Genomic DNA, 72,089 nt, shown 5'->3' with positions numbered 1-72,089 from the left:
ATCTCTAAATTGATAACATGTTTTTAAATCTATACATGAAAGAAGATATAGCCCCTAGAGACTTTTGTGTACTTCAGCTTTCCCAGAGGTTAAGGAATACATTGCAATATGGGAGGAACCTCTTAATAAATGTGCTAATGGACTTATGGGTCGTCTTTGTACTAAAAGAAACATTATATGTAACCAACTGCCCTTATGCATTACTATCATTGGACATTTCTTGTATCATCTGAACTTTTTGCAGATTAATCAGAATATTACAAATCCGATAACTAAATTCAAAAGTGATCTGATTAATAGCCTTTTAAGCTTCAGAGGGACAAGTCTGATTATCAAAAAGGCACACAAAAGACACAGACAGGAAGAAGTGTTTAATAATGAAGTTGATGACTATGATTATGAGTCAGGTACGAATCTCTGAAAACAAGGGCCAAAGCTAGGTCATAGGGATAACTAGCCCTCTCCCACTTGATACGCAACAGTTGTTGGCTACGTCGACTCACCATGTGATTGGGTCCTCAGTTAGTTTACAAGCGAATAACTATCCTAATACCATTTTAAATAATATTGATTCTAATTCCCTAATCAAAGGCATAATTCAAATCAAACAATGAAGCCATAGAATGTGTGCGAGACTTCATCTTCCTTAGTTCAATAATTGACCAGGATGGAGGATCTATGCCAGATAAAACGTCAGATTGCATTGGGGTGAAATGCAATGCTAAACATGGACAAAATCTGGAAAAGTAGGGATATCGGCATAGCAACCAAACACTGGATAGTGCAAACCATTGTTTTCCTCAGAGCCACATACTGATGTGAAAACTGGACTGTGAAAAAACCTCATGGGAGGATTGATGCATTCAAGCTGTGGTGCTGGTGAAGGCTGCTACCTCAACCCTAAAGGCCTGAATCATGATAAGACCCGATATATCACTGGAGGGCAAGATGACCAGACCCACGGATAGCAAAGTCACTATAATAATCTATAATGCTTTGACATATCAGTGGCAAAAAAAAGACCAGGCCACTTAAGAACAAAATTGCTTGAGACCGGCATGGATATCAAATAACTTAAAGAAGCGGTGCAAAATTGAAAAATGTGGGAGATTGTTGGCGGTTTAGTCATTCACAACCTTCGGCGACCCAAAAGGCAATCAAAGGCATAAAGGCATTGAAGAAAAACATAAACATTCTAAAGCAACTAAACCTTCTACCAGAAAGAAGACAGAGGGTGACTGATATTAGTGATCTTATGAATCTAATCTCGGTCTCTGTTTTTACGGCTTGCCAGATAGCATAGTCGGTTCTTAATTAACTTGTTCACTTTTTACTGTTCATAGCTTTTTCACAGATCATTCTCCAGAAGAGAGAATTGAACATTACTATTATACATAATAAGATTGAAACTATGGACATTCCCTGGGGAAAGTACGAATGCAAATTTATGTGAGCTTTCTACTATAGATAATAGAAATGCTGGAATGAAGACGTGTACCGTTCCTCAGAAACTTTAGAGAATATCCCATTTTCAGAGGCATAGTAGATGATGTATAAAAAAAGGGAGAAAAAAATGGGGGCTCGGCGCTCCACGAAACGGGTCCAAACCAAGTCCAATGAAGATCAAATATAAGATCCTTTTAATTACATAACGTATGCAACACGTTTCGTCGTGGTAGACATGCTTGAAAAAGTCGTGTCTACCATGACGAAACGCGCAGCATACGTTATGTAATTAAAGGATCTTATATTTGATCTTCATTGGACTTGGTTTGGACACGTTTCGTGGAGGGCCGAGCCCCCATTTTTTATTTATTTATTTTTTTTTTTATACATCATCTACTATTCTTCAGTAGTCGAGCCCTATTAGGGATATGACGGGCTTTAGCTAGCTCCTCCCTGTTTACTCGGGGTGGTTAAACGAGGACTTGGATTTCCAACTGGATTCATTGTACGTTTACCAGGACCTGGAGGTGTTGTGTGGGGGGCTCACTCATTGGGGGCTTTCCCACCCAAACCGGCTCAGTTCGATTTACATTTACATCTATTTGAGCCAGTGTCCAGCGGGTAGAGCGCTGTCCTTACATCCCTTTTCTATTTTCAGAGGCGACCAGCAAATCACTCACTCTTAAATGGAACACCACACAGATAAATATCCAACATTATTTTCAAATACAGATCTAAAAAATAAAATGAAGAGAAGGACCCGGGGACAGGAGCAAATAGGAGGGGTACTACAAAGGTTTTTAATCTTTCCCAGTATTCCCTAGGTCCCTATGAAGAATTCCTACTTGAAAAGAGTTTATCATTTTGTTACACTTTTCACGTTATTGGCAGAATTTAAGGTACCATTCACATGGAATGAAATTTTGTCTGTGCGAACATTTCTGCATCACAATGTTATCCCTATGCGGCTTGAACTCCGCATGTGTTAAGATCTGTGCATCTTTACTTTAAAACCGCAAGATTCAAGCCCTTTACCTGCACCATAGCAGACCCTGTCTTTATTCACAGATCTATCTGCAGATACCGTGGCATGAAGATAACTGCTCTCCATTAGTACAGCACTCAGATTGCATACAAATGGGATTTCGAGTACGTCTTATCACCCACACCAATACCATTTTTGTGATAAGAGTGGTGCATGAAGGTATCAGCCTGTTGCGACAATGGAATATGGAGGTATCTTTACCTACAAAGGATCCTAAAGCGTCTGCTCAACAGCTAGCAGAAGAACGGCAAGTGGTGAAACCCCGCAAACCAGCTTAAAGTTAACCAACTCCTTGGCACTCGTGGTGAGAAAAAACGGGAATACCAGGAATACTTGGAACAACCTGAAAAATGTTACACCCACAATGTCTACCCAGCTCTTGAAGAGCTGTTACATTCTTCCTGTACACAACTTAGTGAAGACCAGTTTGTTATATCTTTCTATGTGTCATGCATGGTTCTGAAAGGGATTACTCATTCTATTTGCATGCTCCTAACAGTTATTCCAGGATCGATATGTTTATAGTGGACAGAGAGGTCCTCTTTCTTTCTCAGAGTTCAACAGTTGAGGTGATCTCCTGGTTGGATTATGCTGCAATATCCTTGAATATAACTGAATAGTATAATCAAGCACCAATGTTTATTTTGTGGAGTAATGATTTCTTAGCACAAATGAAACCTAGAACTGATCTGGAACTTGATTTAAAGGAATAATTTACGATTTAATAATTCTTCACATTTGAATATATTGTGGAATACATATAAAGCATACCTACATGTGGGGCTCCATTAATAAAATGGGCCATTATATGAAAAAAGTAAGGACGAAAGCCCTAAACAAGCAACTTGGAAAAATTATGATCCTTAACAAACAAAAACAGTCACCCCAACAAGCAGAAGAGCTTTTTCAATACAGACATAAACTTCAATGTTATTTACTCCAAAATTATGAATGGAAACTACAAAGAATGATTGCCCAACATTATTCGCAAAACAGGTCAAGGACGCTTTTTGACTTAAAGTCTTATCATATAAAATTGTGGATACCGTATTTACTAGATAAAAAAAATAAAATAAATAAGCTCGCAAATCCTAAAATATTCTAAAATATGACCCCTTCATGCTTTCACGTACATCAGAAGCCCAACATTTTGGAGTGCCAGGAAGACAACACACCATTTGATGATCCTGGTCTTTGTCGCAGATTGCCCTGTCTGTCCCTTTAGTAATTGAGTTTCCCACTACCTTTCTAGCCTCCTTTTCCTCTTTTTACCAGAGCAGACCTCTCCCTGGTAGTCATGGGCCATGTCGTGCTGCAGCAGTGCTAATCCTGCAGTAGTAACCCCCTGATCTGCTAACTTTGCAAACTTGTTGGGGTGTGCCAGTTCAGGACTAGTCTCATTCATCTAGCTGCCTGATCATACTGCACCCACCCCCTCATCTACCCCAGCGAGTCCCTGCTCAGAAAACTCCTTTCTATTAGGTCAATGGATCTTAGTGTGACAAGCTGCACACTTACGAGAACCTCGTATATCCAGGATCTGGGCTTCCAAATATGCAACACAATCAACTTTCAGGACACCTACAAACATTGGTTGTCGATTTGTCTGTATATTTTTACCAGGTGAACTGATGTTTTTTTTCCTGAAATGTGTTGTATTATGCTGGCTATCTGTTAAATTTAATAAAGTAGTTTTTCACCACATTGTATTAAATATTTCTCCTGCTAAGAGTGTTGCGCCATCACCACCAGTTCTTTTAGTCTTATCCTACTAATCCCAAGTCACACACTTAAGACACAATACACTTAGAATACAGCCATGCACACAGCTCGCACGCTTACTTAGGTTTTAATTTATATAGCTCTTATCTGTAGTTCTTCTGCTCCTCCTCTCTTTCACTGAGGAAAATTAAATGTCAGGTGAAATGCTGAGTGATAAAGTAAACTCTCCATTAAGTGTCACCAGTTTAAACCAGTATGCAGTGTAGAGCCACCTTAAAAAGATTAAAATAGACAAATCGCCGGGTCCTGATGACATACACTACCGGGTTCTAAGGGAATAAAGTAGTATGACAGACCATTATTTCCGATAGTTAAGGTCTGTGTAGTGACGGGATCTGTCCTACTTGATTGCCACATAGCAGATGTGCCAATATTCAAAAAGGTGTCAAAAAGTGAACCCATAAAGTACAGGTCTGTAAATGTGACTTCTATTATTGGAAAAATGTCTGAGAGGCTTCAAAGAGATTCTATCCTGGAGTACGTCAATGAATATAGCTATATAACTCCATAGCAGCATGGGTTTATGAGGGGTTGCTCCTGTCAAACCAATCTGATCAGCTTCCATGAGGAGGTAAGTTCTATTATTGGACTTGCGAGAGACATTGGATCTCATATCTTGACTTTTACAAAATGTTTGATACTGTGCCACATGAAAAGTTGATTTATAAAATGAGACTTCTTGGTCTGGGTGAGAATGTGTGTAAGTGGGTATGTAACTAGCTTGATAAAAAGCAAGACTGTTATTAATGGTACATACTCTGATTGGGTCACCATTACTAATGGGGTACCACAGGGAGCAGTATTGGAGGCGTCACCGATAGAAGTGGGTACCACAGTGGTTGGTTTGAGGCTTTTTAATATATTAATCACCAGGTAGAAGGATTGTGCAGTAAAATATCAATATTTGCAGATACAAAACTGTCAAGTAATTAACACAAGACTGTACTGTACACTGTTGCAAATGGATCTTGATTAGCTGGAAAGTTGGGAAGAAAAGTGGCAAATGATGTTGAACATTGAAAAATTTAAGGTTTTATAAACGGGCAGGGAAATACATGTCACCATTACACACTAAATGGTAAACCACTGGGTAACACTGACATGGAAAAGGACTTGGGGATTTTAGTTGAATGCAAGCGTAACTGGAACAACCAGTGTCGGGCAGCTGCTGCAAAGGCAAATAGGATTATCAGGTGTATTAAAAAGGTATAGGGGCACATGAGGAGAATATTGTTCTTCCTTTTTACAAGTCACTCGTCAGACCACATATTTAATATTATATACAATTTTGGGCATCGGTACGCAAGAAGGAAATATCAGCGCTTGAGTGGGTTTAAAGGCAGGCAACTAAAATAAAGGTAATGGGTGGACTACAATACCCATCATCTATTTATACCCAGGAATGTAACAAGGGGGCGCTCTAATAACTATGTATAGATATATCAGGGGTCAGTACAAGCAGAAGCCCTCTACATCTAGAGGAAAGAAGGTTTCTACACAACATAGGAGGGGTATAGCAGTTTCTAGCACTGGATTAGAGCCTCGGGGGGAGTAGCCGCAGGTCTGGAAAGTAGTCAGAAAGGAAGCCTGGCATTGGTATCAGAAGGTCTCAGTAGCAGTACAGGTGGATGAGGCAAGTAGCATAGTCAGAAGGGAAGCTAAAGGTCGGTATCAGAAGGTGTCAGAAGCAGTACAGGTGGATGAGGCGAGTAGCGTAGTCAGAAGGGCAGCTAGGGGTTGTATCAGAAGGTCTTAGACTTACAGAGCAGCAGGTAGGACTGAAACTTGAATAAAGGGGTTGTCCCGAGAAAGCAAGTGGGGGTAAGCACTTCTGTATGGCCAAATTTAATGCACTTTGTAATATACATCGTGCATTAAATATGAGCCATACAGAAGTTATTCACTTACCTGCTCCGTTGCTGGCGTCCCCGTCTCCATGGTGCCGTCTAATTTCAGCGTCTAATCTCCCGATTAGACGCGCTTGCGCAGAAGGGTCTTCTCCCTTCTCTTGGGTCTCGGCACGAGCGGAGTTCTGGCTCCGCCCCCTTCTACGCATCATCGCGTAGCTCCGCCCCATCACGTGTGCCGATTCCAGCCAATCAGGAGGCTGGAATCGGCAATGGACCGCACAGAGCCCACGGTGCACCATGGGAGAAGACCCTCGGTGCATCGTGGGTGAAGATCCCGGCGGCCATCTTGCTAAGGTAAGGAAGAAGTCGCCGCAGCGCGGGGATTCGGGTAAGTACTAAACTTTTTTTTTTTTTAAACAGATGCATTGGGTTTGTCTCGCGCCGAACGGGGGGCCTATTGAATAAAAAAAAAAACGTTTTGGCGCGGGACAACCCCTTTAAGGCTTAGAGCACAATAATAACGCGCAGCTGCAGTGACAGGGCAGGCTTTTATAATGACCCTAATCAGGAACAGAGGCAGGTCGGGACCAGGAGGTAGGAACTAGTAACTGGGATCAGGAAACAAGACTGAGAGTCATGCAGGGGAGCTCTCCACAGCTGGATAGCTCAGTAGAGAGAGCTACGTACTGGAGAACAGGAGATCCCCAGTTTGATTCCTGACCAGGGGGTTCTTTATTATAAGAGCATTGAGACTATGGATCTCTCTGCCTGAGTACGCAGTGATGATAAAAGTATAAGAGGGGCCTGGATGCCTTTCTTGAGCAATACAATATATGTTATAGCCACTAATTACTCCAGAAGGGTTGTTGATCCGGGGATAATTCCATTTGCAAGATTTGAAGTTAAGAGGGGGTTTTCTCTGTAAAAATTTGGAAAATTGTGTTTTTTGGGTTTTTTTTAATACTTTGTCTGGGTCAACATTGCAGGATAATTGGCTGAACTAGATCAACATATTTTTTTTAGCCTTGCATGCTAAGTTATTGAGTTACTATATCACTTGATAAAAAAATGATGCAAGAGCTTTATTCACTAGATAATTTAGACCTAAAAGGAATATATAGTACTGTGCAAAAGTTGTAGGCAGGTTTGAAATAAAGTGCAAAGCAACGATGCTTTCAAAAATAGTAAAGCTACCTACACACGGGCGAGTGCGATATCCGGCCAAGAAACTCGGCCCAATATCGCACTCGTCAATCTGCATTTTACCTATAAATGTGAGGCAATTTTCAGGCAAAATCGCTTCACATCCCTTCTGTGAACTTCCATTCCTTTCGCACAGGTTTCACCCAATTGATTTCAATGGGAAACCTTGCATTGAGAGACATGCAATTTATTTAAGGTCCCATTGAAATCATTGAGCAAAGCGTTCCGAGGAACTAAAAAAAAACATGCCATGATTTTTTCCCTCGCCACATCATCATGAGAAAAAACATTGCTTGTGTATGACTCAAATTAAAATAATGGAGTTTATATTCGCTCAAGTTTTGTGAGTCTCGTAACACACAAAACACATGTAAGATTCTTGGCCATAACCTGCCTTAACGTCGGTTTCACATGGGCAACAAAATCGCATGTTTTTCTCGCAATGCGACAATGCTGAAAATCGCATGTATGTGAAGTCCATGCTTTCCAATGAGTTCATTCACATCAGCGATGTTTTGTAGGCTGCTACATTGCGAGAAAAAAAATTTCAGGTTGCTGAATATTGCCATGATTTGCTATGTTCTGTAGCCCATGTTTCCCTATGGAGCCTTCCTTTCTGTTGCATCGCATGACACAAAAACTGCCAGTCCTCGATGAACCAATTGAATGCTATGGCTGTGATTGGTTCATCGAGTGCTACAGTGATTGGCTGAGCTATGGCACTCAAGAACCAATCCGAGCCAACGCTTCCTGGAGGCTGGGATTGTGAACCCCTGACCAAGAAGTCTGCTGGACAGTGCCTCTTGAATGATGCATTGTGTTTTTGTTTTTTTTTTTTTACTGCAGCTAGGACTTATTCTCGGTGTAGGGCTTATATTTCAATCCCCTCCCAAAAAACCTGGCAAACGAGCGCTACAAAGTTGCGCGACTTTGTAGTAACACAAAATCGCAATATTGTCACGAGAAAACACAGCGATATCACACAGAACACAGATGCGATTTTCTATCAGTGATATCGCGGTTGCTCGTGTGAAAGAGGCCTTATAGTTCATTTTTGTCATTTATCAAAATGCAAAACTAATGAACAAAAGAGAAATCTAAATCAAATCAGTATATAGTGTGACCAACCTTTGCCTTCAAAACACCATTTGCACACAGTTTTTGAAGGAATCCTTTTGTCTTTTCATGTAATTTCAGACAGACTGGATGATGATGAGATCAGGGCTCTGGGGGGACCATATCATAACTTCCAGGACTCCTTGTTTTATTTTACACTGAAGTGACATTGCAGGAGGTGCAGCGTATTTTCCAGGTGAGAATTACTTATTCTGTTGTTTTATGCCATGTTGGTACCATGCGGCGGCTGCCGGGGGCGCGGATGGCTGGTCGACGCGGTGTGCGTGCTCGTGGGTCCGGGTGGCGACGTGTGCGCGCACGCCTGTGAGTGCAGCTCTACGCACAAGCCCATGGTTATGGGATTCTGCTGGGAGGTAGTCGCCTCCCTCTCTCCACCCCTGGGCGGAGGCTTCTGTTTATAAGGCTGGCAGTGAGGTCCATTCACTGCCAGTTATTGGTTTCTGTTCAGTGTGCTAGCATCCTGCCTCTGTCAGTCTCCTGTTTGTTCAGCTTTTGCTTTATCTGCCAGGTTATCCCATCTGCCTCGGTCTGCGTGTATTTCCTGTTGGTTTTCTTCATCTGCCCTTCCTGTCGGTATTCTACCCTGTTCCATCTTAGTACGCCAGTCCCCCCCCCTCTCGGTCCCTAGCGGAAGCAGGGAACGCCGCCCGATTGCCCGCCTGGGGTTAGCCAGGAGTGGAGGCAAGTAAGCAGGGATAGGGGTTGCGGGTAAGTTCTAGGGCAACCCAGGCTGGCGTATCATTGGGTAGGATACCGTAACACATGCCTTGCAAGCTGCTAAGTTTTGGAATATCCTGAACAGTCTCTTTTAACTCTTTTGTGACCTATGGCCTATATATGTATAGGAAATGTGACAGGGGTGTACGGCGTGCGATAAAATCCATCTGTAATTGGAGATCATAACAATCACAGACATTTATACACAAGGGCTAATTCACACAAGCGTATATCAGCCGGCGTTTTAATAGCCGGCCGATATGCTCTACCATGTGATGCACAGGCTCAGCCTATATGCCATTGGGCGGGTAGAGACAGCTCCCCCTTGCCGGCTCGCCTCCTCTCTCCTCCACTCCGGACGTTTGCAATGGGAGGAGGTGGGGGTGGAGCTAAGCTCCCTCCCCTTGTCCGCAGCCAGCAATGGGAGAGGATGTGTGGAGCTTAGCTCCACCCCCGTCCATTGCAAACAGCCGGAGGGGAGGGAGATTAGCAGTCAGGCTGCTAAACTCCCTCCCACCTCCCTTCTCTGGCCACAGTCATTGGCTCACATAGGAGTCTATGGCAGTGGCTGTAGTCCGGCCAGGAAGATAGTTCCAGGACTATCTTTTCTACCCGGTGTAAAAGCGCCCCAGCCCGGCACTTTTACGCCACGGGAATACGCCTGTGTGATCTGATGCATAGGAATCAAATTCATCAGGTGGTAGCGTAGATTGGGCGGCCATGAAAACAGCGGCCGATATACACACGTGTGAATAAACCCTTAGACCCGATTACATGTAACGGTTATCGCTCAAAATTCATTCAAAAGAACGAATTTGAGCGATAATCGTTCAGCGTGAATGCAAAAATAATCGCTCATTTGTCATTTGCGGTTATTTTAAGCTGACTTATTGCTTCCCATACAAGGTGAAGCGCTGTGCGAGAAGCAGATGAGAAGCCTGCGAGTCGGCTGCAAGTCTTTTAGTTTAAATGCTCTGCACGAGTGCTGACGGTCTTAGCGGTGACATAAGCGCTCGTGCAAAAGGGCCTTTACATAGACCAGCATTGACTGTGGCATCCAAGTTTTAAGGTAGAGGGCTCCTTCCAGTGCCTCATCAACTGACCCCATAGCACGATTGCATGGTGCCCATGAGTTGCAATGGCTTAGTGAAGTTCTTGAGGACTGCAACATATTCAAACCTATTAAATGGGCTTTCTGAGATTAAACTATTGATGACTTACCCTCAGGATCAGCTGATTAACGAGGCCACAGGGCTTGGATGAGCGCCACAGCCTCTCGTTCATCGATCACATGGCCTGAGAGCAGCTCAGTCCCATTCAAATGAATATGATTGAGCTGCTATACCAGGTACAGACACTATATAATGTATGGTGGTATGGACCAGTGTTTCTCAACTCCAGTCCTCAGGGACCCCCAACAGGTCATGTTTTCAGGATTTCCTCAGTGTTGCACAGATGATGTAATTATTGTCGGTGCCTCACACATTGCCACAGGTGTTCTTACCATAGGATATCCTGAAAACATGACCTGTTGGGGGTCCCTGAGGACTGGAGTTGAGAAACATTGGTATGGACTGAAAAAGCCAAGATACGCTCTTTGTTTAAACAAATCAAGCACCTGGCAGTTTTGTTGCTGCAAACCTCGGCATGCAGTTCCATTTCAGGCAGATATGATGAGAGTTGTGGTGTGATTAGATGAACGTTCTTGTCACCTGAGGCCCTAAAAGTGGTTCTTCCCCCTTGGCCTATAAAAGGCTCCTTGAGTGTAGTGACCTCTTCTTTCACTTATGTAGAGCTTGTTGACCACTAGACGCCTCTACGATGCAGAGAAGAGATTTCACCCCATTACCAGAGTCTGAGAGGGGCGCATTATTGGGGTATGAGAAGCTGGATGGTCGTATCGATGAATTGTCCCCCCGCCTGTTCTGTCCAGACTGTTAGGAGGTGTTGGGATCAGTGGATGCATGCGAGTATACAAGGTGACAGGCTCAGGACCCCCCGACAGACCACCAGTAGAGAGGATCATCCGATTGTCCAACAAGTACAAGCAGCCTCAACTGTTTCATTGTCCGCTATCCAGAGACAGGTGGCGCCAGTGGTACAGCCCTGTGTCTATCAGAACCATTTCCAGGCGCTTGGCTGAAGGACATTTGGTCTCATGGCCCAGATTACATGTACGGACTTTGACACCAATCGTCTGACAGCCTTTTGTAGGCCAAGTGGGAACAACTTTTAGGGCCTCTGGTGACAAGACTGTTCATCTAATCTCGCCACAACTCTAATCATTTGTATATCTGATGTAACTGAATGCCAAGTTTCGCAGTAAGACGACAATTTCTTCTAGGTACTTAGTTTTATTTTACAAAACGTGTATTTAAATGTGGAAATCAAAACTGACCGCCTGTTTAAACTTTTTTTTTTTGGGGGGGGGGGGGGGGGTGGCAAATGCAGGGTGCTGATGGGTTAACATGGCAGAATGGAACCTAGTGAAGGCTACCAGGGCTTCTATACATGTGGATGGCATTAGTGCTGTGGCAGCACTAACAATTTACTAAAAGCAATCAAGTCATCACAAGTTCAAGTTCCCAGTGAGAACTGAAAAAAATGTAGAAAAAAGGTTTATTAAAAACAAAACACTTCAAGCCGTGATAAAAAAAATGTGAAAAGTTCAAAACACCTCTTTTCTCAAAATAATCCAATTTTAAAAACTCACATATTTGCTATCGCAGTTTTTTAAGGCTAATTTCACACAGGCAAGTGTGATATTCGGCTGTGAAACTCGGCCCAATATTGCGCTGGCCAACGTGTGGTGTCCCTGCGGCTGCAAGGCATTTTTGTGTTAAAAACTCCTCCCATCACGTCAGGGAAGTAGCGATCCTAAATGCCTTAGTGGAGGATCGGCAGGTGTTTCCCAATGTTTTCAATGGTAAACCTCGAATGCTATGTGATGTTTTTGCTGGCGAGGGAACGCCCAAAGATAGGAAATGCCACTTATGTATATGACCCTATTCATAAGAATGGGATCCATATTCGTGCGAGACTTGTGTATCTTGCAACGCACAAATCTTGCGCGATTTTCTCGGTCTTGTGAAAGCGGCACTCGCGCTGATCACAGCTGTTTACTCTAGATGCCTCGCTTGAAGGTCCCGAAGGGCCCCCTCGCAAGGAGATTGGGAGGTGTAATTTTGGTTGTCATGGCAGCCTGGGGCCTTCTGAAAGGCTGTCATGTTTATCTGCCTATGGACCTGTGGCCTGACCTAACAGCATGTCTGCAGAAATACCAAATACTGCGTTGCTGAAGTATTGAATTTGCGGTTGTTTGATTGCTTGTTGCATATACTGCAGTAAACAATTACAAATTCAAGTCCCCGATGTGGGCTTTTATTTTTAAGTAAGAAATTATCACAAAAAATAAAGGATATTAACCCCTTAACGACCAGCCCATAGTGTTTTTACGTCCTCCCGAAGTGGGCTTTATTCTCTGAGGACATAAAAACGTGTGTCCTGCAGAGAATAAAGCCCCTCGGGCTGTGGACGTGACAGCTCCACACTGTCGGTGTCCGCAGGTAGCCGACAGCATGGAGCTGTCATCCCGAGCTGCGGGGACCCCCCCTCCAGCATTGCGATTGGCGCTATCCAATGGCGCGATCGCAAAAAAGTAAATAAAAGTGCCCAAAAAGTTAAAGCTTCAGCTGCTCTGATGGATCCGATCCATCAGAGCAGCTGAAAATTCTTACCTGAGTTGTCGGCGGTGTCCCCCGGAGATCTGGTCCTCCCGCCGCCGCTCTTCTGCGCATGCGCGCCAGACGATGACGTCACGCGCACGCGCAGAAGCCCGGGAGCCCCCGGCAAATTCAAAATCTCCTGGCTCCTGAAGGTAGCCAGGAACCAGGAGGTGTTACGGTGGACCGCGGTGAGCGGTCCCCGGGCCCGCGATCGCCGCTATCCAATGGATAATGGCGATCGCGAAAAAGTTAAAAAAGTTTTTAAAAAGTGCTAGTTTCACCTCCCCTCATGGATCGGATCCATGAGGGGAGGTGAAAATACTCACTTCGGGTCCTCTGCGATGTCCCGGGACCCGAAGTGCCCGTCTGCGCATGCGCGCCCGATGATTGACATCGGGCGCGTGCACAGAGGGGCTCGAGCCCCGGGAAATTCAAAATCCCTTTGCTCCTGGCTGCCATGTGTAGCCAAGAGCAGAGGGATGTCACTGGGGACATGATCACTGTCATCCAATGGATGACAGTGATCATGTAAAGTTAAAAAAAAGTGTAAAAAAAAAAAAAAGTTAAAAAAAGTTTTAAAAAAGTTTAAAAAGCGTACGTTTCATCTTCCCTCAGGGATCATATCCGTAAGGGAGGATGAAAGTACGCACATAAGGCCCCCAGATTTATCCGCGGACCTTACCCCAGCTTCTGCGCACACGCCCGTCGCCAAAATGGCGGACGCATGCGCAAAAGCTGTGGATTGCCAGGATAATTGAAATTCTCCCTGCTCCTGGCTACAAAACGTAGCCAAGAGCCTGGAGATTTCACGGGGGGCCACGGTGAGCGGTTCCTGATCATGGGTTCGCCGTTATACAATGGATAATGGTGATCACGTAAAAAGGTTTTTAAAAAAAAAATTGAAGTTTCATCTCCCCTCACCGATGCGATCGGTGAGAGGAGATGAAACTTTTTACCGGAGGCCTCCGTATTTGCACCCCGACGCAATCTTCATCCGTGAACTTACCCGGATTCTGCATATGTGACCGCCGGCAAAATACCGGACACATGCGCAGAAGTCGGGGAGCACAGGAAACTTAAAATCTCCTTGCTCCCAGGCGACCAACGGTCGCCGAGAGCCTGGAGCAGTGACGGGTGGCCTCGTTGAGCGGTCCCTGGTCACGTGATAAAAAGGTAGCGATCTACCTTAGGTCGGTCTCACATGACTGGATAGGAATTACAGATTCCGCATGCGTCTGATCCGCGGTATTACGCAGATCAATCGCATTGGATTACACAATTCCGCTCACATTAGTGGGTTGGAATTGTGTAATCCACTCGCAGAAAACAGAACGCAGCAGGTTCTATTTTACCGCGGCTATCCGCAACATAGAGCCTATTGTGCTCCGTGGTCGCGGATATACCCGCTGCCCATACGCAACTACATTGTATACGGGCTGCGGGTACCCACGTCATCGCTAAGCGACGGTTCGGGAAATACAAACAACAAAAAATGTGTACTGCGCATGACCGCCCGTGTAAGTACGCAGTTATGCGCAGTACATTACGCGGCCGTACGCAGGGTCACAGCCGGGCTCACAGATGGGATCCGCTGCAGGCCTCCGCAAGCAGATTCCGCCTACGGCTGCGTGAGCACGGCATTATTCAGACTGCTACCTGTAATACGTATTTTACAAGAAGCCCCAGGAACGTTCGCCTTCATGCAGTTCCAGGAGCAGCTTGTTGAGCGCCTTCTGTGCGAGACCGCCGCACCTCATCAAGCTTACGGAGACTCACGGAACGCCACTTTTCACACCCCGTCCCTGCCACTAAGGTCACGAAATACCCCCAAAAAGCATGAGAGGAGGGGGGGATACCGGTTTTATTGCCCCATGGGCCCATTCCAACCTGCCTCCGTAATTAACCGTCTTCGGAAATACCGCACAGTTCACATTATTACTTTTATCTAAGATTTGCGAACGCCAAAAAGGGCGCGGAGTGTGTGGGGGAGGGGGGGAATTTTTAGGGAGTCAATTTTTATTCCGTACAAATAAGCAATGGGGCCTGGGATTTATTCAGTTGTGCCCTGAAATCCAACGGTTGTTCCCTCCTTTATAGGCCTTGCCATGGGTCCTGTAAGTAAATTAGGGCCACAATGGGTATGTTTCTGAACTCGGGACAAACGGGGGTATCCATTTTGGGGTGAACGTTTTCATTCATATGTACACTGTACAAAAAAATTGTTTTTAAATTTAAAAAATTGCCAAAAAAATTGAAAATCGTTACTTTTTCCTTCTGCTTTGCTTAGATTCATTCAAATACTGTGGGGTCAAAATACGCAGTACACCCCTAGATGAATTTGTTAAGGGGTCTAGTTTTCAAAATGGGGTCATTTGAGGGGGTTCTTTATAGTTTTGGCCGCTCAATGGCTCTATAAGTGGGCAATTGGGCCTGGAATTTATTCAGTTGTACCCTGAAATCCAACGGGTATTCCTTTCATTGTAGGCCTAGCCATGTGTCCTGTAAGTCTATTAGGGCCACAATGGGTATGTTTCTGAACACGGGACAAACAGGGGTATCCATTTTGGGGTGAAAGTCTTCATTTATATGTGTGCTGTACAAAAAAAACTGTTTTTAAATTGACGCAATAGTCCAAAAAATGAAAATCGTAATTTTTTCTTACTGCTTCGCTTAAATGTATTCAAAAATTGTAGGGTTAAAATACACAGTACACCCCTAGATAAATTCGTTAAGGGGTCTAGTTTTCAAAATGGTGTAATTTGTGGGGGTTCTCTATCGTTTTGGGCGCTCAAGAACTCTACAAGTGGGCAATGGGGCCTAAAAGGACTTCAAGCAAAATCTATCTTCTGAAAGCCACCGACTACTCCTTTCATTTTGGGCCCCGTTGTGCATGCGGACATAAGATTAGGGCCACAATGGGTATATTTCTGAAAACAGCACAAATAGGGGTATCCATTTTGGGGTGCAAGTCTTCCTTCATATGTGTGCTGTACAAAAAAAGCTGTTTTTAAAATGACAGAATTGCCAAAAAAACAAAAATCCTAATTTATTCCTTTTGCTTTGCTTGAATTTATTCAAAAACTGTGGGGTCAAAATACACAGTACACCCCTAGATAAATTCATTAAGGAGTCTAGTTTTCAAAATGGGGTCATCTGTGGGGGTTCTCTATGGTTTTGGGCGCTCAAGAACTCTACAAGTGGGCAATGGGGCCGAAAAGGACTTCAAGCAAAATCTATGTTCTGAAAGCCACTGACTACTCCTTTCATTTTGGGCCCTGTTGTGCATCCAGACATAAGATTAGGGCCACAATGGTTATGTCTCTGAACACGGGACAAACGGGTATCCATTTTTGGGTGCAAGTCTTCATTCATATGTGTGCTGTACAAAAAAAAGCTGTTTTTAAAATGACAGAATTGCCAAAAAAACGAAAATCACAATTTTTTCCTTCTGATTGGCTTGAATTCATTCAAAAGCTGTGGGGTCAAAATATGCAGTACATCCCTAGATAAATTCCTTAAGGGGTCTAGTTTTCAAAATGGGGTCATTTGTGGGGGATTTCTATGGTTTTGGGCGCTCAAGAACTCTACATGTGTGCTATGGGGACTAAAAGGACTTCAAGCAAAATTTCTGTTCTGAAAGACACTGACTACTCCTTTTGTTTTGGGCCCCGTTGTGGACTCAGATATAACATTAGGGCCACAATGGGTATATTTCTGAACACAGGAGAAACAGGGGTATCCATTTTGGGGTGTAAATCCTCATTTTCATGTAAATTATAGGAAAAAAATATGTTTTTAAATGATAGATTTGCAAAAATATGAAATTTTACTTTTTCTCCTCTAAATTGAATTAATTCCTGAAAAAAAACTGTGGGCTCAAAATACTCATGACACCCCTCAGTGAATACACTAAGGGGTGTAGTTTTTTAAATGGGGTCATTTGTGGGGGTATCTATTATTCTGACACTCATGAGCCTTTCCAATCTTGGCTTGGTGTAGGAAAACAAAGTGTTCCTCAAAATGCTAAAAAGTAATGTTAAATTTGTACGTCTCCTAAATGGTTAAAAAAAACAACGAAAGTTTTTCCAATGTGCTCCCAAAATAAAGTAAACAGGTGGAAATATAAATCTTAGCAAAAATGTCTATATTATGTTTGCACATATTTAAGATATTGCAGTTGGAAATGTGAAAAAATTATTATTATTTTTTCAGAATTTTCCCAATTTTGGCGCTTTTAATAAATAAACACAAATTCTATCGGTCTAATTTTTCCGCCTAAATGAAGTACAACATGTGGCGAAAAAACAATGTCAGAATCGCTTGGCTATGCAAAACCTTTCTGGTGTTTTTCCATGTTAAAGTGACACATGTCAGATTTGCAAAATTTGGCCTGGTCATTAAGGCGCAAACAGGCTTGGTCACTAAGGGGTTAACAGTAAGGCCGGCTGCACACGAACGATGCGGGTTCCCGCGTCAGAATCCGACTGTGACCCCTGCCGGCGACCCCAAAACCAAGAACATATTTGGTACCGCTGCATTTGAGGAAACCCAATCTATCAAAATTATACATTCTTTATCCTGAGAGGTGAAAACGATACATATTTACAGAATTGCTCTTTTCTGGTTACCCTATTTCCAATTTAATAAAAACAGATCTAAAAGTTGTATGTACTCCAAAATGGTACCAATAGAAACCAGGGGTCGTCCTGCAAACAACGAGCCCTCATGGAACCCCGCAGATGAAAAGATAAAAATGTCATGGCCGTCAGAAGATGTCGACAGACAATAGTTTAATACTATTAGGCCGACTTCACACGGGTGTCAAAATCGCACGAGATCTGTGCGTTGCGAGACGCACAAATATGAACCCTATTCTTTTGAATGGGGTCATACACATGAGCGATGATTTCCCGCATGGCACTGCGGCGCAATGCAGAAAACCAGTCGTGGCATGTTCTATCTAGCTGCATGATCTCACATCACAGCTCCATTGTTTTCAATGAGACCGGCAGCAGCGCCAATCTCATTGAAAGCAATGGGAGAAACTCCGGAGTGCTGCGCGCCTGCTGTCACATGAAAACTCCTTGCATCTACAGGGATTTCATACGGATGGCGGGGGGGATATGGGATATTTACGGCTCCACGCCGCACCTGTCTGTGTGAAGTCAGCCTTAGACGACTTTTACATCAGCGCTGGAACCTTCGCTTAGTGGTTCCGTTGTGAATCCGGCACAAAATTCAGCGTTTTTTCGTACACTGAGCAGAAACCATTCGCTTCAGTCATAAGACGGATGCGTTTGGTGGGGAATCCCCCTTCCTGCTCCACGAACAGCGGAGGAAAACGGAACGCGACGCAGATGTGGGAGCGGCCTCACTAAAAACTAAAGGAGTGTGGCAAAAAAAACTAAATTAATTTGTATCATCCTCATGGTGGCCAGGAGATACAGTTGTCATTATTGGCGCAGCGTGTACGCCATGAAAGAGATTATACGGTACATTACAGAGGACCACAAGCCGCAGGCGGCTCCATCTGGGGAAGAGTTACCGTTTGTGGAAAGAGGAGAAACCAAACTAAAAATAAAGCCAAAGGTCTCGCACAGATGTACGCAGCCGCGTATTCTGAGCGTACGCGTCACGTGAATACACAGTTCACAGCAAGTACGTGTGGACCGTATTACATCCCGACAGCCTGCAGTGATGCAGATAACCCAACAAGACAGGACGTGGCGTTGCGTGTAAGGGCTCCTTCACACAGGCAATCGCAACATTGCCGCAAGAAAACCGCAACAATAACACAATTTTGCTCATGAGACGTGCGAGCGGCAGCCGGGCTTTTTCTTACAAAAACATCGCTGCCGCTGGCGATTTTTTCGCGTGTTTTTCCCCGCGATAGACAATAGGATTTTTTAGTGTTAAAACCGCATCACACTGCACAAAAATCACAAGTTTGTACGTTGCGATAAAGCGAAGTCTCCATAGATGAACATGGCTGACTAAAAAAAGCAAGACGGCGTGCTGCAATTTAGGGATCCCGTAACGTGGCAACAGTGAAAACACTGCAGATGGTAATGGGACCATGGACGGGCGCGGGTTTCATCATTCTGCGGTTTCACTCTCGCATAGCTTAAAAAACGTGCAATTTAACCGTAAGTGTGAAGGCGCCCTCATGCGCACGTGATATGATGCAGGTGTGAGCGGCCCAATAGATGTCAATGGGCTTTCAGCACCTCATGCTACCCGGGCCGTATACACCTGGGGGAGCCGCAGGAGTTACAGTACAATCCACACAGGTGGACCGCTGCGGCTCACTGACATGGACGGCGTGTGACGTCACGTGACGTAAGCGCGCGCCTCACGTTACCATACGATACAAATGCTTCATTACACTCCTGAGAAGATGGCAGCCAACGGGTTCCAGAAGTTAGAACGTGCTAGACGTCGCCGTGTAACAAGTTCAGCTCTGATTGGCTGGCTGTTAATTACATGCCTATAAGGCTTTGTGTGATTGGGCCCCAGCTGGAGTATTTATACAGACTGCTGACGCGTGCACGGCCTTTTCCACTCCACTGTTATCGGGGAGGACCTCCATACGGTGTTGTTACAAGTGAGTGTTAGTGAGGCTGCAGGGGCGCCAGACGGCTTTCTGTGTGGGTGCTCCTCCGGCTGACCCACGCGTGAAGCCGCCTGCGAGCAGGGCTCTAACTGACGCTTCTCCGCGCAGGTTCCCTTCGTAGCTTCCACAGGGAGTTCAACAATGTCCGGAGGTCTCGATGTCCTGCAGATGAAGGAGGAGGATGTCCTCAAGTTCCTGGCGGCGGGGACCCACCTGGGCTTCACCAACCTGGACTTCCAGATGGAGCAGTACATCTACAAGAGGAAGAGTGACGGTGAGTGCCGTGGCTGCCGGCCCCGTGGAGGCCTCTCCGGCCGGGGGTGTGCGCGGCCCGCCGGCCTTGTGGAGGCCTTTATAGCCGGGGTGTGTGTGGAGGTCTCTCCTGCTCGGGGGTGTGCGCGGCCTGCCGGCCTTGTGGATGCCGCTGACCCGCTCCCAGGCCGGCTACACCGGGTTCTGTGCTGCAGTCCCAGGAGATTAAAAACCAACTAATGCAGCCATCATGTGGTCAGGAATCAAACTTGCATTTTTACACCAAAACCGTAAATCTGGCTGCCCACGGACGATGTGCCCTTGGGAGATCAGCGGCGATAAATCTTATGCGGCGCTCGCATGACACGCTTTCCATAGGATAACTAGGAGAAGCAAAATTTGCTCACAGAATTAAAATTGCAGCATTCTGCGATTTTCCGCGGTGACCATATCCCTAATATAGGCTCATCGCAAAGACCTTTTTAGTGCTCTTCCCCTGCGGCGGAGTATCGCTAGCAGTGTTCCGTCGTGGCCGCGGACAGGCGGCCTAAAGCTTACTGTGACAACGATTACTGCATGTGGCTTTAGAAACAAATGTATCCTTAAGGGCGCCCGCACGAGCGGAAATTCTGCGGCTGGATTTCAAGCGGGATTTCTGCTGCTGCAATACTGCATAGGATTACGTAACAGACGCACTCCTATGCAGAAGGACGTGCGAAATCTCGCGCGGCAAACAAACCATGGCATGTCCTATTTCTGTGCGGTGCTCGCGGAGCCCCGTACTGAAACGTCACTCACCCGCCTCCGGTCTGCCATGCGCCGGCACATCAAACAGCTGCGGGAGTGGGTAAGTACGCGACGCTCTCTGCAGGCGGTCGGGTCTCGCGGCGAGAATCCTCGCCGCCAGATCTGACCCACCCGTCTGCAGGCGGCCTAAAGGGGTCATCTTTGCAAATATTGATTACCTATCATCAGGTTAAGTCATCAGTAGTTGATCGGCCGAGGTCTGCTGCCTGGGACCCTGACGGATCTGCTGACAGCACCACAATCACACCGGGGTTAGAGCGGAAGTCTCTGCATAGCGGCCGGTGCAGCTCTCTGGGAAATCAATGTGAGCCGTGCCTGCAGTTACAAGCACCGACCACTATGCAGAGGTCGGAGGAGAGACTGTATTTGCGGCTCTGTCAGCGGGCGTACAAGCAGCAGATGAGTTGGGGTCCCGAGCAACGACTGATGACCTATTCTGAGCCCTGCGAACAGCCATGTAATTGTAGTGTGATGGCATGTTGTGCAGGCGGTTGCGCAGTACACTTGTTTCCCACGCTGTTGCTTAGTGATAACACAGGCTTCTGCAGCCCGTACATAATGTAATATATCCATGACCATGGAGAACAGTGGGCTGTGGTCGTGGATGCCCCAGTAAGATAGAACATTTGTTGGCTCTGGTACTCCCATTGACATAAATGGAGGGATTGATGAGCCCCAGTTGTTGCAGCACCACTATTCCGTGGGGTAAGTGTTCTCTCCGGGGGTCTCACATGGTGTCAGGAGGTTGATAATGCCCTACTGTAACCCAGACACTGATTTGTGGGGTTGTCTTTGGCTAGGAGTGTATTAGTAAAGCACTGCCAGGCGAAGACTCCTTTAGGTCGGTCTCAGACCGGATAGTAACTGCGGATTCCATGAGCGACTGACCCGCAGGAATATGCAGATATATCAAATGCACTGGATTACACAACTCCGCTCACACCAAACACTGCTGATGTTTAACACAAATGTCATTCTATTTCTTTCTCACCTCTGGTTTTAAAGACCTTACTCCATAAAAGGAGCCAATAATGGACCATCTGATGGATAACAAGGGGCTTATTTCCATAGTGTCTAAAGGCACACATACATGTAATGACATCGCTCAATATTTGTGCACACAAACGAATTTCAGTGTTAATCGTTCAGTGTAAATGCAAAAGAGAAAGATCGCTCACTTGTTCACTTTATGTTGGGCTGACTTCAGTCAGCTTACACCCCGCTGGCTTCTCATCCGATGTAAACACTCGCTGCTTCCCATAGGAGGTGAAGCACGGAGCGAGAAGCCCGCAATCCGGCAGCAAGTCTGCACGAGCCCTGATGACCTTAGCAGTGACGTCGGCGTTCGTGCGGTCGCTTCAGACTGTCGGCCTGTACTAAAGGGCCTTAACTGAGTGCAGACTGCAGTCCTAACGTGCCGGGCCCACTACAGTAGTCCTGCATGATGTAAGATCACCTGCTGTTTTTATGGTGACAGTTTGGTAAGAATAACCATTTTCTTAGCCAGATTGAAAACAAAGATCTGGTACCGTGTTAGCCAGTAGAGCAAAATGTGATTGTTCTCAGCAAGAGAAACGACGTAATCTTGTAGATAGGATACCTTTTAATGGCTAACAAAAATACATGATGTTATAATAGCGAGCTTTCGTACCAACGCAGGGTACTTCTTCCGGCTTAAATGGATTGGATCTGAAGAGGCATGCATATTTATACACACTTATAACATACATACTTATGACAAGGCACAGATGGATGTGATTGGTTCGCACTTAAAGGGGTTGTCCCGCGGCAGCAAGTGGGTCTATACACTTTTGTATGGCCATATTAATGCACTTTGTAATATACATTGTGCATTAATTATGAGCCATACAGAAGTTATAAAAAGTTTTTTACTTACCTGCTCCGTTGCTGGCGTCCTCGTCTCCATGGTGCCGACTAATTTTTGCCCTCCGATGGCCAAATTAGCCGCGCTTGCGCAGTCCTGGTCTTCTGCTCTCTTCAATGGAGCCGCTCGTGCAGAATGCAGGCTCCATGTAGCTCCGCCCCGTCACGTGCCGATTCCAGCCAATCAGGAAGCTGGAATCGGCAATGGACCGCACAGAAGAGCTGCGGTCCACGGAGGAAGAGGATTCCGGCGGCCATCTTCACAGGTAAGTATAGAAGTCACCGGAGCGCGGGGATTAAGGTAAGCGCTCCGGTAAGCTTTCTGTACGTCCCTGCATCGGGGGGGGGGGGGGGGGGGGGGGGGTTGAAAAAAAAAAAACCCGTTTCGGCGCGGGACAACCCCTTTAAAAGGAGTTCTGCAAAACAGAAAACAAACTTTTTTTGTCTAGGCACTGATAGCGGAGTGAAAGTTTTATGATCCCTAAATTACTGTTGGAGGGGGGGGAGGTCAGCAGGCTTGACTTTCTACAAGAGATACAGTTGACTTCTGGGTATCCTGGTGGCTCTGGTGATTTGGTCATCAATTGAGGTGGGATGGTAGCCCTGATTTATAAATGTTCTTTTAAGATGGTACAAATGTTCCTCTCTGTCTGTTGGGTTGGAGCAGATCCGGTTGTATCTGATGGCCTGGCTGTAGACAATGGACTTTTTGATGTGTTTAGGATGGAAACTGTCCCATCTGAGGTATGTAGGCCGATCAATCGGTTTTTGGTACAGGGATGTCTGTATTGAGTTATTTGAAATCTTTATGGTGGTGTCCAAAAAGTTGATTTCTGTATGCGAGTAGTTTAATGTCAGGTTTATGGTGGGGTGGAATGCATTGAATCTTTCATGGAATTTTATTAATTCTTGTTCGGTGTTGGTCCAGATGATCATGATGTCATCAATGTAGCGGAAGTAGGCCAATGGTTTGCTGGGGCAGGAGGCCAGAAAGTCACTCTCCAGTTTTGCCATAAAAAGGTTGGCATATTGCGGTCTTTATGTTGGAGAAACAGGACAGAAACTCAAAGCCAGGATGAGATCTCATCGCCACACGATTGAACACAGAAGAAGAGAATTACCTGTGGCCGAACACTTCTCTAACCACGGTCATGACATAGGAGATATGAGAGTTTTGATATTGAAGGGTGGTTTCAAGTCACAAAACCACAGAAGAATTTGGGAATATAAATTGATAACCTTTGACACGCTGAATACTGGGTTAAATTATTCCCCAGGATTTATGCGTGAATGGGAAGTGTGAGACTTGATTGCACAGATAAGACCCCCATCAGCAGTAATTCAGGGGCCATTAACTTTCACTCCCTTATCAGTATTTAGCTAAAAATGTTTGTGTATCTCTTGTAGAAAGTCAAGCCTGCTGACCCCCCCCCCCCCCCAACAGTAATTTAGGGATCATAAAACTTTCACTCCGCTATCAGTGCCTAGACAAAAAAAGTTTGTTTTCTGTTTTGCAGAACTCCTTTTAAGTGCGAACCAATCACATCCATATCTGTGCCTTGTCATAAGTATGTATGTTATAAGTGTGTATAAATATGCATGCCTCTTCAGATCCAATCCATTTAAGCCGGAAGAAGTACCCTGCGTTGGTACGAAAGCTCGCTATTATTACAGCATGTATTTTTGTTAGCCATTAAAAGGTATCATATCTACAAGATTACGTCGTTTCTCTTGCTGAGAACAATCACACTTAGCCAGATTGGCATGATTGCTGAGATACCAAGTTTATAGATTGTATGTATTGTAGTAGTAAAAAACTAGTGTTTAAAGAAAAGCCACTGCCTGTATTCTCAGGCCGCCCTCACACAGGAGTTTTTGTACAGCGTATAGCACTTCGCTGAACGCTGTACAAGGCTCCCATTCATTTCATGGGGCTGTTCACACAAGCATCAAAATACAACGCTTTGAACGCTGCGCTTTGAAAGTGATGTATGTTCTATTCTTTACTTCAGCTGTCGCCCAATGAAATTAATGGTCAGTGGTTTCAGCGCTACTGAAAACGCAGCACAACTTGGTACTGCCTTTTTTTGCATCGGTGAACGCACCCTGATTTTTGGAGGGTGGCTTAAAATATATGCCCTACCCTGAAAATAAGTCCTAGCTATACTAGATAAGGGGGAATACTCACCTAGCAGGTGCTGTCTGGGTCCCTCCTGCTGCTCACGGAAGCTCCAGCCAGGCTTTCATGCACTTCTCAGCGCTGAGAAAGCATCTTGGTAATGGGGATTGAAGACCCTGCCTCCAGCAAGAGATTTTTTTGATTGGCTGAGCCAGCGTTTGATGAACCCTTCACAGCCATTCAATGACTGGCTGTGATTGGTGCATCAAGTGCTGGCTGTGATTGGATGAGCCAGTGCTTGATGAACTAATCAGAGCAATTTCTTGCTGGAGGCTGGGTCTTCAAACCCCGTTACCAGCAAGATATGCGCTACCAAGTGCAGGGAAGCCTGCCCGGAGAGCAGCAGAGTGACCCAGACAGCACCTGCTGTGTATTTAGATTTTTTTTCAGCCCCCTTGGCTGCCTTTTTGGCTGTGCTGAAACCGCAGCATTGAAAAACGTTGTTTCTGCAAATGCCTGTGTGAGGGAGGGCTAAGGCCCAGAGCAACTTATTTTTTCTGGCAACCGCTCTGTAAGGTCTTGTTTTTGCGGGAAGAACTGTTTTTATTGCTACCCCTTTGCAGCACATGTGACGTTTGGATTTCTCTTTCCTGCAGTTTTTGGGAGGCAAATGAAACAAAACGTTAATGGTTTACTTTTTAGTGTTCACTGTTTGAGACAAAAAAAAACTTTCATTCTTTGTTCACTGAACATAGTATCAATTATGTGTTTTTTTTTTTTGTATTTTGCTCCGTCACTAGAAGGTTAATGATCTGACAGCCTCCAATATTACGTGTTAATTCATTTCAGGCATTTACATTATAAACTTGAAGCGCACATGGGAGAAGCTGCTGTTGGCCGCCCGCGCCATTGTTGCCATAGAGAATCCGGCTGACGTGTGTGTGATCTCCTCCAGGAACACGGGGCAGGTAGGCTTACTCCACTGAAGGGCAGGGTGCGATCACTGCTTTCAGAAACGTCTGCTAATAAAGTGAATGGGATGGAAACCGCTGACTGCTGGTACATGAATGGCCAACAGTTGGCCAGACACACAGGCCAGAGCTGTTCAGAGAATGGAGGAGCGCCAGGGGCCTCTTCCAGCCGCCTACCTCATTCACTAAACAGGCACTGACCGAGACGTCACTTGCTAGTCGTTTTCAGTGATTATCGAGGGATTTCTTGGTGCTCTGTGCCAGTGTACACTCAGTACGACTGTCACAAATCACTGTTACAAGCAATTTGGGCTAATTGCCCCGTGTAAAGGTGCTGACAACATTGTGAGAGTACCTTAGGCTGAGAGGCATTTTTGTAATACACTAGTTACATCCCTGCTGCAGTCTGTATGTGGGAAATTAGAAACTGCTTCCTTTCCCAGCATGTTTCATACATGACCCTTGTGACGCCCGGTCTGAATACAGAACTGACCTTTCCTTAGAGCTTCTTTAGGAAAAAAATTCCAGCATTATAACTGTAAAGTGTGAGTTCAAAGATGGTGATTTTGCTTGAACAAATATTGAGCAATTATACGGAAGCTGCGTGTAAATGGGCCTTCAGACGTGCTCAGCTTTGACCTCTGCATCTAAAGCATTAACTGCAGTGATCAGAGGTGGGGTCATTTGAGCCTTTTTTTTTTCTTAAAGGGGTTGTCCCGCGCCGAAACGGTTTTTTTTTTTTTTCAAGTGCATTAATATGGCCATACAGAAGTGTATAACCCCACTTGCTGCCGCGGGACAACCCCTTTAAACAATAATTGTTCTAATGAGCTTGGAGCGAAAGTGAACAAGGATTCACTTTTCGTTTCTAGTTTTGCACGCATACAAAGTTTTTGGCTCGTCCTCTTGTCATTCAGATTAACCCCTTAGTTACCAAGCTGTTGCTTTTTTAAATTTTAGTTTTTTCCTCCCCCTTTTAAAAATAATTGTGACTCCTTTATTTATCCATCGATCAAACTGTATGAGGGCTCGTTTTTTGCGGGATGAGTTGTATTTTCCAATGGCACTATTTAATGTACCACATAATGTACTGAAAAACGTTTAAAAAATTCTAAGTGGAGAGAAATGGGAAAAAAATGACTTTCTGACATCTTTTGGTGTGTTTTGTTTCTACGGCGCACAAACTGCAACAAAAATGACATGATGGCTTTATTCTATGGGTCAGTACGATTACTACACTACCAAACTTATGTTTTTTGGGGGGAGGTTTTGCTGTACTAATAAAAAAAATTTTTTAAGATATTTAATTTTTTTAAAATTTTCTATCAATCTTCTGCACACTTACTTTTTTTATTTGTCCATCGACATAGTTGTGCGTGGGCTCACTTTGTGCGGTACATACTGTAGTCTCCGTTGGTACTGTTTTAAATACATATGACTTTTTGATCTTTCTATTAGATTTTTTTTCTTGGCAATAGGGTGACTAAAGCATATTTCTGGTCTTTATTTATTTTTTTCGGACAACATTCACCGTGCTTCGTACTCCCGTCACAAGACCGTTTCACTATGTGGTTGGAAGGGGTTAGTTATCTTTGCAGCAGAAAGCTGTTGCCTACATGTTTTCCTGCATCGGAGGTTCAGGTTAGGAATGGGAACTGAAGCGTAAACTGGATGGACTTGTGTGTTTGTTGGCCGGAGGAGAGATGTTGCAGGAAGCAGTATTTGCGGTAGACAAGGTGTCGCACTGTGTTTCAAAGGAACACTACAAAGCAGTCTACTCTGAAGTGTCTGACAAACTGTCATTTATCTTCTGCAGAGAGCAGTGTTGAAGTTCGCATCGGCATGTGGAGCCACACCAATTGCTGGACGCTTCACACCCGGTACTTTCACCAACCAGATCCAAGCTGCCTTCCGTGAGCCACGTCTACTGGTTGTAACTGACCCGCGAGCTGACCATCAGCCACTTACAGAGGCGTCTTACGTAAATATTCCCACCATTGCCCTTTGCAATACAGATTCTCCTCTACGCTATGTGGATATTGCAATTCCCTGCAACAACAAGGTGAGGAATGGCGATCTAACTGGTTTGTATGCAGACAATGCTATCTACAATAGAATATTTTAATTGTCAGCTTTGTGGTTGTATCTCATATGCACGTCTATCGTAAACGGATTTGTACTTTTCTTTGCTAGAAAAAATACTATTTTTGCAAAATTATACTTGCAATTATAACTATTCCCAAATTGAAACACTAACTGATGTTTATTGACAGTAGATATATAAACTTGAGATCAATAAAAACAAGCTCAAATGTTTTGTTGCAACCTGATCAATGGGAGCCTCTGTCACATGGAGCCTGTAGTAAAGTTCCTGCCGTACACGTAGTGTATGACAATTGACTGACTGGCCTCTGTGATGGGTACTTGCAGCCTGGGCATGGTGGGTGATAAGGGTGACATGTAGGCTTTTAACACTTCCCCGGAGGGAAAAATCACAAGGCGCACAGTCTGGAGAACGTGGAGGCCAAGGAAGAAGCTTACTATCATGACTTGCATGGCCAATCCATCTGTTTGGTAGTCTCCTATTGTGCTTACTTTTGCCTTCATTGTGAAAATACAGCAGACATACCTAGCCACTACCAATGTACGACTAAAGGGGAAAACCCGTCTAACGTGGCTTAACGTTACACCATGGACAGATGCACTGCTTATGGGTACTTGACCCAGCATGACTATCGGGCCTCTGCTTTCACTCAGGAGCGATGGTTTAGGCAATGGAGGCAGAGCGTACCGGAGATCCCTTCTGGACACCCGTCTCATTCACTGAACAGACAGTCATTCAAAAGTTCAAAAGCAGAACCCTAGGGGGCGAGGGAAAGGAAGAAAATATGGACAGACCGACTGGCAGTGGGTATATTCAGTCATGCTTGCCGATGGCAAATAAAATGCGAGGTTTACAGGGGGACGAGCTACAACCCACAAAGGGGACTGAAGAGCAGACTGGAAAGACAAGAGGAAAGTGCTGTGTGCGCTTAAATTTACAACTGATCAAAAAGGCATACATACTATTACTGAACTAGTGGTGAAAAGGAAACTCCATCTTGGCCTTTTCCAAAATATCCAGACTCTTGGCTGTTCTGTTCTTGGTGGTTGGTAGCCCTCTGGCTGCCTGCCCCTGAGTGTAGGGGGCTGTGACCTGGGACTAAATTCACCACAGTACGTTGAATGCTGAAGACAAGTCAAGTGTGACATGGTTTCCTTATTTGCGTTATGTCTGTTTGGCTAGGAAGGCCATTGGTGCAGTCTAAGTGGCCTAGAGTAGGTAGGTCTGAGGGTATCGAAAAATATAGATAACACCATGGCAGAATTCTCATAACTGTCCAGGAACAACCGAAGGAGAAATATACCGCATTGACATTCACCACTGAAGATGATCTGTCAGTATGGAGATGAACAGACTTCCTCATGGAGAAGTAATGGTGGATGATGTAGAGCAAGTTTTACATTCTACTCAAATCATGGCGCTGAAAAGTGCGGAGATCGGGTGGCTGTCTGAGGCTGTGTGAGAGGCTCCATTGAAAACAATTGGAGCCTTTGACAGCGTTTAGCGCTTGGAACGCAGCACAGAATTTTGAAAAGTGTGAGGGAGGCCTTACAACCGGCACTTAAACATGTCCAATACAGAGCGGAGTAGTACCATTCTTGTGTTAGGCGACTGGCAAGGGAGAAAGGTTTCCCTGCTAGACTTTGTATCAGTGCGGGGTATGAGCTGTGGTGCCTAGCCAGAACATGTGCCACCTCCTAGAGGGTGATGTGTAGCCCAATAGCAGCCGTTGCAATCACAACAAGAATACCTAAAGGTCACTGACTCCAGTGAATGAGGAGGTAGACACTTTCTGCAACCAGATATAGATAAAGCAGGATAGCATAGCACTACAATTATTGCTCCTAATGAAGAGGGATGGTGTGGTTGCTGCTGGGTCACATAACTGCTTGATCCTGTAATACTTGCCAAGGCAAGCTAAAAAATCCCATGACTTTGAATATGGAAACGCGAAAATTATTTTTGTGCTGTTGTGCATCAGGCTTGAGTTTGACGGATGGAGGTGGTGAGCCTGCATGCACCCACTCAGGACACTGGGGGAACAGCATATGAAGAGTGCATCCCCAGCCTTGGCAGCCCCTAACTACCATAAACTAAGTTGTGGTGCTTACAGCTTAGGTGACGAGCTGTCCAGGGAGCAGTCTTGTGCTTGCTGTGTCCCCCCACAAAGTTTGTGCGCAGCATCTTGACTTGTTCCAAGGGCCATGCAAATATTCTGAGAACCTTATTGTACCTTTTTTCTTTATTTTTTCTAACAATTTGCTAACTTCTTTAGGGAGCCCATTCAGTTGGTCTCATGTGGTGGATGTTGGCCCGTGAAGTTCTTCGTATGAGAGGCACAATATCTCGTGAGCATCCATGGGAGGTCATGCCTGATCTTTACTTCTACCGTGATCCGGAAGAGGTATGTGCTGACTTGCGGTTTGTAGTGTTTGCATTTTGAATTGTAGGGTATAAACACCTCTACAAGATCCAATATATTGCTTTTATTGTAGATGTATTAGGAGGATTATCTGGGTTGTTGAAACTGATGGCTTAACCTCATGATAGGCCAGCAATTTCTGATCGGTGGGTGTCTTATTCTCAAAACCTAGCGATCAGCTGTTTGCAGGGACGGGCCCTCCAATGTTTTACATCCATAGTGCTAGTTGTCAGTTCTGCAGCATTGTACCATTTTAAAAAACAAAGGAAACTAGTGCAATGCTCAGAATCGCAGCAACCAGAAGTACTGCAAACGGGGAGCAGGCCTTTTAAGAAATCTGGTTGTGACCCCTTCAATAGCTGACTAGTGAATGTCCTGAGGGGTTGGACCCCACTGATCAGATATTGATGGCCAATCCTGCACTGAAATTCTGCAACTAAGTACAGTGTAATAGTAGGAAATTGGATTTTAAGTTTCGAGTTGAGGTCTGGATTTTCAAATCCTTTCAATGCAGTGAGTGAAGACCCTGGCCAAATTGACTACAAAATAGTGTGGCTTTTATTGTGGATTCACAGGGTAAACGTTATGCTGTGCATCACTTGCCTAAATCTGCCTACCTGCTTTATTTTAAACACTTATTTATCCTTCTATAAATAAGCTTGTTTTTATAAATGTCACTTACTGATGAGTAGGTGATCTGGCTCCTGCAGGGGGTGGGGGTGTGTTTGACACTTACATACTTTTAAAGGGTCATGTCTTCTAATATTACCTTGAGAGATTACTCTCTATCTGGTGGTGACAAGATACAATAACACTGCAGAACCCACTCCTGCTTACATGCAGTTGCTATTGATTGTGGCATGTAAAGGGGTAAACAGCCAGAATCTGAAGTTTCTCTGTTCCTGGCTGTCAATAGTTAAGTAGTCAACTAAGCCATCACCTGCAAAAAGGTGCAGGTTTAAAGCCCATTAGTGAGGTTGGTAACGTATCACTGTCACAAAAGGGTTTAAATAAAACTGGTCCGCAGGCTTTTAATTTTGCAAAGCTGTTCTACATTCTGACTGGATGTTTTTATTTTCAGATTGAGAAAGAGGAGCAAGCTGCTGCTGAGAAGGCCACCACAAAGGAGGAGTACCAGGGTGAATGGACTGCACCTGTTGCAGAGTTTACTACAACGGAGGTTGCTGACTGGTCCGAGGGGGTGCAGGTGCCTTCAGTGCCCATTCAACAGTTTACTGGTAGGTAGCAGGTTTTTTGTTTGTAATATTGCTCTAAAAATTTTCAATGGCTTCTAATCTAATTGTCATTTCAGAACGCCCCGAGCTCGCTGCCGCCGCACCCAAGGCTCCAAGTAAGCAATGCTACTGATTTAACAAATTATGGTGGGAGGTGTTCTAACTAGTTTTTACTTTAATATTTTTTTTAAAGAGAGGCAATATAGTAAATAATCACATTGGAGGTACACTACATAGCTAGAGTGTTTCACCTGAAGAAAGCCCTCTGGTTCTTCCTGTACACATGGCAGCTTAGTCTGCTTAGAGACACTCCTGATTCTTTTTGCTATAGAAGTAGGTATTTTATCAGTATTTTTCATTATAATTTTTGAAGTCTGACTGAGGTTTGATGCTAATAGAGCTGGCTTTCAACAAACAGTGCTCGATCAGTTAGCCCATATTTAGCCTTTTCCTCTGCTCCTCCTATTTGGATGAAGCTGATGGATGCAGCGCTGTGGCTGTATGGTCTAAATATGCAAATTAAAAGGTGAACATGAACTGGCTAATTCCTTGAGAAATAAAAGTCCCTTTAAAGGGCTTCCTAGCTGGAGGGGGTGGGGGAGGTTGTTTGCTTTCTTAAATGTGTTAAAATGAGCAACATTGTATACAAATGACTAAAGTCTTCACTTCTCACTTGTAGCAGAAGACTGGAGTACACAGCCCGCTAGCACCGATGACTGGTCTGCTGCCCCAACTGCTCAAGCTTCTGAGTGGGTCGGAACAACCACTGAATGGTCTTAAATAAATAGATCTCTTTTGTTTCAGTGCCTGCTATGGCCCCATAATAAACATTTTTACAATGTAAAAGCAAATGGTGTTTCCATCTTTAAGAATATTGTCTTACAGCTGTGAAGGGTCATGAACGAGTGACTGGTATCATAAGGGTGAAACAAGTCAGTCAAGACTTTAAGCATCTAAAAAGAAGCCTGGAGTTGTTGGTAAAAAGTCCAACTTGCAGTATGAGGATGAGTTCACAATGGATAAGTTGTAGAATTTTATCCTTGGTCACTCGCAGCAGAGGAAACCTGCAGCTGGGAAATACTCATTTTGCAGATTTGAAAATCTGCAGCATATGCACTGTTGTGGAGAAACAACTGGTTTCATTCATTGCATTAATCCATATCCAAATGCAAAAAGTGGTGTGGATTTGGATGTAGAAGTTTTCTGCAATGTGTGCTCAATACCCTCATGCACTTCATCAATGCTATGGATAGTCCGCAGCACTTTATAGGCCAAGCATTCCACATGGCGGAAAATCCTGTGTAGAATAGAACTCCTTAGTGCACCTTATAGCATTTGCTAATGGTCATTAAACTCTGCATATACAGCTTTTAACATTTGCATTGTCTTGTGCTGAGGCTTGACTGTCTAATGAAACCTTTGATTCCAGCCATCCAACTACTTACAGTCCACTGTTGATAGCAGCTGAAACACGTAAATGGTTGGCAGAAGGGCTCTACCTCGTGTCGCCCAACAGCACCCCAAAATGTGAATACAGGCTACCAATGAGTTCACATGGCAGCCAGAGACCCGACAAAAGCCTTTGTCAGTCGTGTGCCCTGCTCTGTCATAAGCATAGTAAACTGCACTACATAGGTCAATGGTTCCCCAACTCCCATCCTCAAGGCACCCCAACAGGTCATGTTTTCTGGATCTCCTATAGTAAGAACACCTGCAGCAATGTCTGAGGCATTCACAAGAATTGCATCACCTGTGCAAGACTGAGGAAATCCTGAAAACATGACCTGTTGGGGTGCCTTGAGGACTGGAGTTGGGGAACACTGACATAGGTAGTAGTGCTGTGTACTATGCTAGCAATCAGATCATATCTTGTCCCCTTGGGGACATTTAAAAAAAAAAAAGAGAGACAAAAGACACACAGTAGGCATTGCAATGTTTTGTAATTGCCCAAATGAAAATTTATCCTCCCAAAGTGCAACTTTAAAAATACAAAAAAATGCGGTTTCATCTGTCACCCTCCTTTGGGGGTAAGCAATAATAAAATCCAAATGTTGCATGTGCCCCAAAATAGAACGAATAAAAACACTTATAGCAAAATCAAAACCTCACATAATTTTTTTTATATACAAACTATTATTCTGTAATATCTTAGAATGCAGCATTTTTATTTTTTTTCTCCTCATCCTAAGTCCTCATGCACACGGGCATGCATGGATTCCCGCAGACATGAGCATTAAAAACAGGATCTTACATCTCTGGATCCAGTGCGGGTCTCCGCCACCGCAGCTGGATCTTCTCTCTTCAGCACAGCGGATGCGTCCAGGCACACCAGCCAACGCGCATGCACGGTGCCTTTTTTGTTTTTTTTTATTTCTCTTGCTTTCCTGTGTATCTGCGGTACCTCCACAGTGACAGCTGTGGATGTGCCATAAATCAGACAGCTTCCATTGACTTCAATGGAAGCCATTCCTGCGGGGAAAATAGAGCATGCTGTGATTTCTTTGCAAAACCACATCTGCATGCTTTTAGCTGCTCTGCAGGTGCACATGTCTCCCTATAGGCAGCTTGATTTGCAGATCTCCCATGTGGGTTCTGCTAACCAAATTCGCCATGTGCATGAGGCCTGAGAAGTAAGAGATGAGAAATTATATAAACTATTGCCATAGTTTGCCATTAGCTTCAGGGCGGCATTGAACCATTGGTGGTGACATGTTTGCTCGACAGCAACGGTTTGTTTTAACACTGCACAACTGTTCACAATTAGATGAAGGCTGGATTGGTGTTGGTGGCATTAGCACTTAGAGATGACATGATATCACGTTCAGATGTGACGATCGTGGTTAAGGACTATGCTTCAATTTGCACCACCAGCTATGTATGTGTATATTTGTGAGGTGTCATTTATTGGAGTCTCCACACAGGTGGGCAGTAGTCTGACAACCAAGTACAAACTGGCAGACTGAGTACTACTGTATCCATAGCAACTGAGGCTCCAGGGGTTTGTAGGGGATGTAGTCTATCCTGCACTGAGTGAGGAATTATGGGCAAAGAACCTGATGTCCCTGTTATCTGGGGGAGGAGCTAAGAGCCGGTAACTGACATCACAGGTACTGTCAGGCTCTGCATGTAACGCGCACACATCACGCACAAAAATTTGACGGACAAGTGGTCGTTAGCATTTTGGATATTCAGGGACAACATGGAGAGCTCTTCATACCTGCATTGTGTTCTCTTGTTACTTTACATAGTTTTGTATAATCTACACCATCCTTCAGTGTCATTACTATAGTAAAATGAATAGGGCACAAAATCATACTTGCCTAGCCTGCGGTGTCTTGAGTCCCTTGTGCTGGTCTCTGTTGCTGCGGCAGGCTGCCATGTCCTCTGTGCTGACATATCACTCTTTGTGGTGATGGGCTTTGAATACCCTGCCTCCAGCAAGCGAGTACTGTGACTGGATCAGAAGTGCCGCTGGCTCAGCCAATCAGAGTCGGCGCCTGATGAATCAATCGCAGCAATTCAGTGATGCCATTCACTGGCTGTGAATGAGAGCCAGATCTTATTGGCTGCTGCTCAATCCAATCACAGCACTTGCTGCAGGCGGAGTATTCAAAGCCCATTAACAGAAAGAGTGATGTCAACGCAGAGGACACGACAGCTGCCATGGCCCTGGAGACCAGCACAAGGGACTCGGATGCCGCCGGCTAGGTGAGTATTGATAGTGTTTTGTTTTTTCATGTAGTTTACCAGGGCTTATATCTTATACCTCCCCTAAAAATCAGGGGAGGGCTTATTTTTGAGGAAACATGGTACCGAGCAAGTAGTTCCTGCATTGCACCATACATGTACGGTCCTGATTACCATGGCGCTCAGAGACTGAGCCCCCGTTTACAGGAGCAGGATTGCAGCTGTAACTTATAGGCACGATCCTGCTGCAACCACCAGGATGGAGCTTTGCTCCAATTCCAGTGACTTAACTCTTTAGATGCTGCTGCAGTGCAGACATCGGCATCGAAAGGGTTTGGAGAAGGCACTTCTGCGATCTGATCACTGGGTTGATGGTAACCATGGCAGAGGTCTGACAATGACCAGCGGGTCTGCCATGTACAGTTGCCTGTAAGGGTCACTACTGACAGTGATGAAAGGATCATATTTTAAAGTCCTTTTTGTGGGATTAGCAAATGTGGTTTAAAAAATATATATATTCACATGTAAACCCCCTCCCCCAAAAAATGTATCCAAAAATCACCATTATTGCAAAAATACAAATTGAAGAAAAAAACCACACATTTTGTATTGACATGTTCGTAATGATCGGTACTATAAAAAGAGTGATTATACCTACCCGATAATCGGGTTTCCAGGAGTCTCCACGAAAGCACCACCTGAGATCGCCCCCTCCTGATAGGACAGGAACACACCCGAGAGGTTAAAATCCTCCACCCCCCGCCCCACCATCCTCCCCTCAGTGTATTATAACAAAACTGCCGGGGTAGGAACTAACAAACTTTTTACCTATCTGGCATTTTTTTTGTTTTATTTATTTTGAATCATATATATCTATATACACACCTATCTTTTTTTTTTTTTTAGGGGAGGGAATGTACAGGTGCTGTCGTGGAGACTCCTGGAAACCCGATTATCGGGTAGGTATAATCACACTTTTCCCAGGACGTCTCCACGACAGCACCACCTGAGACGTATCAACTAAATTTATTCTAGGGTGGGATTGCCGCTGAGAGGACCTTACGACCGAAGGACATGTCCTCATCAAGCTGCACCTTTACCCTGTAATGTTTGACGAAAGTATGGGGCTTTTTCCATACTGCTGCCTTGCATATCTGCTCTACTGATGCCGAGCTATGCTAGGCCCATGAGGTCGCTATTGCCTTCGTGGGATGGGCTTTAAGAGCTGAGGGGGCCTCCTTCCCCAATGTCTTATATGACTCGCTAATGGCCAGGCGGATACACCTGGCTCTAGAGCTTTTAGCTGCTTTCTTTCCCTTGTTAGGGCCTGAGAACTGGACAAACAGGTTGTCATCCTGCCTCCATGGGCTTGTAGCCTCAATGTACGTCAGGACTGCTCTTCTGACGTCTAAGCAATTTAGGGCTCGTTCTCTCTAGTCTTTTGGGTGATTATAGAACGAGGGGATTACTATGTTTTGGGCCCTATGGAATGGGGATACTACTTTAGGCAAGAAGGTCGGGTCCGTTTTGAAGACTAATTTGGTGTCTGTAATTTTGAGGAGCAGGTGGCGGATGGATAGGGCTTATAGCTTGCTGACCTGTCTGGCTGAGGAAATGGCCACTAGGAAGATTGTTTTCACTGTGAGCATTTTTGAGAGCCCCTCAATTGGTTCGAAGTGTTCCTCTGACATGGCGCTTAAGACTAAATTAAGATTCCAGTCTGGGTATATGTTGGTGGGTCTGGGTCGTAGCCTATCTGCCGCAGTCAGGAATCTACTGATCCACCTGTCCCCAGCTAACGTAGTGTAAAATAGGGCGCTAAGGGCTGCTGTTTGGACCCTTAGGGTGCTTGGGGCGAGGCCCATATCCAGGCCCTCCTGCAGAAAGTCCAGGATCAAAGGGATGTCCGCGCCGCTGCTCGAGGAGTCTCTCTCCTGTTTCCAAGAGGTAAACCTCTTCCAGATTTTCTGGTATATGCGGTTGGTTGTCTCTTTTCTACTTGCCATCAGCGTTCTGACTACCTTGTCTGAGAATCCCCTGACCCTCAGTATGGATTCTTCAGTAACCAAGCTGTTAAATGGAGTCTGCTTATGTCGGGGTAGTTCAGGGGCCCCTGCGTTAGGAGATTCGCTTGAGCCGGAAGGGTGACTGGTTCCTGGATGCTCAGGTTCCTTAGGAGGCTGAACCAGCTCCTTCTTGGCCAAAAGGGAGCCACCAGGATCAGGGTGCACGCTTGTGACCTGAAGTGCTGCAGTACCCTTGGGATTAATGGGATTGGGGGAAAGGCGTACACCAGTTCTCTTTCCCCCCCCCCCCCCCCCAATCCTGGCTGAGGGCGTCCACCGCTGTTGGTCGGTCCTCCCGTCTGAGGGAGAAGTTCTCCACCTTGGCGTTTTGTCTTGACGCGAACACGTCTAGTTGTGGGAGACCCCATTTGTCCGTCACAATCCGGAATGCCTCCTGGGATAGAGACCATTCCCCTGGGACTAAACGCCTTCGGCTGAGAAAGTCTGCCCTTTGATTCAGGGATCCCTTCAAGTGTACTGCCGATAATGAGAGGATGCGGCCCTCTGCCCAGCGGAATATTTTTTGTGTGATACTCTGTAGAGCTAGCGAACTCGTGCCCCCCTGGTGCCGAATATGGGCCACTGCCGTGGTATTGTCCGATAGCACTCGTACGTGCTGGTTTTTTACAGTGTCCCCCAGGTGCTGTAGGGCCTTCCAGATCGCCTGTAGTTCGAGGACTGGCGTTTCGTCCCCAGCGGCCATGGGCCCTGTAGGAGCTGGTCTCCGACGTGCACCCCCCCCACCCCCAGGAGCTTGCGTCTGTCGTGACCTGCACCGCCGGGTTCAATATCCAGTGGACTCCCCTTCCTAGGTTTCCCGGGGACGTCCACCAGTGCAAGGATATTTTCACCGAGTTCTTGATTTGCATTCTCCTTTCTAGCGAGGATTGCATGCCATCCCATGCTGAGAGAACTGCTTGCAGAGGTCTGGTATGCGCCTGTGCCCATGCTACCCCCGGGATGCATAACATTAGACTTCCCAGGAGGGACATCGCCTCCCGGATTGAGCATGACCATCTCCGAATGAAGGATTCCACCATCTGTCGGATTTTTTGTACTTTTGACTCGGGGAGGAAGGAGCACTGAGCTTCTGAGTTGTGAAGATGCGGGGTGCTGAGGAGATTCCGAAGGGCAGGCATCTGAATTGGAGATGTCTTGTCCTCTTGCCCATCTCTAGCGCGAACCTTAGGTAATTCCTTGAATCCCTGTGGTTTGGAACGTGAAAGTAGACGTCTTTCAAGTCGATCGATGCCATGTAGGCACCCTTGGGGATCAACCTTACTGCTGAAGTAATTGACTCCATCCTGAACTTCCGATATTTGACAAAAACGTTCAGGGGTTTTAAATTTATTATCATACGTGAGCCTCCGCCAGGTTTTTTTTTTATTAGGAAGAGTCTGGAGTAGTGCCCCCAGGTCTCCTTTCTTTGTGGCACGAAGGACACTGCTTTTAGACGTTGTAGGTCCTGTACCGCCTGCTGGAGCGGGTGCAGTTGTTGCGCTGGACCTCGCGTGGTAATGTATCTTCTCCTGGGGAGGGATACCGGCTCGATTCGGTATCCCTGCTGCAGGATCTCCGGGATCCATGGGCTCCTGCAAATTGAGGCCCATCGATCCGCGAAGCTCCGCAGCCTCGCCCCCACTGGGATGGCATCAGGGCTTCTGCTTGGCTGGATCCCCCTGGTGCGGGTTGAAGAGGAAGTTCCTCCCTCTGCCCCCCTTGGGGTAACTCCAGCGGCCCGTCTTTGCCTCTGTACGGTTCCGGCTGTTGTGCTGGGGCCCGGAAGAAGGTCCTCCCCTTACGCGGTTTTTCTTCTGGGAATCCTTTCTTCTTATCTGACGCTTTTTCTAGGATCTTGTCCAGATCCGCACCAAAGAGGAACTGGCCGTGAAAGGGGAGCGAGCATAATTTATTTTTTGATGTCATGTCACCCGACCAGGACTTCAGCCACAGGACTCTTCTGGCTGAGTTGGTTAGGGCTGTTGTTTTTGCCGAAAGTTTCACCGACTCCGCCGCTGCGTCCGCCAGGAAATTGGTGGCCATTTTTAGCATAGGGAGGGAATCTATAATTTATTCCCTCGGTGATTTAGTCGAGATATGCAGCTCCAGTTGCTCTAGCCACACTCCCAGGGTTCTAGCGACACACATGGCTGCAACACCTGGTCTGAGCGTACTGGCAGCTGCCTCCCAGGATCTTCTTAATAGGCCCTCCGCCTTCCGATCCATTGGGTCTCTAAGCTGTGTGGCATCTTCAAAGGGCAAGGTTGTCCTCTTAGCCACCTTAGCCACTGGGACGTCCACTTTGGGTGCTTCCTCTCAATTTGCGCATGCCTCCTCCTCAAACAGATAGCGCCTCATAACTCCCCTAGTGGAGAAGGATCCCGTGTCGGGTTTCTTCCACTCCTTGTGAATTAACTTGGATATGTTTTTGTGGACCGGGAAGGTATGCTTCCGCCTCTCTCCTAATCCCCCAAAGACCTCGTCCTGCATGGTGCGGGGTTCCCTGGGTTCTTCCATCTTAAGTGTGGCTCTAACAGATTTGATAAGCTCCGTTAGGTCTTCTCTATGGAAGAGGTATTTTTTGTATTCCTCTTCCTCTGAGGACTCCTCGAGCACCAGCTCTTCTGGTTCTGATTCTGAACTCTCCTCAGAGTCTGAGTGCTCCTCTGGGTTATACGCCTTCCTTCGGCCTTTTGCCCCTGATGCCCCTTTGGGTGGCGTTTTAGGAGTCGTCAGGGCTGACCTTACTTCCTCTCGGACGAGCTTCCTGACGTCCTCGAGGAATCCCCCCGATTCCTCCTTGACCAGCTTGGCTATGCATGTTTTGCATAATGGCCTCACATGCGAAGCCGGCAGTCTTGCGCCGCATTCTGCGCATTTTTTCGCTTTGGCTCTGGGAGGGGCATCTCTTTTATCCCCCTGGCAGACAAACAAAATTTGCGTGTAAGGATGCAACATTCATTAATAACATACGCAAATATGTATGCCTTGTTTTGCCCAACTGGCTACTTACGGTTCCCGCCGCGGTTGAGCATTCTGCGACCTCTGGTGCTGGAGCACTCATTGCTTTGTCACTGGTGCTGCAGACACTCTTGGGGCAGTAAGCCAATACTCACTGAATGGCTCTTACTCACTCAGCGCCATCTTCTCTCAGGTTCCCTTTAAATTCAAATTTTTTTTCAAATTTGGTGCCTTTAATTTTAAGCCCCGCCCCCTCCAAGCGCCGGCCGCGTGTGCCGCGATGACGTCATCGCGTTAGTCACATGGCGCAGCGCCCCGCCCCCCTCCCGGCTCGTTAAGGGGAGCCAGGAAGCGCCGCGATCGATCCTAAGGGCGCCTACCCACTGGCAATTTTTTTTCCTTTGCGTTTTTCCTGAAGAGCAATTAGGATAGAATGTGTTCTTGTCCATTTGCGTTTTTTTTTTCGGTCCGTTGCAATTTTTCACATAGGAACTGTCAGTTGCATATGTGTCCTTATTTTTCTCTTAATGCACCCATGAATGTCAATGGAAATTAACGGAAAACGCGCAAAAAAGCCGCGGAAAACGCTGCGTTTTTCACGCACGAAAATCGGCAACGCCAGTGGGTAGGCGCCCTAAGCCAGCGCTGAGGAGAGCTGGAGCCCCGCATTGAACCCCCCATGGGCCGCCGCAGGAGGAACCTGGCCCGGGGGAACCACCCCATGTGGCGTCCCAGGAGCCGCTCTGCAGGAAGGGAGGACAGGCTGGACCACTGCCCTCCGATCCGCTGGTACGTTCTTCTGGCTGGCGTCTCCACCAGCCCCTCTCGGTGATCCTGCCTCCTGGCAGGACAGGAAAACACTGAGGAGGGGAGGACGGGGGGGATTTTAACCTCTCGGTGTTCCTGTCCTATCAGGAGAGGGCGATCTCAGGTGGTGCTGTCGTGGAGACGTCCTGGGAAATTGTTGCTCATCCCCTTATGGCAAACGCAGTTTTAAAGAAAAAGAACAATGTGAAAATCATTAACTCTGATCATGCTGCCTTACAATAAAAATGAAAGAAAAAGCAATCAAAAAGGCATTTGCACGTAAACTGTACGAATCACTGAATACTGTGGTGCTAAATTTTTTTTCTTTATGAAAATTGCTTTGATTGTCAAAGTAATAAAAGGAAAAAACCCCTATGGTATCGTCAATCTTAACCCACAGAATAAAGGTCCATTTAGACGAGACCGATGTTGGGTAAATGATGCCCGGCACTCGTCGTGCTACTGCATGGGAGTTAGTATCACTGGCTCACAGCGGGGAGGCTGCAGGAGATTTCTCTCCTTGCTCTTATTCTCCCCTCTCCATTCACTTAACATAGCGGCTGTTCAGTACTGAATGGATGTTCTGTCAATGGAGAGGGGCAGGGGAGCCCAAGACGTGAAATTTCCTCCAGCCTCCTGCTGTGAGCCAGCGATGCTAGCTCTCCTGCAGTAGCACAAGAGTGAGTGTGTAGGGCTGAGCGTTGAGCATTGTTTGCCCGACATTGGTCCTGTCTTAGTGGGTCTTTAGTATTACCTATAATTTTATAGCACGTGGTCACCGGAATGCAAAAATAAATAATGCCAGAGGCCGCCTGCACACGGGCGGAAATCCTGCGGGATTTCCGCTGCTCAAAGCCTGCATAGGATTGCGTTAACAAACGCAATCCTATGCAGACGGCCGCAGTTTGGCCACGTGAAATCTCGCGTGGCATGTCCTATTTCTGCGAGCCCCGCACAGAAACGTTGCTCACCCGGCACATGAAAGAGTCGGGGCTGCCGGGCGCGGGTAAGTACGCGCTTGTCCCTACAGGCGCTTGGGTCGGGTCCCGCGGCGAGAATCCTCGCCGCCGGATCCGACCCGCTCGTCTGCAGGTGGCCAGAAATTGTTTTTTTTTCTGCACACAACAAGTCACAAAAGATGCAGTTTTAAAAAAAATTATCAAATATATATGCACACCAACATGTGCTCCTTCAGCTCTGAAGCCGGTGTTTGAGTCATGTTATACGCTAGGAACACGTGGGAAATTTATGAAAACTGTAGATTCAGAGTGGCTTCACACAGGCAACAAAATCGTGTGGAATTTGTGAATTGTGAGACCATTCTTTTGAATGGAGTCCTACACATGAGCGATGGTTTCCGCATGACACTGTCCTGTGGAAACAAATCGCGGCACTTCCTATGTTGCTGAGTGCTCTCGCATTGTGTCTCCCATTGTTTTCAAGGGGGCCGGTGGCCTCATCATGAAACTATTGACAATCGTGCCTGAGTGCATTGGTGCGTGGTTTTTGCACCCACAAAGGCACATGACCTGCTCACGCAAAAATACAGTAAAATGCACCGATGTATGTGCGAATACGCACCACAAAACTGCCTGCGCTGCTGTGAACTCTGCTGTACACACTCTGAAATCCAAAATAAACGCATGCGTTCAAAATGGAACCGTGAAACACTGCGCACTATGGTGCTTGTGAACGTGCGATGTCCCCACAGAGGCGAGGTGTTTGTGTCAAAAACATCTCCCATCACTTCATTATAGCTGCGATCCTTCGGCGAAGCTGATCGGCAAGTGTTTCCCATTGTTTTCAGTGGGAAACCTTGCGTACACATTGCAAGCCGTGATGTTTTTCAGTCCCATTGGAAACAACGGGCGATGTGCTCAGAGGTACACGAAAATAAGTGGCGTGCCTCTATTTTTTTTCCTGCACCACAAATCGGGGAAAAAAAAGTCACTCATGTATATGACTCCGTTCAAAAGAAGGGTTCACATTCAAGCACAACAATCTTACTAACATACAGTACGATGTGTCTCGGAATCACTTGGATTCCAAAGTTATTACCATTTAAAGTGACGTGTCAGATTAAAACAAAATGGGGCTTGTTTAGGAGCACCAAAACTGGCTGCAGGGGAGAAGGGGTTAATAGAAAGGTAGTTCTCACTGAGCCAGTTGTATCCATCCTCTGCGTTCTATTACTCAGCCAGAAGGTCCTCCCACTGTTGTTGCCTCCTGTCTACCCCCACAAGCACTGCTGGCGGTATACCTCCTTTGCCCCACTCCACTCTAGCGTCTTCATAGCCCGCCTCTGCTAGAGTCATGTGACCGAAGACTGTCACCTGACGTCAAACCTCTTCTCCCCCACTCCACTCTATCTAGCCGTGCTGCCCTCAGAGATGGCTTCTCTAGGAAGTCCGTTACACACTTTCCGGAGCCTCTTGCGAATGTTCCGACATGATTGCGGCGTGGACCGTTACCGTAAGATGATTGCATGCGGTTTTATTCGGGAGCAGTTCAGGAAGCATCAGGTAATATGGAAGCGCTTGTTTGGTGCCCAGGCCCGAGCGGCTGTGTTAGTGGACGGGCAGAAGTTGTGACCTTCCTAGAAGTAACTAGTTATGGCCAATAGTGTTATAATTTGTGGAGGAAAACCTGCTAGCCATCTGCCCCTTATCTACCAAACAGTAAGGCAGCAGAGTTGTTCCTGCCGGCTGTCCCACACCCGGCCACCCTAATAGTACCATAGATACCCACATGCCAGCCATCCTGCACCTGGCCACCCTAATAGTACCATAGATACCCGCATGCCGGCCGTCCCACACCCGGCCCCCCTAATGGTACCATAGATACCCACACGCCAGCCCTTCTGCACCCGGCCACCCTAATAGTACCATGAATACCCGCACAACGGCTGTCTCACACCTGGCCACCCTCATAGTACCATAGATACCCGCATGCTAGCCCTCCTGCACCCGGCCACCCTAATAGTACCATAGATACCCGCACGCCAGCCGTCCCGCACCCCGCCACCCTAATAGTATCATAGATACCTGCACGCTGGCTGTCTCGCACCTGGCCACCTTAATAATACCATAGATACCTGCATGCCGGCTGTCCTGCATCCAGCCACCATAATAGTACATAGATACCCTCATGCCAGCCCTCCTGCACCCGGCCACCCTAATAGTACCATAGATACCCACACGTCGGCTGTCTTGCACCCGGCCACCCTAATAGTTCCATAGACACCCTCATGTCAGCCCTCCTGCACTCGGCCACTCTAATAGTACCATAAATACTTGCACGCCGGCTGTCTTGCACCCGGCCACCCTAATAGTACCATAGATACCCGAACGCCGTCCGTCCCGCACTTGGCCACCCTAATGGTTCCATAGATACCCGAACACCAGCCATCCCGCATCCGGCCATCCTAATAGTACCATAGATACCCCCATGCCAGCTGTCCCGCACCCGGCCACCCTAATAGTATCATAGATACCTGCACGCTGGCCGTCTCGCACCTGGCCACCTTAATAATACCATAGATACCTGCACGCTGGCTGTCTCGCACCTGGCCACCTTAATAATACCATAGATACCTGCACGCTGGCTGTCTCGCACCTGGCCACCTTAATAATACCATAGATACCTGCATGCCGGCTCTCCCGCATCTGGCCACCCTAATAGTACATAGATACCAGCACGCCGGCCGTCCTGCACCCGGCCACCCTAATAGTACCATAGATACCCACACGCCGGCCGTCCCTCACCTCGCCACCCTGATAATACCATAAATACCCGCATACTAGTTGTCCTTCACCCTGCCACTTTAGTAGTACAATAGATACCCACACGCTGGCCGACCCGCACCTGGCAACCCTTATAGCACTATGGATACCCGCACGTCAGCCGTCCTGCACCCGGCCACCCTAATAGTACCATAGATACCCGCACGCTGGCCATCTCGCACCCAGCCACCCTAATAGTACCATAGATACCCGCACGCCAGCCCTCCTGCACCCGGCCACCCTAATAGTACCATAGATACCCGCACGCCGGCCGTCCCGCACCTGGCCACCCTAATAGTACAATAGATACCCGCACGCCGGCCGTCCCGCACCTGGCCACCCTAATAGTACAATAGATACCCCCACGCCGGCCGTCCCGCACCCGGCCACCCTAATAGTATCATAGATACCTGTACGCTGGCTGTCTCGCACCCGGCCACCCTAATAGTACCATAGATACCTGCACACCGGACGTCCCACACCTGGCCACCCTAATAATGCTATAGATAGCAGAACACCGGCCGTCCCGCACCTGGCCACCCTAATAGTACTATAAATACCCGCATACCAGCAGTCCCACACCCGGCCACCCTAGTAGTACAATAGATACCCACACGCCGGCCGGCCCGCACCTGGCCACCCTGATAATACCACAGATACCCGCATACCAGCAGTCCCGCACCCGGCCACCCTAGTAGTACCATAGATACCCACACGCTGGCTGTCCCGCACCTGGCCACCCAATAGTACCATAGATACCCACACGTCGGCCGTCCCGCACCTGGCCACCCTGATAATACCATAGATACCCGCATACCAGCAGTCCCGCACCCGGCCACCCTAGTAAGAGCATAGATACCCACAGGCTGGCCGTCTCGCACCTGGCCACCCTAGTAGTACCATAGATAGTTGCACGTCGGCTGTCTTGCACCCGACCACCCTAGTAGTACCATAGATAGCTGCACGCTGTATGCTTTTATTTTCGTGTGTTTTTGCCACAGATCCTCAGCATGTAAGGCCTGTGTGACGCCTCCCATAAGGCTACTAGGATGTGGGCTGTTTCATGCCTTTCCATGGATATTAAATATATCTTAGCCTTATGTGATGCTCTTTGTTATCCAAACACTGCCCTCATGTGTGCATTTTATGTAACTACACACTATGCCTCATACTCGCACTTACTCATAATTACTGTAGCATTTACAGGGTGGGCCGTGGAATAGTAGCCCCGCATCCAAGCAGTAACATTATAGCTAAGGGCTATATAAAGCAGTCATAAGCGAGTGTTTCTTAAGTGTGTGACTTGGGATTAGTAGAATTGCTGAGTGCATTGTTCCCTATTTTATCAGTTTTTTTTGTGTTTTTATCCAGTCACAGTAATCTTTTAGCTTATACATTATAGCTATATTGTTTCTTTTTCCTAGAGGTTGAATATATTGTGTTGAGGGAGAATATTGGAGGGTTAATTATTAAACATTGTTACATTAAAAGCACATACAGTCTGTTGGTGTGTTTTCAGTCTCCATTGCTTTGCACAGGTGATTAATTAGGGGCAGGGGATACCCAAATGGGGTCTGATAAATTATCTGTGGAACTTCCTGTGTGCTTTCCAAACAAAGGAGAAGCAGAAGTACTACAGATAAGAGCTATACCGTAGAAAGCAATCATAAGTGAGTGTGCGAGCCGTGTACTAAAGTGTGATATTAAAAAGGGGGCGTAGCACAGTGGAAAAGCAAAGGACTACAGATCGAGAGGACCCTGGTGCCCACTTTTAGCACCAGCTTTATATCATCTGCGCCTAGAGGAAAGAAGGTTTCTACACAACATAGGTGATGGGGAACTCAATAAAAGAGTACAAGAGGGGCTGGACGTCTTTTCAGCGATACAATATTAGGACCCTTGCACATTTGCGTCTTTTTAACACTGCAATATCGCTGCGTTTTTTTAATGCGATTGTCAGTGGGACTTTCTGATGTTAAAAACACATCACAAGTTTGTGCTTTGCGATTTTTGTGTGATGGGTTTTAACATTACAAGTCCCATTGACAATCGCATAAAAAATAACTTCAGAAGGGTCATTGATCCGGGGATTATTCCGATTGCTGGATTGGAGTCGGGAAGAAATTTTTTCCCTTAAATGGGGAAAATTAGATTCTACCTCTCTGGTGTTTTTTGCCGACTTCTGGATCAACATTAAGAGGGAGGGGGGTTGGTTAATAGGCAGAACTGAATGTACAAGGGGCTTTTTCGACCTAAAGCCCCTTGCTATGATTATCGCTTAAACAACTGAACAAACTGCCAACATTTTTGAATAAAATTACTCACACGGAATAATCTGTATTTTCCCTCATTAGAAAAGTAAACTCAGTAGCTGCTGTTGGCTCAGCTGGGCATGTGTTTGTGCAAGAGATTATATGGCAGACAGATTCCATTGTCTTTCTCTCCTGCATACACAATGAGTACAGTGTCCTCTCCTGGCATGAGTAAACACTGTGCTCATTGTGTATGCAAAGCAAAAAAAAACATCTTTAAAGGTCCATTTACACGCTAAGATCATTCTAAAGATAAGTTTTGAGCAATTGTTTTGCCTAAACTGCTAATGAATAGAGATGAGCGAGTATACTTGCTAAGGCTAACTACTTGAGCGAGTAGTGCCGTAGTCGAGTATCCTCCCGCTCGTCTGTAAAGATTTGGGGGCCGGCGAGGAGAGGCGGGGGAGAGCGGGGAGGAACGGAGGGGAGATCTCTCTCTCCCTCTCTCCCCCCTGCTCACCGCCGCAACTCACCTGTCACCCGCACCGGCAGCCGAATCTTTACAGACGAGCGGGAGGATACTCAGCTAAGGCACTACTCGCTCAAGTAGTTAGCCTTAGCGAGTATACTCGCTCATCTCTACTAATGAACACTAGCTGAATACAATGTAATCAGCAGCTACCCTGGAGAATACAGCACCATGGACAGTAAACACAGCATGTGGTCTGTGTTATCTTCTCTCTGGCTGGTGCCGATATTCAATAATGGGTTGAAAAGTCAGTTTGGAAACTACATGCCGATAAGTTTTACTTCTATTGTGGGTAAAATGTTTGAATAGTTTGTAAGAGATGCTATCTTGGAGTATCTATGTTGCTTTACCAACCTAGAAGGGTGTTCTTTACTGTAAGAGCAGTGAGATTATGGAACTTTCTGTCTGAGGATGTGGTGATGGCAAATTTAATAAGAGTACAAGAGGAGTCTGAACGAGCGTTTCAATATTTTGTTATAATCATTAATAACTTCTGAAGGGTCGGTTGTGATGATGTATAAGATTTTGTACGTAGAGACATTAGGCCGTCAGCCATTTTGATTCATTATAGAGGCAGGATCGATAGGTATCGTCCCCCTTCTCCCTCTCCTGTGTCCGGTACGTGACATCGGTGATTCGGGGATTATTGCCAGACTTGGAGTCAGGAAGGAATTTTTTCCCTTAAAGGGAATAGCCCCCCCCGTTCGGCGCGAGACAAACCCGATGCAGGGATAAAAAAAAAAAACGGGTAGTACTTACTCGAATCCCCGCGCTCCGGTGACTTCTTACTTACCTTGTGAAGATGGCCGCCGGAATCTTCACCCTCGGTGGACCGCAGGTCTTCTGTGCGGTCCATTGCCGATTCCAGCCTCCTGATTGGCTGGAATCGGCACACGTGACGGGGCGGAGCTATGAGGAGCCGCTCTCTGGCACGAGCGGCCCCATTCAGAAGACAGGACTGCGCAAGCGCGTCTAATCGGGCGATTAGACGCTGAAGATTAGACGGCACCATGGAGACGGGGACGCCAGCAACGGAACAGGTAAGTGAATAACTTCTGTATGGCTCATAATTAATGCACAATGTACATTACAAAGTGCATTAATATGGCCATACAGAAGTGTATACCCCCACTTGCTTTCGCGGGACAAGCCCTTTAACCTTTAACTGCTGCCGTGGAGTCTCACAGACCCCCTCCCCATTCTAGATTTCCGAGAATTGCATACTCCCCCGCTCTTTATTATGTAGCATTACTAAAAAATATAAATGAAAGTTGATTATTTCTACATGTTTTTTATTTTGTTTTACAACCTGAAAATTAATAAAAACAAGTTATTGTCAATATCCAGTTCATCATTGCGAAAAAAAATCAGCCACAATATACAGGCGACTTCGAGACCCCACGTCTGCGGAAGTGTAACAAATAAAACACGTTCTCAGTTACAATTTAAATAAGGAAAATTGTCTTCTACCTCATTGGGTTTATTTTTGTTTGTTTTTTTGCCTTCCTCTGGATCAACATGGGGGGGGGGGGATAGGCTGAACTGGATGGACATGTGTCTATTTTTGGCTACACATACTGTGTTACTATTGCACATGAGAGACAGGTGGCGCCATCGATACACCCCTGTGTCTGTCTGAACCATTTCCAGGCACTTGGCTGAAGGACATTTGGTTTCATTGCACCCATTACGTATACTGCCTTTGTCACCCACAGTCGCCTCTGTTTGGAGTGGTGTCGTGAATGACAAAACTGGACAATTATGGAATAGAACCTGGTCTCTCTTCAGTGACTAAATCTATACCGCAGGATGCCATACGGAGCCTGTATGCCTCCATGCCCGCCCGTATCACATCTTGTACCATAGCTAGAGATGGTACAACACGAGTACTAGAACCTCCATGCCCCACCCGTATCACATCTTGTATCTAAGCTAGAGGCGGTACAACAGGTACTAGAGCCTCCATATCCACCTGAGTCACCTGTAGAAGGGTGTGTACTTTCAAAACCACCTTAGCCCATAGCTGTTAAACCTTACCGGCAACTTTTTCCAAACCTAGTTGGCTGCTTCCAGTCTGGAAAAAAGGACTGCCAATGTAGAATTTGGGGGGCAGGAGTGAGAGAAGTTCTGTCATTCTTTGGATTTCATTTTTATGTCATTATCCGGCGACACTGAGTTTATACAGGGTGTTTTTTTTTAAATGTTTTGCTATTTTTGTACAAAGTTGCCGCAGTCCAAGAGCCGTAGCATTTTTATTTTTCCATTGACGGATCTCTATTAGGGCTTGTTTTTTGTGGGATGAACTCTTGTCTTCATTTATCTAAATTTTTGGGAACATGCACCATTCTGACTACCTTTATTCTATTTTTTGTCTAGAGGCAAGATTAATAAAATCTCCAATTCGGGCATGTTTTTTAGTTTTAATGGCGTTCACTGTACAGCATAAATAATGCTCTAGTCATTCTGCAGACCGGCATGATTACACCAATACCACATTTTTATAGGAGTTTTTTGCAACTTTTTGACACTTTTTTTAAAATAAATGTACTTTTTTGTTTATCATTGCATTCAAAGACCTCTAACAGTCTTATTTTTTTTTTTGTCAACTGTGTTATGTGAGGGTTTTTTTTATTTTATCTGGATGAGCTGTACTTTGTAATCGTACCATTTGTTGATCCATGTGACCTTTTGATCACTTTCTATTCTATTTTTGTAAGGCGAGATAGGTTAAGATAGGTTAAGTGTACTAACTTTTCTCTGGGTCATTATGAACAAACAATAACACGTGATTTTTTAAAAATTCATCTCTTACACAGTAAAGGGCTAATGGTGGGGTTTGGACATATTTATTATTTTTACTATATATATATATATATATATATATATATATATATATATATATATATATATATATATATATATATATATATATATATACGCACCCTTTTTTAACTTTGCCCACTGGGGCACTTGATTATCAGCATCTTTATATCATTCTTCTAATACACTACTATACATTAGTATAGTAGTGCATTAGAAAGCCTATGAGGTCAGTCGGAGGCTGAGCCTCAAAAGCCACCGTAGCTGGCAGATGTGGAGGCCGTATCCAAGCCTCCGGGTGCCATATCAACCCATCGGGATCCTCCCACTGTGCCTTTTACATGCCGTGATTGACTGGCTTGTAAAGTGTTTAATAGCAGGAAGCGAAGGTGTCTTCGGTCCCCTCTATTAGAAAGATTGCCCAATTGTCTGACTGGCGCTGTAGAGTAAAGCCCCTTAACGGCTGCCGTCAAAAGACATATGGGCGGTCATGAATGGAGTTAATTTGTGGTTCTATTTTTATCCATGTGATATAGAGACTGGTGGGCCGGCAGCCATTTTTGTCATGTGTAGAACACATGAAAGATACTCGTGCATCTGGTCCCCAATGGAAACAGGGATGCTGAAAGAGACCGATCAGCCTTATCAGGACCGCTTGCTGAGTTCACAGTGGGATACCGCAGATACTATTTTTTCAGCTAATATCCCGCTCTGTGAACACAGCTGGAGTATGAAGAACACAGAGGTCCAGCTGTGTTCTGCATACCCCGCACAGAGTGCACAGCTGTCTATCAGCTGTGCGCTCCGTGAACACAGCAGGAGTATGGGATGCCGGCACCCCCACAGTGATTTTTTTTTGGGACAGCGCTCAACCAATCACAGGCAGCGCTCAGCCCACATTCATTGAATGGCCGAGCGCTGCCTGTGATTGGCTGAGCCCTCAGCCAATCAGATACAGCTCTTTCAGCAGGCAGGGATTTTAAATCTCCGCCTGATGAAAGAACTTCAAAGCAGTGCAGGGAGAAGACCCAAGTACAACGTTGCTGAGCCCCGGCGGCAGCAGAAAAATGAGTATATATATTTCCAGGGCGTCATTCCGACGGCCCCATTACGTATGGAGGTTGCCAGGTAGGGACAGGAAGAGTTTAAAAGCACCTCCCTTTTCCACCATGCTTTAGTGTCTTCCTGTCCCTACGGTGGGACAGAGGAGCAGCTTCCAAGCAGGAAGAAAGAAAATCCTTACCGCACGCTGTGCGATCCCCCTGGAGGGGTAGAGGTCGGGGCCGCACACTCTCGAGTCCCTGCATCCCCGACATGCACCGCCGACGGAGCTGTAAGTCGCCTCAGCAGCGCTGGTCTCCCTCGCGCGGTCCGCTTGTTCGGGCCGCCGCTGCCGCGATGGGATAGTTCCTCCTGGCAGGGCAGCAGCAGCCTCCCTGGTCCTCGGCGCGCATAGCAGTAACGTCATCCGGCGTGGTGACGTCACGCGCTCAACGTAGGGGGCGTGGCTACCGGCGAGAACCCGGAAATGGGCGCCAAATTCAAAAATCCTCCCCATATAAGCAGGCTAAGCTCCATGGAGGATCCTGCTGACTGCCAGACAGTGTATGTGAGTATGTCTACCCGCGACAGCTCAGCACGAGAGGGAGAGACTGAAACCCTACAAACTGTAAGTAGGCTATATGCCAAAAGGAATGCGCAAAATTGTCACTTGTACAAGTATGGATGCATATATGTTCCCCTTTTCTCTCCCCTCTCCCCCACTTTGCATGGGTAGATGGATAAGGAAGGTCCAAAGAAAGCGGACCCGAGAAAAAAATCAAAAAAATGCGTCCTCTGCAGCAAAAGGCTCAAGGAGAGCTATAAAAAGCCCCTATGCGAGGAATGCACGGGAAAAATACTTGCAGAAGAAAAAGCGGCGTTTAAATCTGACATCCGCTGCATGATCAGGGAAGAACTGCAGGCCTCCATGGCATCCCTTGACCAGGCCCAGCCAGGTCCGTCACGGGTCCCTAAAAGGCCAAGGCAGATCGAATCGGCGAGCTCAATCTCCGGTGAATCACTGGAGCTCCTGTCTGAAGGAGAATTAGAGGACCCACCAGTTCCCGTAGAAGATGAGAGAAAATATTATTTCTCATCAAGCGACATTGCGCACCTCATCAAGGCGGTGAGGGAGACAATGCAAATAGAAGAGGATAACCCGCCTAGGACAATCCAAGATGAGATGTTCGGCGGCCTCCGATCCAGGAGAAAGACCATGTTCCCGGTCAATCACACCCTGCAGCAAGTGATCGCAGACGAAAGTTCAAGAGCCGGAAAAAAGAATAGCCGTTTCAAGAGAAATCCGAAACCGGCTCGCGTTCGCTACTGAGGACGTCCGCCTGTACAGGGAGACCCCTAAGGTGGACATCCAAATTGCAAAAGTGGCCAAGAAAACCCTCTTGCCCTTTGAGAACACTTCCCAGCTGTCTGATCCCATGGATAAAAAGATCGACGGATTAATGAAGAAAGCCTGGGAGGCAACCTCCCTTACCATTGAGGCCAACATAGCCTCAACGTCTGTGGCTAGATCCATGGTGCTATGGCTAAACAGGCTGAAAGCCTCCATCAAGGATCGGGCCCCCAGGGAGGAGTTAGCCAGTTGTCTTCCCCTCCTAAAAATGGCGACCGCTTTCCTGGCTGACGCATCAGCGGAGACAGTAAGATACTGTGCAAAAACCGGAGTCCTCAGTAACTCAGCGAGAAGGGCATTATGGCTGAAGACGTGGGCTGCAGATATAACCTCTAAAAACAAACTCTGCGCCATCCCCTTCCAAGGGGAATACATGTTTGGGCCCGTCCTGGACAAAATCCTAGAGAAAGTCGGCGACAAGAGTAAGACCCTGCCTGACAGACAACCTTTCAGGAAGCCATCCTTTCCGAGGAGGACATGCCAGCCACCTCCCGAAGTTAAAGGAAAAGGGAAGACTGGAAGATGGTCGTACCCCAAGGGAGGTCGGGGTAAGGAAGCTCAACCTTCTCCTGAACAAACGGGGTAGATTAGCGGGCTATCTAAGCCAGTGGCAGGGGATAACATCTAACCCCTGGGTACTCCACCACTAAACACTTGAACTTGCTCGCCCTCACGGAAACCTGGATACAGCAGTCCGATTCTACCTCCCCCGCTGCATTGTCCTATGATGGCTTGCAGTTCTCCCACACCCCCAGATCGGATGACAGACGCGGTGGAGGAGTAGGCATCATCCTCTCCCCAAACTGTACCTTCCAGGTCATTCCCGCAGCTCCCTCGCTTACCTTTCACTCCTTCGAAGTCCACACCCTGCGACTCTTCCGCCCACTGCCTCTGCGTGTCGCAGTTATTTACCGCCCCCCAGGTCCTACCCGCCTGTTCCTAGACCACTTTGCTGCCTGGCTCCCCCACTTCCTATCCTGTGAAATCCCAACCCTCATCCTTGGTGATTTCAACATTCCTACTAACGACTCTAGCTCCTCATCTGCCTCCCGGCTCTTAACACTTACCTCCTCCCTTGGCCTATCGCTAATCTCTGACTCCCCCACTCATAGAGATGGTAACACTCTCGATTTAGTTTTCCTCCGTCTCTGCTCTGCTTCTCACTTTACTAACTCCCCACTTCCACTCTCGGATCACAACCTTCTCTCTTTCTCCATCAGGCACCCTAGCATCTCTCCTGACCCTCCTATCTATCGCACCTCTAGGAACCTCCAGTCTGTCCGCACTAAACAGTTTGCTGAAACTATTCAGTCCTCCCTATTGCCCATCTCTCGCCTCCCCTGCCCTAACCTGGCAGCCGAATACTACCACACCACCCTCAGCCGTGCCCTGGATGAAGTGGCACCGCCCATGACGCGAGCTGTCAAACGCAGACCACGGCAACCCTGGCTCACGTCCCAAACGCGCTTCATCCGGCGGTGCTCTAGGTGCGCCGAGCGGCTGTGGAGAAAGTCAAAGCTGCCAGCTGACTTCCTCCACTTCAAATTCATGCTTAAAATGTATAACCTAGCCCTTCACCATGCCAAACAAGTCTATTTCACCTCCCTTGTCTCCTCACTATCCCACAACCCCAAACAACTCTTTGAGACCTTTCACTCCCTCCTCAGCCCCAAGGAACAGGCCCCTGCGACAGACCTGACTGCTGGAGAACTAGCTGCCTATTTCAAAGAAAAAATCGACCACATTCGAAAAGAAATCTCTGAAAGCTGCATGGTTAGCCCTGATCCCAGCTCCATCAGCACTGCACCCAGCACCTACTCACTATCTACGCTAGAACCAACGACAGAGGAAGAAGTCTCCAGGCTCCTTTCCACTGCCCGCCCTACCACCTGCGCCAGCGACCCTCTCCCCTCTCACCTCCTCCGCTCCCTTTCCCCAGCTCTCATTACTCACCTTACCACAATCTGCAACCTCTCCCTAACCTCTGGCACTTTTCCCTCCTCATTCAAACACTCCATTATATCCCCTCTGCTTAAAAAACCAACTCTGGACCCGACTAATGCTGCTAACTACCGACCCGTCTCAAACCTCCCCTTTATCTCCAAATTACTGGAACGCCTGGTCTACTCTCGGCTTACTCGCTTTCTCTCTGACAACTCACTCCTCGACCCCCTCCAGTCTGGTTTCCGCTCTCTACACTCGACCGAAACTGCCCTTACAAAAGTAACAAATGACCTGATGACTGCAAAGTCGAGAGGTGATTACTCTCTACTAATCCTCCTTGACCTGTCTGCTGCATTTGACACTGTCGACCATAATCTCCTTCTCACTATGCTCCACTCTATTGGCCTAAAGGATACTGCTCTCTCCTGGTTCTCCTCCTACCTCTCTGACCGCTCTTTCAGTGTTTCCTTTGCTGGTTCTATCTCTGCTCCACTTCCTCTCGCTGTTGGGGTACCCCAGGGCTCGGTCCTTGGCCCCCTTCTCTTCTCTATCTATACTGCCCCAATTGGACAAACAATCCACAGATTCGGCCTCCAATACCATCTCTATGCTGACGACACCCAACTATACACCTCCTCTCGTGAGATCTCTGGACCATTCCTCCAAAATATCACCGACTGTCTGTCCGCTGTCTCTAACACTATGTCCTCCCTTTTTCTCAAACTAAACCTCTCTAAAACTGACCTCCTTGTCTTTCCACCTTCTAACCGACCTCCCCTCAACATCTCCATTCCAGTGTCTGGCACCATCATAACCCCCCCGACGGCATGCCCGATGCCTTGGGGTCACACTGGACTCTGACCTCTCCTTTACCCCCCATATCCAATCTCTGGCCCAAACATGCCACATGCACCTCAGAAATATTGCTAAAATACGTCCGTTCCTAACCACGGACACGCTAAAGACGCTCGTGGTTGCGCTCATCCACTCCCGGCTTGACTACTGCAACTCGCTACTCATTGGCCTCCCCCGCACTAGACTCGCTCCGCTCCAATCCATACTAAATGCAGCAGCTAGACTCATTTTTCTATCCAGTCGTTATTCAGACGCCTCTGCATTATGCCAGTCGCTGCATTGGCTGCCCATCCACTGCAGAACTAAATTTAAACTCCTCTGCCTCACTCACAAAGCTCTGCATGGCGCTGCGCCACCATACATCACCTCCCTACTTTCAGTATACCACCCAGCGCGCTCACTCCGATCGGCTAACACCCTCAGACTAAACACCCCTGTAATACGAACCTCTCATGCTCGCCTACAGGACTTCACCAGAGCAGCACCCATCCTCTGGAACGCTCTACCCCAAGGCATCCGGACAATTCCCGATGCACGAAATTTCAGACGTGCCTTAAAAACGCACCTCTTCAGGGAAGCATACCAAATCTCCTGACCTAGTCCCTCGCCCCTCCCTATGGTGCTCCACCCTGTTTGCCTTCTGATAAATGATCTGTAAATAAAATTTCCTATTGCCTATGTTCCCCAACCCCTGCACCTCCTGTACCACCCTCAACCCATTTGTGTCTAACCCAATGTATCTTATATTGTAATTGTTGTATTGTTTTGCATTTATCCATGCCTGAAAGCGCTGCGGAATAATTTGGCGCTATACAAATAAAGATTATTATTATTATTACTCCAAATAATCGAAGCAGGGTACCGAATCGAGTTCCACTCTCTACCCCCTAGGAGATTCCTCATAACCTCCCCTGGGTCTCTACAGGAACGAGGGAACCTCATAAAAGGTGTACAGGAACTCAAGGACTTAGGGGTCATTACACAAGTCCCTGATCATGAAAGGGGTGAGGGATTCTATTCCCCCCTATTTCTAATGAAAAAACCAAACGGTTCCATTAGGACTAGCTTTAACCTTAAAGCCCTAAATAAATTTATTTTATACAAAAAATTCAAGATGGAAACAGTAAGATCTATTGTCTCACTAATAGACCGGGATAGTGTAATGTGCACTATAGATCTCAAAGATGCATATTACCACGTCCCAATAGCTGCAGCCCATCACAAGTACCTGAGATTCGCTCTGCGGGAGGGTGACAGGATCCAACATTATCAATTCACGGCCCTTCCATTCGGAATCTCCACTGCCCCTCGGGTGTTCACAAAGATCATAATAGAGATGGTAGCCTATTTCAGACGGAACCAAATCCGTATATTTCCATATCTGGATGACTTCTTGTTAGTGTCAAGGACAGAGAAGACTATACGTATAGACCTATCCATGGTCGTGTCTACCCTAAACAGTTTAGGGTTAATAGTCAACAAACAAAAGTCCGACCTGAATCTAGATACACAGAAAGTATACCTGGGTGTATTGCTAGACTCCCACATACAGAAATCCCGGCTTCCATCATCTAGGAAGGAAGACCTCATCCAAAGAGTAAACTCCCTCTGTCAGGCTACAACGGTTTCTATTAGAGAAACAATGAAGGTGCTGGGCATTCTGACAGCCTGCATTCAGATAGTCCCATGGGCACAAGCCCATACCCGGCAACTACAAGGATTTATCCTTGCCAACTGGGACAAATGGCAGACATCCCTGGATAAGAAAGTGAGCCTGTCCGAGTCAAAGAGTCCCTACGCTGCTGGACCTCGCAGAGGAACCTAAGCAAAGGTACCTCCTGGTCACAAGAACCTACTGTACCCATCACAACAGATGCCAGCAAAACGGGATGGGGAGCGCAAGTAGCCGACCAAAATCTACAGGGAATCTGGGACCCCCAAGTAGCTAAGCGATCATCAAATTTCAGAGAATTGAGGGCAATCTGGGAGGCCCTTCAGGCAGCAGAACCCCTTGTAAGAGGAAGGCATATAAAAATCCTGACTGATAATATGACAGCTCTGTCGTTTGTTCGTCACCAGGGGGGAACGCGACACCCACACCTGCAGCAACTGGCGACAAAGATACTCCGCTGGGCAGAATCCAACGTGCTGTCTCTCTCAGCAATCCATCTAAAAGGATCCACAAACGTCGCTGCCGACTTCCTGAGCAGACAGAGCATCCTTCCAGGAGAATGGGGGCTGAACCAGCGAGTCTTCGACCAACTAATCTGCCAGTGGGGAGAGCCGCAGATAGACCTGTTCGCCATGAATAAAAATTCAAAGTGCCGAGACTTTTACTCGCTGAACCCAAAAGACAATCCGTGCGGGGTAGATGCCCTGTCCCAAAACTGGGACATGGACCTAGCCTACGGCTTTCCCCCCTTCCCACTGATCCCCCACACCCTCAGGAAAATCCAAACCAGCCGGGTGTCAGTCATACTAGTTGCCCCTATGTGGCACAAAAGGCCCTGGTATCCTCTGCTAAAAGCCTTGACTATCCGGGGTCCACTCCTTCTACCAGCCGTGGAAGATCTCCTGCTCCAGGGCCCGCTAACATACCCGGGGGTCGAGAAATTGAAGCATGGATGCTGAAAACATGATACTGCGTGGGAAGGGACTCTCCCATAATGTAATTAACACCCTGACAAAGAGCCGTAAACCTATCACTACAGCCATTTATGATAGGGTATGGAAGAAGTTCACAGACTTCTGCAAGATAGAGCCAGGAAAAATCCCAGGAATTGACATACCCGCAATCCTGGAATTTTTACAGGCAGGCCTTAGCCCTAGAACCCTTTAGGTTCATACAGCAGCACTAGGGTCCTACCTAGATTTCCCTTTGGCAGAACACCGCTGGGTGCGTAGATTTCTCAAAGGGACAGAAAGACTCCGACCCTTTATTAGAGAAACCTTTCCTACCTGGGACCTAAATATAGTCCTAAATAGTTTTTGCCAACCCCCCTTTAAACCTCTCTCCGAACTTTCCCTGAGACTACTCACGTTAAAAGTTGCCCTTCTAGTCGCTATAACTTCAGCTCGGAGAATAGGGGAAATACAAGCGCTATACTGTATTGAACCATACATGGTAATACAAGATGACAGAATTACCTTCAAACTGGACCCGGCCTTCCTACCGAAGGTAGTGTCAAGATTCCATAGGGAGCAGACGATTACTCTGCCTTCCTTCTGTCAAAATCCCTGCGATGAAAAAGAATGAGAATTTCATAGCCTAGATGTTAGGAGAGCCGTTCTAGCATATTTAGAGGCTACCCGCTCTCTCCGTAAAAATAATAACCTCTTTATCCAATTTCAGGGGCCGGCAAAAGGAAAGACGGCATCTAAGAGCACCATTGCGAGATGGATCAAGACGGCCATCCAAGAGGCATATAAAGCCAGGGGTCTCGATCCTCCGGGAAAAATTAGAGCCCACTCCACACACTCTCTCTCCTCCTCCTGGGCAGAAAAAGGCCAGGCGTCTGCCGAGCAGATTTGCAAAGCAGCCACCTAGTCTAGCATACATACATTTATCCGACACTACAGGGTTAACGTCCAGTCAGATAAAGACCTGGGCTATGGACGAAAAGTCCTTCAGGCAGTAGTCCCGCCCTAAAGCCACGTATAATTTGGTATACTCCATACGTAATGGGGCCGTCGGGATGACGCCCTGGAAAGATACGGATTACTTGCCGGTAGTCCCATTTCCAGGAGTCATCACGACGGCCCATAGTTCCCTCCCTTCTAGTTTAATTCATGTTTTTCAAATGTAAATATGACCGAATAAAGGTAAAAATTTGGTTTAGTAAACATTGTCCACCGTAATAATTTGTACGTCACTAAAGCATGGTGGAAAGGGGAGGTGCTTTTAAACTCTTCCTGTCCCTACCTGGGTCAGAGGGCAACCTCCATACGTAATGGGGCCGTCGTGATGACTCCTGGAAATGGGACTACCGGTAAGTAATCCGTATCTTTTTTTACACATGCTAGGAATGATTTTCAGGGAAGAGCTTATATTTAAAGTCCTTCCGCGAAAATCACTGCAGGGTTGCTTGTCTTCTGCATACCCTGCTTGGAGCACTCAGCTGGATACCAGCTGAGCACTCCGAGAAGACAACAGCTATATGCAGAAGATAGCGGTCCCGCATGTCTTATGCATACAGCGTGAGCCTTCATTTACACACTTATGCAAAGTGAACGCTCAAAACTGTCACTCAAACTGCTGTTTGAGTGAATTTAGAGCGATCATCTTACCGTGTATATGCACCTAACGATTATCGCTCAAAAGATAATCGTTGTCTAAATGGGGTATAACACTAACTCAGAGATCATAAATACTTAAATAGTCCACTGATAAAGATGTGAACGTTTTATTTCTCTACTTATCCTGCTCTAGTAAAGTGCAAATTAATCACATCATGTCTGTGCCTTGTCATATGTATGTATTTATGTGCATATATATGCATGCCTCTTTGGATCTATTTAATTTTGCCTGAGGAAGAACCCTGAGCTTGCCATCAACTCATGTATTTTTGTTAGCCATTAAAAGGTATCCTATCTATAAGATTACTTGGTTTCCCTTGCTGAGAACAATCACATTTTGCTATATAGTTTGACTCACAGGGTGTTCTATTCTTGTCGAGGGCTCAGTTTTTGTTTGACGTTGATTATACAGATGAGAAAAAGAACACTGCAAAGTTATTCTTGCCCATCACAAAGGTATTGTTCTAGTGGCTTTGTCATAGACCCCACACTAGACAGATCTGCTAATAATCCTGCACTATCCTCTGTTTCTTCTGCCTCAAACTTTTCTTAATTTCTTCATAAGTTTGGTGTCTTTAACATTTAATTAGAATTGCATCCTACTATTAAAGATTGCATCTTTCATTCTGACCCACACATCTTTCTGTCAGATTGACCATCAATTTATGCCTTCCTTCTCAACTTCTTCTATACATTCTACCTAATGGTCAGATCATAATCCAGTTTCAACTTCCTATTCTACCATATCTGCCTCATGAAGCACACCAGCTTTGCATATTAATGACACTTCATTGTCTTCCTCAGCTATATCCGCTATCATCAGGGACCTTACTATGTAGAGTTCTTTGGCTTCCCTCCACATAGTACTGGGAAATCAAGATGACATTAAGAGGACCTCTAATTTGCTTAGCATCTGCAACTAAAAATTAGGGAATAACATTAACTACAGTCCCAACTAGAGATAGCTGAGAAAGATTGGAAATTGCAACCCACGTCTGCTCCTAAATCTAAAGTAGATGCTCTATAATCTGCTACTTAATACAGGTTTATTGAAAAGTGCCTCCTCTGTATTCTAAACCTCAGAGTCTTGACCTGTTCTGTATTGACTCTTTTCCAATCTCACCTTACCATCATTATCGTCAGAGCAGAAAGAGTTGATGGATTCCATAATGGCTTTGGAGGAGGTCTTGACGGCCATAAAGTCACTGAAATCTGCCAATGCACCAGGAGCTAAAAGCATGTTCAATGGAAACAAAAAAAGATTTTCTAGGCCCTGCAATGTTTAACGCAATGCACAATTCCTCTTCATTGCATCCCTCTCTTCTCTCTTCTAATATTGCATTGATCACTGAACCTGATAAACATCCCGTGAAGCGTACCTGATGTTTCAGAATAATCCAAGCAGTTTATGAATACTGTGAGTGGCCATCTCCTTGTTCTTGTTACAAGTGTAGGTGCACCATCTGATCAGGAGTATCGACACCTCCTTTTGTGTTTCTGTAATGAAGAATTCTTTCTGGTTTGGAGTCTTCCACAGTAACCTGAGGTGCGGTGCATTATGGCAAGAAGCTCAACACTCCTTCCTGCTTTATGCACATAGGACACTAAGGAGTGGTCTCTCACGAAACTGAAAAGGACTTTTTACTGCCCTGTTAGCTAGCAAGAAATTCCTTTAGTTATGATAGTCTTGTTTTGACACACTGTGCCAACCAGTGGTCAACAAGTTCCATGGATGTAAAGAAAATGGCCATGGTAATGTTTCGATGGGTGCTGAAGTACCCTATTGCCAATTCATTCACCTCCTTGACTACAGTATTTGTTCATCTCATGTTGCTTTCTTTCCCCAAGTAGGGCAAGCCTTTTAGTGGGTAAAAGTAGCTGGAGTCACATATCCAGATCTTTATTCCATATTTTGCTGGCTTTGAACTCCTGTACTGGCGAAAGCAACAGCAACCTGTGAATCAGACTAATTGCACATCAGTAGTCAGATTCACACCTGGAAGGTAATACTCTTGGAGATTATGATTTATCTGGTCTCACATTTCACGAAAAGGCACAAATTTATCTGTAGCCGTTTGAACACTTCTTGGTGACTTGTCATCAAATCTCAAAACATTTATTGGGTCTTTTTAAGATCCTCCCTTACTGATCGTGGCATGAAAAATTAGTGGACTGTATTCTTGCTGTACAGGACATGGACGTTTGAGAAATTGCTTCTCAAGTGACCTGCAGTCCAGTCAAAGCTCGAATTTCTACTGAATTGCATTTTTTACCATATTCCAAATTGGTGTCTTCCACAATCTTTACAATAATATCACTTGTGATGTACAAATTAAAAGCAGGCACTGGACTCTCCAATGTATTCAAAGGTGGCAGCTTTACCACGTTATTTGTGACTTGATATTGTGTCTTCTCATTTTGTATGGTGCTGGTGGTTTTCTTCTCCACTGAAAGCCATCTTTCCCTTCATAGCAGGAATTCTCAGCAGCCAGCGGTGCAGCGCTGTTATCTTCCAAATCATTGTCTGTATTTTCAGCACTTCGCACATCTTGGATTTCACTCGCAACACTTGTGTGATCCTCTTCACTGTCATTTGTCTCCAGTTCGAATAAATTGTCGCTGAACTATATGTCACTGTCCTCTTCTGCAAGCTAACAAGTTATTTCTACGTAACTCTGTTTTCTTTTCGACATGCCGAAACACTAGGAACAAGCAAAAATTATGAACACTTGCTTGTGCTCTGACTGCTACTGCTTGGTGACTGGTGCTCGACATAGCTCTCACAATTGTGGTGGGATCTACCCAAACCATTGCAACATATCTGCCGTCCACAGCAAAGCATGAAGGCGGCAAGCACAAGTGATCTGCGAAATGGCTCATGTGTCCGTCACACTCATGTTAGATGTCTCATAACAAAATTAAGTTAGTGTTTATCTGGTCCATACATAATGTAGAAAGAAAGGTGCAGAAAGAAATCATTTTATACATGGCACAACATGATAGATGAAGAGTGAAGGGGATATTACACAAAGCTAAAAGGAAGAACCGCACATTCTCAAAAACGTTTCTTTAGGTGTTCCAGGGTTAAGTGTCAATCTTGTCCCTGGCGTTATTACACCTTGAGGTATGGAATGTCATAGTTTGACTACTCCTACTAGGACTGGGCAATAAAATTAATTTGATTGATTAATAATTTTGCCATTGTGATGTGATGATTGAAAAAGAGAGGAGAGTGCATGGAAGCTGTGGTGACTGTGGTTGGGGGGGGGAGTAGGAAATTATATGGGGGCTCTGAAGAGGGCGGAATGGAACACCATCCTTCATGTTTATGTAAAAAAAAAAAATATATATATATATATCACACACACACACACCATTTTCTACACAAGGGAATCGCATATGCAGCAATTTTTTTTTGCTAAGTACGGTATATAGTAAGGTATAGTTAATAAGCGGTATATATTGCTGTGTATGCAATTCCCTCAGGTAGAAAACAAGCATAGCATATTTAGCTTGATTGGAAAAAAAGAAAAAAAAACTGTATAAATAATCTCAAGAGAATATTGAAAAGAAATTAGATTTTTATTTTAGGCTAAATGCCCAGCCCCCTAACTAATGTTGGGAATCCTTCCCTATATAGATGTCAAAGGCACTTTTCACAGTGAAAAAATAGTGCCCCGTGCCATGTTAGCCAGAAACATTCTTGTAATATTAACTACTTTCTTTCCTATTTTTTAGATATACAAGATTATTAGAGGTGATCCCTTTTATTGGTTAACCAGGAAAATATACTGTATGCAACATTTCAAGGCTTCTTAATGCCCTTTCACCAGGCTTGTCTGATTCATAACTGAGGAAACCTTCTTATACACAACCGATCACTTCACACCCATCAACCAAATAGGTGACGTCCTCAATCTTCACTCCTTTCATCCTCTTTTCCAGCTCTTTCCCAAACCTAATGGCCCTTATACGTGGGCCGACAGTCAGGTAAACGACTGCACAAGCGCTGATGTAACTGCTGTGGTCGCTGGCGCTCGCATAGCGCTTCACCTTTTTTGAATCCTATTCTGATTTATCAACGCAGAGCCGAAACTACTGGGGGTAGAAACATGAAATTAGGCCAATAGCTTCTTTGTGTAATGTAGAAATCCACTAAGAATGTTCTGAAATTCAACCTTTAAGGAGGTGAAAAAGGGGTCAAAGTTTGTATGGGAGAATAAGATCTAACGACCTAGGAACTTGAAATTTGGCAAAAGTGAACTATTGAACAAATCATTAAACACGCATTTTCCCGATGGTCGAAAACTCTGACCTAACTCTTTGCCCGGCTGCTACTAATTCGCACAACCACTATAAGTGTGAGGTCCGACATATCGGCAGAATAGTCAGCAGGACTGTTATAATTATTCCCATCACTATCAGGAGATAAAATGCTGGAATCAGCCCAGTGATTCACCACAAGCTCCAATATCACCTTTGTTAAATAGTATCTATTGCTCCCTGTTATCAGCCATTTCAGAATGAGGAGATGATCACTGTAGTGGGGTAGCAAAATCCTATTTCCCTACATATGTGTGACTGATAATACAGGTTGGGCATGGAAGAGTAGGCCGGCACCACACTATTATGAAAGCTAAAAAGAAAATCTGTCCTTGTTGCTCATAGCAACCAATCACAGCACAGCTTTCATTTTACCTCACTTGTATAGCAACCAATCACAGCACAGCTTTCATTTTACCTCAGTTGTATAGCAACCAATCACAGCACAGCTTTCATTTTACCTCAGTTGTATAGCAACCTATCACAGCACAGCTTTCATTGTATCTCAGTTGTATAGCAACCTATCACAGCACAGCTTTCATTTTCCCTCAGCAGCATAAGAAATAAAGGCTGCACTGTGATTGATTGCTATGAGCAACAAAGACAGATTAAAGGTGCCTAAAAGAAAATCTGTTGTTGTGGCGGTTCTGGGGTCTGTTCCTTTCTAGTAATCTGGTTCAGGTCTTGTATTTGGTTCCTTTCATCTTCTGGCCCTGGTGGTAGTGGTTTTAGGTGAGACTTGCTTGATCTCGCTTGTGGGTATTATGGGACTATTTAACCTGGTCTTTCGCTTAGCTCGTTGCTTTTTGTGATGGGAATAATTATAAGCAGTATATATTGCTGTGTATATAATTGCCTTGTGTAAACAAAAAGAAAAAGTCTGGGCATATTTACCGTATTTTTCGCTCTATAAAACACCGGACGATAAGACGCACCCCCGTTTTAGAGGCGGAAATAGGGAAAAAATTGTCTGAATTCAGCCAGGGACAGTGCAGGGGATAGTACCGGGCGACGGAGCAGAAGGGGCAGCACAGGTCGGAAACAGCGGCACTTGTGTACAGTAGGAGGAAGGGAAGAATCCGATTGATGGAGGTGGGGGAGCAGCAGCAGTTCCCGCTGGCGCTCCCTACCAATCAGCGGTACGCACGCAGTGCAAAGGAGAGAGAACTGCTCTCCTAACTGATTGCGAGTTTATTCACCTGATTGTTTGTACAATCATGCGTTAAATTTGCTATTGCGCATTAAACTTGGGATCGGCACGTTTGCTCTATAAGACACACTGACTTTTTTCCCCACTTTGGGGGAAATTAAAGTGCATCTTGTAAGGCAAAAAATAAAGCTTGTTTAGAAAAAAGGAAAAAAAAACTGTATCATCTCAAGGGGATATTGAAAAAGAAAATTTTTATTTTAGGCTAAATGCCCAGCCCCCTAACTAATGTAAGGAATCCTTCCCTATATAGAAGTCAGAGGCACTTTTCACAGTGTAAAGAAAAAATAGTGCCCTGTGCCATGTTAGCCAGAAACATTCTTGTAATATTGCATACTTTTGTCCTTTTGTGTCTCCTTTTTTTTTTTTTTATTAGCTATACAAGAAAATTATAGAGGTGATTAGAGATGAGCGAGTATACTCGCTAAGCACATTACTTGAGCGCGTAGTGCCTTAGCCAAGTATCTCCCCGCTCGTCTCTAAAGATTCGGGGGCCGGCGCGGGTGACAGGTGAGTTGCGGCGGGGAGCAGGGGGGAGAGATAGGGAGAGAGAGATCCCCCCCGCCGGCCCCCGAATCTTAAGAGATGAGTGAGCAGATACTCGGCTAAGGCACTACTCACTCGAGTAATGTGCCTTAGCGAGTATACTCGCTCATCTCTAGAGGTGATACATTAATTGGTTAACCAGGAAAATGGGGTGTGTGTGTGTGTGTGTGTGTGTGTGTGTGTGTGTGTGTGTGTGTATAATATACCTATTGTACACAACCGATCACTTCGCACCCATCAATCCAATAAGTGACCTCCTCAGTCTTCACCTCTTTGCCTTTCATCTTACACACAAACCTAATGGCTCTTTTAGACGGGCCGACAGGTAAGAGACTGCATGAGCACTGATGTAACTGCTAAGGTCGCTGACGCTCGTGTACAGTGTTTACACTGACACACTTCACCTCTGGATCGCAGGCTTCTCGCTCAGCTCTTCACCTGCTAAGTGAGTGGGGAACGTTTACACGGAACGAGAATCCCACAATCCATTGATGGGTTGTATGCTGCCTGAAAGTCATCAATAAAAACCTGTGAAGAAAAAGTGAGCAATTTCTATGCATTTACGCTGCGTATCGCTCAAATTTGTTCGTTTCAGCGAATTTTGAGCAATAATCGTCCTGTGTATCTCATCATGTAAATGCTGGGCTCTTCCTCACATTTGTTGTTCTGCCTTTTTACTCAGTAATCGAGCAAGCCTGAGAAAGAGGCATTAAACACCCCCGAAAGTTTGTATGTATAATTTTTCTTGCATCACCTCTAATACCTATTTTTATTTTTTTTTATACAATAGTATGTAATATTAGAAAGCTTTTTGCTCATTCACACAGTCTCTGCCTTCCGACTCAGGTTTCCTTCATGCAGAAAATTGCATAGGGACATAAAGGTCTGAGTCACCTTTCCTCCAAATAGAATAAATGTACTTGGAAAAATTTAAATGTTTAAATGAGATCACCTCTACATCGTCAGCTTTTTTTTTTTTTCCCCAGGCTGAACAAGCCTGACTTTTCTATCCTATCATTGTATCTAATAAAGTAGTCGCCTGCCTCTAAACACTCTACAACTCCCTTAACCCTTTCCAATCCAAGTTGTATCCTTGTTTTCCTAGGGGGCTTACTCTTTTGCTGCTGTTATAACGGAGCTATCTGCTGGCTGAACCCAGTACTGCATGAGGTGACACGTTGGATAGGCTCCTACAGCAGAGAGGCTGGCAATATATAGTAAGAGAACCCCGACGGTCGTCTTCCAACATTGGAACTGTACAGCCTTAAATCATAATGTCTTCAGACATCAAGACAGTGGACTGGAAAGGGTTAAATCCTTTTTAAAATGTGATGCTCAAAACTGAATCCCCAACTCCAGATGTGGCATTACAAGGAATTTATATTACATTGGGATGATGTGTTTTTATACACTCTAAAATTTTATTTCACTTGCAGCTGCTGCTTGACATTGAGTACTGCTGCTTAGTTTACCTGTAATCAGAATTTCAAAGTCCTTCTCTTGTTTTGTTGTCCATAGTTCTGTCATTCAACATACATAAAATATGATTACTGTGGCCTAGGTTGATTAAAGGCCCATTTAGGCCCACTGCACACGGGCGGAAATCCTATGCAGACGGTCGTGATTTGTCCGCGTGAAAATACATGCGGAAAACAAATCGCGGCATGTTCTATTTCTGTGCGGGTCTCGCAGAGGCCCACACAGAAATGTCAGTAGTGCCGGGACCGACTCTGCTCTGCGCATGCGCCGGCTGGCCGGCAGCCTGCACACTAAAGAGCCGGAGCCGTGGGAGAGGTGAGCACCGCACTGGTCCCTACAGGGGCGTGGGTCGGGTCCTGCTGCGAGAATTCTCGCAGCAGGATCCGACCTGGCCGTCTGCAGGTGGCCTTACACAGAATGATGATCGCTCAAATGACAGTTTGAGTGACAGTTTTGAGCGATCATCTTTGCATAACTCTAAGTAACTAATGAGCTATTTAAGAGTTATGCAGGCGGAGCGGGACACTGCCACGAAAGTTCAGAGAACAAAGCAGATGTTTTGAATATGCAAACAGCCGCTTTGTTCTTGATGCTTTCAGATGGTGTCCCACTGAGAACTGCCAGCGGGATACCAGCTGAAAGAATACTATCAGCGCCGCCCGCTGAGAAAATCAGCGTGCGGCGGTGATAAGTCATCAGTGATTTCTAGCTCGCTAGAAATCACTGATGAATGAAGAGTGAATGGACAGTGCACGGTGGCTGTCCGTTTAGACGCAACATTGATTGCTCAAAAGGTGGCTTTGAGCGAATTTTGAGTGATAGTCCTTGTCTAAATGGGCCTTAACTTACTTTTAAGTACATGTGGTGCAGAGTATAAGCTCTCGCCTACGACCTGAAGGTTGCAAGTTCGATCTCCGCGTGATTCAGGTAGCCGGCTCAAGGTTGACTCAGCCTTCCATCCTTCTGAGGTCACTAATATGAGAACCCAGCTTGGTGGGGGGTAATAAGTAATAATTACCTGAAAGCGCTGCGGAATAAGTTGGCGCTATACAAATACCAAGATTTTATTTTTTTTATTTTTATCAATATTAACATTAATCGGCCAAGTTTTTGCTTATGCCACCAGATTATCCATGCCATTGTGTAATATAATACCAAACCACTTTGTAAAGGCCCATTGACACAAGCCGATGATCGCTAAAAAAATCTCTAATCAGCTATCGTTTTAGTGATAATCGTTGCATCTAAACGCGCTCCCATCATGCCCTTTTCGGGCACTGCTAGCTGATTGCTAAATTCAGTCCAACCTAAAAATCGTCCTTCAGCTTTATCAGCAGTTCTCCACGGGAAGTGCTGATAGCATTGTTTCCGGCAGGAGAACAAAGGATCTGAGCACAGATAAGAGCCCTCAGGCTATTAACTGCTTTCAGCTAAGGCTTCATTCGCACACTTAATTGCTCTTAAGTAGCTGAGTAGCGCTGAAAAGTTTAAGCATAATGATCGCTCAAAGCTGTGACTCAAACTGTCAGTTGAGTGATCATCTGCTGGTGTAAATGGGCCTTAAGGGGGGAATTAAAACCCAGTTTACAGGACATAAGCAAATACTGACACTTCTTTAATCCCATCCTTGATACCATAAACACGTGATTGAGCCTAAGGCTACTCTCAGTTTCAGCCCATTTTCTGGCTTTTTTGAATAAGGGAAAATATAAAGCCAGAGAAACTGCAAGCCTTTTTTGGATGACTGCTATTTTCTACTGCCTTTTTTGGTGATAACTTTTATTCATACATGCATCATAGCTAACTGTAGGCCGTTTTGATTATGTACCACGTACAAGTTTGTTTGCCGTCCCTTAACTAATTTTTTACCAATTGGCACACGTTTGTCCTTATTCTGTACATCTGTTGCATCAGTACACGGCTGCTGTTTGCAAAAAATCATCATTGTAGGTTGCAGAATTGTCAGAAAATACATAATGCCCCCTAGTTGCTGTCAGCACTTGTAGATATTTTCACCATCTAGGCACACAATGTGCTCCGTTTTACATCATCTCTTCTTAGAACTTTGCTCATTAAGTGATGATGTCCCATCATATCTTGGCACTACAGTACCATATTTAGACCTGTGACTTGTAATGTATCAACCCGCACCCCTTCTCTTCCTGTTCCAACTTCTTCATTCGTGGCGGAGGTGGAACAGGAAGTTGACAGCTTTCTGCACTTCACCCCTCTCCTTTTATGTAATTATTTTATCTGTACATTACTATATATTCAACTCATAACTACACAGAGAACAATCCTATGACCTGTTTACATTAAATTAAGTGGGAATACAAAACGCTGATGAAATGGTGCACCTATACACAGCATAAAGTAGAAGCAACAAGTCTGTGAGTAGGTGACTAATTTCTCTTTTATTAGGTTTTAAACCAGCACATAAATGTGTTTCGAGGTAGAGAACCTCTCCATCAGTATAGCTGGGCACAGGCGGACGGTCTCCTGCTCTGGCGTTGCCAAGCCCAGCGCACGTGCCCAGCTGTCCTGCACTCCCACCATACTGATGAAGAGATTCTCCACCTCAAAATGCATTTATTTGCTGGCTTTATCCTAATTAAAAAGAAGCTGTTCACCTACTCACAGACCTGCCGTTTCTGGTTTGCCTTGTGGAAAGTTGCACCATTCGACCAGCTTTTGCTTACCTGCTCCATGTTATAACACACCTGCCTGTGGCACTTCTGCATTGTTTGTTCCCACCATTGACCTTTTGGTCCGCAATAGACCTACCGTACTCCACCCAATGTCCATTTGGTTTGCTCCACCGTTCATCACTATCTACATTACATGGCAGCAGCGAGATAGATAGATTTTACAGATGTTTTAAATATCTTACATTCGTGTGAGCCCGCCCTTGGGAGAAGAAGTTGTATTTGCAATACGCATGCGATATACATGGTAAATGGCGTCAATGAAAGTACATTGTCATTGTTGCACTTGTATATATTTATTGTGTATGTTATGCGCATAAAAGAGAGCCCAATGTGTTCTAGTTTACTGCGTGTATTGTTCTCTTTGTGATCGTTTGAAACACAGTATACACGCAATTACATTGTACGTGTGTGGCGTTTTTACACATGTTCCTAGAAGACATGAGAAGAAGAAAAAAAACTTGAGAAGGCCGGTGCAGGACCGTGCTTAAAATACGCTGTAGATACAGACATACACAAGCAAAAGCATAACAGTACGCAGGGATACGCGGTTAAATATGCAGGTTAAACGCTGAGATTTTCACGCAGATTATTATGATGGGTCATGGGAGCGTAGCCTATCTTCGGATGACTATTCTCTATTAACAGAAAAAAATTAACATTGAATATTTTAAATGTGACTTTACAGGTGACCAGCGAGAAGCTGTGCTCAGCCCACCAGGAACTACATTACCAAGCCTCCACTTACCTATGTCTTCTGCAAAGCATCAGGAATCACCTCATCTTTCATGAGGAGTATCACGGCAAAGGGGAACGCTCTGTTGAACAGGTGGCCGGCCTTGTAGGGTTTAAGACGCCACAGCAACCTGGTGGAAAGGGCTGGGAGAGCTGAACTGATGTTATCCAGGAAAAGGCTCAAATCCTAACCTGTAGTCAAATTGTTCTCATATAAATAAATATATATATATATATCTTGCTGTGACACATTTTGGGGTGTGTTTTCTTTTTTTTTTTTTTCTTTTTTTAAGAAGAATTTTTTTATTTAATATTTTAAACATTGTAAATTACTACGTTGACCAAGTTGTTGGTGTATGGAAACAGGATGATTTCTACTTATGTAATGGTCCAGAACACCATCCTGGTCCCCTTTTATAAATGTCATACATGTTATGTCCTATGTGGATGCACTGTGCAAAGCTTGTCTTGTCATATCCAGTGTGTGTGTTGCACAGCTGTAGCGCTCGAGAGGTTAACTCCAATAAAATCACTGCCTGCATGTAGATGTATCAGTTTGTCATGTCATGTGGTATAAGAGAAGTTATAAATGGGAGAGATGGAGAGCAGAAAGGAGTCCATCATCAGGAGTTCCAAGAGTGCTAACACAAAGCCGCATAGAAGCACCTTCAGCTTCCATGTAGGTAAAGATGGAGGAAGAGGAGCAACATCCTATAGCCTTTGGAGTATGTATGTGAGAGGATTGATTCCCAAGACCCTAGAGAGAGGGAGAGCCCTACACTAAATCTAAACAGGTACCAGTTCACTCTATAGGCTTTTCCTGTGTGACCGTCCATAGTTAGGCTCACCTCACAGAGGTACTTTTACTGTGTTTGCCGTACGGGGTGTTTATTGTTTGAGCCTTTGTCTGTCCATAATTATCTGCCAGAGAGTCTGCGGGGTGACCCCTTCCCCCCCCCCCCCCTTCCTCCTCCTCTGGAGTGTTCCCAGATAGCGTGGACTGTAGAACCATATTCATCCTGTGTATCCTCCCTGCCTCTGAGGTATAGTCTGCTGTTACTTGAAGTGAATTGTACATGCATCACCTGTTGTTAAAGTTTATTCTTCCTAGTAAAAGTTTTATACCGAGCCCTAACTGTTCCTGGGAACCTTAGATACTGTACACAAGTCTCTGTGTTCATTTCTCCGCCGAATAGCATACCAGTGTGTGGGAACGGTGGCGTCATGAGTGAATATGAGTGAGCATACTCGTTAAGGGCAGATACTCGAGCAAGTATCGTCCTTTTCGAGTACCTGCCTGCTTGTCAGAAAAGATTCGAGTGTCAGGGGAG

General features: G+C 45.8%; 2 protein-coding genes across 2 annotated transcripts; both read left to right on the top strand.

The window, feature by feature from the left end:
- Positions 1–19,392: 19,392 nt before the first annotated feature.
- LOC136621010 (small ribosomal subunit protein uS2) lies at positions 19,393–32,163 on the top strand. Its single transcript, XM_066596177.1, has 8 exons — positions 19,393–19,509; positions 19,627–19,792; positions 25,430–25,548; positions 27,368–27,613; positions 29,931–30,059; positions 31,159–31,315; positions 31,390–31,428; positions 31,992–32,163. Exons 2-8 carry the CDS (start codon positions 19,660–19,662, stop codon positions 32,090–32,092), a joined length of 924 nt encoding a protein of 307 aa, XP_066452274.1. The 5' UTR covers positions 19,393–19,509; positions 19,627–19,659; the 3' UTR covers positions 32,093–32,163.
- Positions 32,164–43,165: 11,002 nt separating this feature from the next.
- Positions 43,166–71,005, top strand: FMC1 (formation of mitochondrial complex V assembly factor 1 homolog). Its single transcript, XM_066596176.1, has 2 exons — positions 43,166–43,355; positions 70,712–71,005. Exons 1-2 carry the CDS (start codon positions 43,224–43,226, stop codon positions 70,913–70,915), a joined length of 336 nt encoding a protein of 111 aa, XP_066452273.1. The 5' UTR covers positions 43,166–43,223; the 3' UTR covers positions 70,916–71,005.
- The last annotated feature ends 1,084 nt before the right edge of the window (positions 71,006–72,089 follow it).

The sequence above is a fragment of the Eleutherodactylus coqui genome, chromosome 3, assembly GCF_035609145.1.
Source record: "Eleutherodactylus coqui strain aEleCoq1 chromosome 3, aEleCoq1.hap1, whole genome shotgun sequence".
NCBI lineage: Eukaryota > Metazoa > Chordata > Amphibia > Anura > Eleutherodactylidae > Eleutherodactylus > Eleutherodactylus coqui.
The sequence above is the reverse complement of the archived record's forward strand: the minus strand, read 5'-3'. Positions and strand labels throughout refer to the sequence as shown.

Excerpts from the sequence above, each read along its gene's own strand:
- LOC136621010 (XM_066596177.1), top strand. The coding sequence starts at position 19,660 with ATGTCCGGAGGTCTCGATGTCCTGCAGATGAAGGAGGAGGATGTCCTC. Across the intron at positions 27,614-29,930 it reads CAATTCCCTGCAACAACAAG|GGAGCCCATTCAGTTGGTCT; the intron begins GTGAGGAATGGC and ends TAACTTCTTTAG. Across the intron at positions 31,429-31,991 it reads CGCCGCACCCAAGGCTCCAA|CAGAAGACTGGAGTACACAG; the intron begins GTAAGCAATGCT and ends TCTCACTTGTAG.
- FMC1 (XM_066596176.1), top strand. The coding sequence starts at position 43,224 with ATGGCTTCTCTAGGAAGTCCGTTACACACTTTCCGGAGCCTCTTGCGA. Across the intron at positions 43,356-70,711 it reads AGCAGTTCAGGAAGCATCAG|GTGACCAGCGAGAAGCTGTG; the intron begins GTAATATGGAAG and ends GTGACTTTACAG.